The sequence below is a fragment of the Hyalella azteca genome, unplaced genomic scaffold, assembly GCF_000764305.2.
Source record: "Hyalella azteca isolate HAZT.00-mixed unplaced genomic scaffold, Hazt_2.0.2 contig13444, whole genome shotgun sequence".
In the NCBI taxonomy this organism is placed as follows: Eukaryota; Metazoa; Arthropoda; class Malacostraca; order Amphipoda; family Hyalellidae; genus Hyalella; species Hyalella azteca.
Genome location: NW_025943367.1, coordinates 16142 through 87957, shown reverse-complemented (window position 1 = coordinate 87957; position 71816 = coordinate 16142). Strand labels below are relative to the sequence as shown.

Sequence of the window (71816 nt, the reverse complement as noted above, 5' to 3'; positions counted from 1 at the left end):
ACAATAATTTAATATATAAATACATTTATCAACATGCACTTAGTTCTGTGCCCAGACCGGCAAACTGGCTACGTGGGAAGATTTGCTGCAGCGTGTGGGAATAATTCGTCTTTTCGAGTGGGGCCAGTCCTGGGACTTGTAGCTACGTCCTGGGACTTGTAGCTACGTCCTGGGACTTGTAGCTATGTAGTGGGACTTGTAGCTACGTAGTGAGACTTGTAGCTACGTAGTGAGACTTGTAGCTATGTCGTGGGACTTGTAGCTACGTCGTGGGACTTGCAGCTACGTAGTGGGACATGTAGCTACGTAGTGAGACTTGTAGCTACGTAGTGAGACTTGTAGCTACGTAGTGGGACTTGTAGCTACGTCGTGGGACTTGCAGCTACGTAGTGGGACTTGTAGCTACGTAGTAGGACTTGTAGCTACGTCGTGGGACTTGTAGCTACGTCGTGGGACTTGTAGCTACGTCGTGGGACTTGGAGCTACGTAGTGTGACTTGTAGCTACGTCGTGGGACTTGGAGCTACGTAGTGGGACTTGTAGCTACGTCCTGGGACTTGTAGCTACGTCGAGGGACTTGCAGCTACGTCCTGGGACTTGTAGCTACGTCGTGGGACTTGCAGCCACGTCGACGGACTTGCAGCTACGTAGTGGGACTTGCAGCTACGTCCTGGGACTTGTAGCTACGTCGTGGGACTTGCAGCTACGTCGTGGGACTCGTAGCTACGTCGTGGGACTTGTAGCTACGTCGTGGGACCTGCAGCTACGTAGCGGGACTTGTAGCTACGTCGTGGGACTTGCACCTACGTCGTGGGACTTGCAGCTACGTCATAGGAATTGTAGCTTGGGACTTGTATCTACGTCGAGGGACTTGTAGCTACGTCCTGGGACTTGTATCTACCTAGTGAGACTTGCAGCTACGTCGTGGGACTTGCAGCTTCGTCGTGGGACTTGCAGCTACGTCGTGAGACTTGTAGTAACGTCGTGGGACTTGCATCTTCGTCGTGGGAAGAAGGACTGCAGGAGGAGAGATTAAAATAAAGGCGGAGGACGAAGGGTAAAGCTAGAATGAAGCCAAGACATAAAGAACTTTTGGAATGAATGGAAGCGAAGAAAAGACTCAGCGATGTGGCTAGATAATGGAGTGTATGGGACACGACGTTAGCGAAGAGACGGTGTGAGAAGAAACAATTTAAAAATGACGTGGAGAAGAGAGGGTTAAGAAGAGAGCTAAGAAGCTTCGTTAGAAACACTCGAAAAAATCAGTGGGAAGTTCAACGGTTCTCGTCCATTGATGTTATGCAGCTTACCTGCGCTGAATACTGACATATTTGAACAGTTATTCTTAGCTGCATGATTTGTTTAAAAAATTATTTGTGCAGCAAATAATTAGTTGAGTTTCAAAGTACAATATTTTTCAACGACCATCGTTAAGAGACACCTATTTAAGTCATATTATTTATTAATTGAATATAATAGATATCGTTTTTTTTAGATTTCTTAATTCCTCACTGAAAATACATAGGTGAATACAACGTATTGATCCATTTCCTCTTGACGTTATTATATTATGTTCTGTAATTTTCCGTAGTTTTTATATCTTATAAAAGAAAAAACACAGCCCTCAGTTTCAGCCGGAGCCTTCCAGGCGTCCATTCATTGTCACCATAATTCTTGTCTGAGAAAAATTCGATGTTTGTCAACAGCGCAGGTCCTTGGAGACACGCTAAAATGCATCAGGTAATTACAAACTGCATTAGGATTTTTAATCTTCTTCGCAACCTCACCACAAAAATATCACTTAAAAAACATGGCCGCTAATTACATAGGCTGTAGCGTCCTCAGCCTACGCACAATTATTGACACGGCCAAGGGTCGGCCGTCGATGATTGTTTTTTTATTTTTTTTTTCAGGGAATATCATGCTTTTTTATTAATAAAAATTATGCTGAAATTATTAATAAAAATTATGATGAAAGTAAACAAGAGCAAAACTTAAATAGTTTAGAAGCCATTTAGTTTAAAAAATTTGAAATGGAGCTATCGTCGGTATTGTAACGGATTTTTATCACTGTAGTATCAGAATACAATCACAAAAGGCTATCGTAAGAGGATTTTTTGTGTAATAAAGATTCAACTGTGAAATTTGACCTTAAACATTACATATATTTCCTTTTCTAGAAAATAACGCATATCACAGTCGACACACATGGAAGAAGTATCATCATAACACCAAATATTCCTTTCAATGAGGCAAGTAACTTACAATCAAAAAAATTTATCCACATCGAAACCTAACGAATTTTCCTTCAAAAAAATAATAATAAAAAAGTCTCAGGTGGTGCGTGCGACGAAGGGTGCCGCAACACAAAGGGTGCAACACAAAACTGCAACAGCAATGCAATCAGCGGCCGCTGCATCTGCTCTTATAGCATTTATGCAACATTCATAACCCTACAATAAATGTAAGTAATGTAATATATTACATTACTTACGTATACATTTTATACCCATGCAATGCATTTATACAATTTATTCATGCCGATCTTCCCGTAAGGAAATCTAAAAGATATATCTGAACGTTTTTACACTAAAAATTGCATTTGAAAAATAAAACAAAAAATGTCGTCAACATGAACATCCAACTTCTCAAAAAGCATGCCGTCTATCCAACGAAGGTGGATTAAACCTACGGAACTAAAACCAGCATTTCAGTATCTGGCAACTTCTGTTGTAAGTCATATACGATTAATAACTGATTAACTCATAATTAATTGTATTTAGTTGAATAGCTTTTAGTCATTCCATGCTCTTTTGGCATCAAGTCATGAGATTTTGGAATATTTACATTCGTAAGATATCCCTCGTGTATCATCGACATGTGATTTCTGTAGAAGTCGAGTCCCGTCATCGAAAAATACCTTCATTTGCTAGAAAAATAACAGGGCGAGGGAAATATAAATTAAGAATTGTGATGAGGATGAATAACAGCTCCTTGAATGACTAGTTTCAGCCCTCAAATCATTGGAAAACTAGTGATGGCGATAACTAGAGGCTTGGAATGACTAGTCATAGTCCTTAAATTGATTGAAAACTTGTGATAATAATTTGGATCAGTGCCTTGAATGACAAGTCTCACTCCTTAAAACGGCACTCGTCATATCATGCCTTCAATAATAATTGTTTACATATTGCAAAATGTAATCATTTTAACGAATGCATTACATGCCCACTACAATAACATTCTTACAAGGTATATGATGGAACAAACTGCTTTGTGGTTTATACAAGACATAGAAGATTTATCATATGTAATCCAAATCCAGCCGCTGGCAGTGCCTGGCAACGACCAGCATCACATTCACAACTTGAACATTTCCCAGCAAAAAATATTAATATTGATTGCTAGCCAGTTAAGCTTCTGGTGTCACGCCTACTGCATAGTTGATGGTTACTTCAACTTATTTACTATTCTCAACAAGCGAATTAGTAACAGCTAAAGTTATTGCTAAAGAACTTCAAATTGGAGGCGACGTGAACGCTGTCATTCTTTCAGAAAGCTACTTGAATTAGCCAGCGCTGCCGCTGTCGCCAGATAAAAAAAGTAACATTTTTTTTAATATTTTTGTAATGAGAAACGAAGAAAATTTTCACCACTTTCATATATTTGTTACTATTTACCCTGGATTTGATTTTTTTCCAATTCCGATGCATTCTTGATGAAAAAAAAAGTCCGGAAAAATGCTAGCCTAAAACTCATCCAAGATTTTTACTAAAACTCAAATGATAGCGGAGGTAACCTAATTAAAATATTTCAACATTATTACCCAAAGCACATAAGGAATGAAAAACATTCCAAACGTTTTCATTTGTTTCCTGGCAACAAAATCACATCAAAAACCTCCGTAGACTTTCTGAAGAAACGCTCAAGAACCGAGAAAATGTTGGAAAAAACAGCCACTGCTGGCAGCTCACACTTCTTTGCGGGCGATCAATAGAAGAAGAGCGCACTACATTTTGCTTGTCTTAACACCACTCCCTCCTCATCACACTTCTTCGCCTATCTCCTTTTATTTCTGCCCTTCATTCTGTCCTTATCGTCTTACTCCAACTCCTCCCTTTACTCCAGCCTTTGGTTTGTCCTTGTTTCTGATCTTTGTGCAAAGACACTCTGCGCATACATATACTTATTCTTTGTCTCTTCTATGGCCGATTTTCTGTTCTGATCGCTACTTGGTCTCTGCTTTACTACGGCCTTCACTGCGTCCTTGCTTCTCCCCTCTACGTATTTGCTCGTATACGTTCCTCTCTTTACTAGCGTCGTAGGTATTGATCTTCGTTGCTTTGTGTTCGCGTTCAGTAATAAAAGAAGCTGGAGCTTTAACTACTCTTCGAGGGGGCCGCGCACTCCACTTTTCACTCCACTTTCCAATTGACGTTTTTAATCACTGTTGTGGAATTAATGTTCGATGCTAATCCGCGGATGCGACTTTCAACTATTTTTGAAGCAAAAAACGGTTTATTAAGATAGTGGTATGGAAATAATGTTAGTTGTTCTTACTCGGGTTTTTTAATTTGTTTGATAGTCTAGGATACCAGTTTAATTCATGACATGTTAACTAACACTTCCAGGCTGTGACTATTTTGGAAGTTTCCTTACCGTGCAGTAATTTTCTTAATGAGCTGATTAAGACGAGGCTACCATGAATGATACGGTACAAGACTGTTAAGCAATAAATAATTAAGACGATTCCTATTTCAATCTCATACTCGCCTTTTATTTGCATAAGAATTTTTATTAAACCTATGTATTTCTCATAATCTATATGCAACCATAGCTCTTCTTCTAACCTGACAAGACAAAGCATCAAGTACAAAATGCATGCCGCTGCTGACCAAGTCCGCAATGCGAACTCATCAACTAATTATCACGTCCACACCTCTGCCGACAGTCCCCGTCAAAAGTCCTCCCGCCGACAGTCCCCGTCAAAAGTCCTCCCGCCGACAGTCCCCATCAAAAGTCCTCTCGCCGACAGTCCCCATCAAAAGTCCTCCTGCCGACAGTCCCCGTCAAAAGTCCTCCCGCCGACAGTCCCCGTCAAAAGTCATCCCGCCGACAGTCCCCGTCAAAAGTCATCCCGCCGACAGCCCGAGTCACGCGGACGGCCAGGCGACGCACGTCTAATCTACGCGCGTCACCGGCGCCCCAAAAATCGTCTTGGCTCTCAAAACTCATTTGAGTTTACCGAAGAGCGGCGCGTATTTTTCCTGGCGTGTGTTTGCGTCACCGTCCTCAAATATTGGACGAGTTTTATCTCCCTATATTTGTACGAGAAGTTGTGGAGGAAAGAATTCCCTTGACTTTTGATCATTTCCGACATTTTGCTTCATTTTGATCGCGTTCTTCATTAAGATGGCGGCTTTTATGAAATTTCGTAAAGACGCTCGTTATGTTTGCCAAGTTTCAGTATAATGAGATATCATTTTTAGCTTTGCACAAAACCTCGTTTGATTAGCGTTTAAAATATAAAATAATAGGAACATTTTTACTTTGAACGATGCGGCTATGAAAATTTCCACATAATCTGGAGCATCAAAACAATTTGAAAACAAATCTAAAATGTAAGTAAGTTATTTTCTTCCAAATTACGAAAATTATCGAGAAGAAACTACCGTACTGCAAATTAGGTGTAGCAATCAGTTCCTCATCACTGCTTTTTTCAACGCCCATACGCGTATTTGCAATACAATTTTAGAATTTTCGCTTTGGTTGACTTTGAGAAATCAATTCAGTTTCGTCAATCATTTGAGGATTATATTGTTACGTGGGATTATTATAGTATGTTGCAGTCACTCCCCGTATGGTGGAACTTGCCGAACTCGATGCCGGCGTAACATAAAGTGTGATGTACAGTCACCCTGCCTCACGCTGCTGTTGCTGCACTGTAGTGTGATGTGCACTCACCCTGCCTCACGCTGCTGTTGCTGCACTGTAGTGTGATGTGCACTCACCACGGCTCACGCTGCTGTTGCTGCGCTGTAGTGTGACGTACACTCACCACGTCTCACGCTACTCATATTCTGCTCAGCCACTCTGCTTGTTTTCCAGCTCGAGTTTCCACGTAAACATTAACTTAGACGTTGCACGGTTTTGCCATGCAATAATAATTTGATTCTCAACAAGTGTTTTTACTTGAAAAACTTCTTGTTCAAGGACCATTCAAATCCTGGTCAAGATATACATGTATAGCTGACAAGATATACATGTATAGCTGACAAGATATACATGTATAGCTGGCAAGATAAACATGTTTAGCTGGCAAGATAAACATGTATAGCTCGCAAGATATGCATGTATAGCTCGCAAGATATACATGTTTAGCTGGCAAGATATACATGTATAGCTCGCAAGATAAACATGTATAGCTCGTAAGATATACATGTATAGCTCGCAAGATATACATGTATAGCTCGTAAGATATACATGTATATAGCTCGCAAGATAAACAAGTATAGCTCGCAAGATATACATATATAGCTCGCAAGATGTATATGTATAGCTCGCAAGATATACATGTATAGCTCGCAAGATATACATGTATAGCTCGCAAGATAAACATGTATAGCTCGCAAGATAAACATGTATAGCTGGCAAGATATACATGTATAGCTGACAAGATAAACACATATTGTTCGCAAGATATACATGTATAGCTAGCAAGTATAGCTAGCAAGATATACATGGATTTCGATGACGTAATGTGAAAATGCTATGTCCAAAAATGAAATAATGACATTATGGCTATTATGTTTTATGAATAATTTGCCATCACGGCGGCTTATGTACAGCGTTTCCTACTGAAAACCATTAACCTAACCCTGGTGGCAGAAGAGAATTAATATGAGTTTAATTTAGTGCATATTATAGCAAATTATCAAATGTATATTGTCGTTCTGTTAACGCAAAAATACTGCATTCAGTCCACCATATTTTATATACATCATACCTTGAATTGTTTTACTTTTTAGGCTGGTTTAATAACAATCTCTTATAGAATTAAAACGTGCAAATAAGGTAATAACTATTTATATATGATTGCGTACCTACTTGCAGAATACTATAGAATACTTCATGCCGAGTCCCTTGCTCGTTAAATCCCATTATTCTGAATCTCCAAAACGGTTTTAAATAAATGATTACAAATGAAACAAGAAAGACCTGTTAAAACTCACACTCCCATTCAACTTCCACCCTGAATTAGGGTGGAAAATTGACGCAAATTGATAGGTATTTTTAATATAAGCATTAGAAATTGATGCAAACTTATTTTTAGCACAAATGTTGTGTAGTTATCAAAAGAAAATATCTATCTCACCTCCCACCTTATTTTTTCATTATAACACTATAATTAAAAATTAAATTTCTACACCTAAACATTTTTCCGAAAATATGGAATAAACTAGATGTATGCATTCCATTTACCTAACTTTGATCATTTTAATATAAAAACAATCGCAAGTCTTCAAGTATTCACATTGTCTCATTTAACTAACACGATCATACAGAAGTGATTCGTTTGCGTATTTATTGAGTATCATTTCATATTTGAAATGAAAGGACATTACAAGTAACTTGTCGCTCTTGACTCGTAACTAAGATGACGTGATCCGGATTAGTGCCATCCTCGTTACAGGTACAAGAACAATCCCAAAAATATCCTAATTGCATCGAACTCTAGAACCAAATCATTCTCATTCATTAAACTTAAGTCCCACTCGATCGTTTCAACAGATGATGTGTAGCATTTCTTCTCCCTCTACATTTTATAATTATTTGTTTAGACACATTGTCACAAAATGTTTAGATAGATGTTCACAAATATTTTTGGATGCGTGTTCACAGATATGTTTAGATACATACGTGTTCGCAAAAAATATTTAGATACCTGTTCACAAAAATGTTTATATATTTGTTTTTGACTTGTTCGTTATTAAATTATATTTTCCTTTCCTGGAACCTTCATACCTGTTCTCCGCTGGAAGACATTCGTTAATCATTTAAAATCTGATTTGTTCGTAATTAATAGCACCGCTTATTAATAATCTGACCTACTTATTATTAACTCTACTCAGAGTCTCTGTCCTGCCTTGTCATCTGAGTAACTCAGCATACCTGTACTCAGAATCTCTGTCCTGCCTTGTCGTCTGAGTAACTCAGTATACCTGTACTCAGAATCTCTGTCCAGCCTTGTCATCTGAGTAACTCAGCATACCTGTACTCAGAATCTCTGTCCTGCCTTGTCATCTGAGTAACTCAACATACCTGTACTCAGAATCTCTGTCCTGCCTTGTCGTCTGAGTAACTCAGTATACCTGTACTCAGAGTCTCTGTCCTGCCTTGTCATCTGAGTAACTCAACATACCTGTACTCAGAGTCTCTGTACTGCCTTGTCGTCTGAGTAACTCAGCACACCTGTACTCAGAGTCCCTGTCCTGTCTTGTCGTCTGAGTAACCCAGCATACCTGAACTCAGAATCTCTGTCCAGCCTTGTCATCTGAGTAACTCAGCATACCTGTACTCAGAATCTCCGTCCAGCCTTGTCGTCTGAGTAACTCAGCATACCTGTACTCAGAGTCTCTGTCCTGCCTTGTCATCTGAGTAACCCAGCATACCTGTACTCTGTCTTGCCTTGTCGTCTGAGTAACCCAGCATACCTGTACTCAGAGTCTCTGTCAGTAGCAGAGCTCGAGCAGCATCAGACCCTCTCAACAGAGACGGGTTTTTGTGCAATAAGTTCCTCATTTAAACGCCGTGCTCGGGATTAGCAGCATTCAGGCGCTCATCTTTCCCGCATTCTGGACATTTTGGTCATTGTTGAGCGCTGCAGGTGCTGCCCGTATAGCTATGCTCATTTTGCTTCTTTTGGTCAAGTTTCTTTAAATGCAGCAGCTAAAAAAATTGTTATTTTTATTGTTATTTGTTATTTTTATTAGATACAATTTTTTGGCATTTTCGTTGGAGTTACTTGTGGTATAGAAATTTAGAAACGGACACTTAGCAGCCGTTTTTTGTCTCAGTACGGAAAATGTCACATTCCATGCTAGAAAAGCATTTTACTAAAAAATTTTATACATATTCATGAAAAAATAATTTGTTTCTATTCTCACTGTTAATCATTGCAGGGAAGTAGCATGCTAGAAGTAGCATGCAAGAATTTGCATGCTAGAAGTAGCATGCTAGAATTTGCATGCTAGAAGTAGCATGCTAGACGTAGCATGCTAAAAGTAGCATGTTAAAAGTAGCATGCTAGAAATAGCATGCTAGAAGTAGCATGTTAAAAGTATCATGCTAGAAGTAGCATGCTAGAAGTAGCATGTTAAAAGTATCATGCTAGAAGTAGCATGCTAGAACTAGCACGCTAGAAGTAGCATGCTAGAAGTAGCACGCTAGAAGTAGCACGCTAGAAGTAGCATGCTGGAAGTAGCATGCTAGAAGTAGCACGCTAGAAGTAGCATGCTAGAAGTAGCATGCTAGAAGTAGCATGCTAGAAGTAGCATGCTAGAAGTAGCATGCTAGAAGTAGCATGTTAGAAGTATCATGCTAGAAGTAGCATGTTAGAAGTATCATGCTAGAAGCAGCACGCTAGAAGTGGCACGCTAGAAGTAGCACGCTAGAAGTAGCACGCTAGAATTATCATGTTAGAAGTAGCATGCTAGAAGTAGCACGCTAGAAGTGGCATGCTAGAAGTAGCATGCTAGAAGTAGCATGCTAAGAGTAGCATGCTAGAAGTAACACGCTAGAAGTAGCACGCTAGAAGTAGCATGCTAGAAGTAGCACGCTAGAAGTAGCATGCTAAGAGTAGCATGCTAGAAGTATCATGCTAGAATTAGCATGTTAGAAGTAACACGCTAGAAGTAGCATGCTAAGAGTAGCATGCTAGAAGTAGCATGCTAGAGCTTGTTCCACTCGACGCTGCTAATCAATCAGGACCTGCAAGGGAGCGTCGGTAAAAAGCAACACCTCGCATTGACACAGCGCTCGCTGCTGCGCCGTCTATGGACTCCTCTGAAAGACATGCAGAAAAATACCTGCACGCATAGAGAATAAACTTAGGGTAAGGGAGAAACGAAGAGACAAGAGAAGGTGAAAGTTCTGGTACAGAGTGAACGGAATGAACGTAATACATAAAGCAGGCGCGGAGAGCAAAAATAGAGCAGGTTTATAATGAGAAGGAACGACTGAAGGATGTGGTAGGGAAGGAGTCTTGGAAGGATGCGAGCATTAACCATAGAAGTTCGTTACAAAGCAGATGTAAGCAGCGAAGGAATGTGATGCGTCTACATAGAAGTGTGATTATTTTTTTAATATATTGGTATGCGTTTGAATTCAAAATTCATTGTCATCATGTCTTTCATTTTGCTATTGTCAATCCTATATGCGCTTGAAACGTACTTGGTGCAACACATTTTGCTTGTATTTAATCAGGTAATTCTGTATTCTCTACTTATGTCTGACAGTTAAATTATTTATCGTTGGCCAAAATATTGGCAATGCTATACCAATAGCGTCGATAAATTCGTGCGTGGATCACGAATAAAAAAAATATAACCCAGTACTCACTGCAGTGAGTGGCAGAGAGCGCATTTTCTCGTCGACGAAAACGTGAAGTCATGGACGGACAGACAGACGGACAGACGGACAAAGGGACGGACGGACGGACAGACAGACGGACATGGCGAGCACAATAGTTCATTTTTTTCATAAATGAGAAAATGCGCCAAAAAGCATACCTAATTTTTCAAAAACTTTACTAGTCACTAAATACAATTTCAAAGCAATCGCTGGTTGATTGGGGGCCCAATTTCTTCAAATTCTCGCTTAGCACGATCTGTAAATTGTAGAATTCCATCATCATCTCAATTATCCTTCCATCAATACCTTCTATTAAATTACATCAACTCTGTCTTGTTGAACCTCGCTTCGTCCAATATCGTATACCTTTCAGCATATTGCAATATCTTGAATTCAGTTTCATCAAATACAATTATCCCGAACATCGTTACATCAAATCTACGTTACATCAAATCAAGTCTACATCATCATCCTGATTTTCGCTTTAGCTGCCATTCAGATTTTTTTTTGCACCAAGATTTCCATGCATTTTTTGTATTCATCAAAAAGTTATTTCTCGAATTTTGTGTTTGTAAATTTGTACTTCATTTCAATTTTTATCTTTACGGTTTTACTTTCATTTTCATCTCGAGAAAAATCCTGTTATTCACCATCGTCCGATACTCGTTAACTATCTTTCAATCTGTTAGTCGCAAAACTGCTAGTGCTTCAATGTGGTGCAATTGTCGTGAATTTTTTTCGTGACATTTATGAATTGTTCGTGATAATATTATACGAAATTTTCATAACTCAGGCTAAGTACCATTACTTTTTATTAACGTTTGTGATTTTTTTCCATTTCAAAACCTAACTCTAGCTGTTACGATCAATTAGTTCAATAAAAGCCTTTCGCTGGGATCATTCGTTTTTAGCGCATTTTTTCATTTATGGAAAAAATGCACTATTGTGCTCGCTATGTCGGTCTGTCCGTCTGTGACTTCACGTTTTCTTCGACGAGAAAATGCGCTCTCTGTCTCTCACTGCAGTGTGTACTGAGTTATATTTTTTTCTTAATTTCTTACCTTTATCTTGAGTTTTCGTTATCCATTAGTGCTTTCTTCAGCGACGAAGTGTCATAAATATCAAGCTCACTTCCCGACTCGGTTAAAGTTCGGTTGTTCAGGCAGGCGCTATAGTAAGAGCGACCGATGACACCGTCGCGTTTACATGTTATGGAGGCCTGTCCAGGATGGATACATCAGCTCTGTATATACGCTAAGTCGTTAATGATGGTCTCCAAGTTCATCAGGCAGTTCAACAATCACTCCAGTAACAGTGATCACATAGGATATGTATAAGTGGAGGTGCAAATTGAGAGAGTATATAAATAACTTATCTTAAAAGTCTCCGGAACCAATAAGCGGCTTAATGAGGTAAGTTGGAAACTAGAATAAATATGTGAATTACCATGTCCACATCCACATACAGTAATGTTACATAGGTACAATAATGAAGCATTGGGTGCCTTGTCTCGCGGATGCTTGCGACCAGCGTGACCGGGGACTAGGAAGTCCCGAAATCATCATGAGGATTATTGGATGAGCCTACTCAACTAGTCACTGGGCATCTCATGATTGTACGTTTCCGTGTATAAATACTTTGTGCCTCAATCTCAGGATATTCATAAGTTTTTAACATCAAGTCTGGCATAGAAGATGAAAGGCAGTATTTCACTGTATTTGTTGAAGCTCTCTCGTAACATGTATTTTTGTTGCCAATATGGGCATTATTATTTCAGAGAGACACATTATTTTGGACCAGGTGACACCTGTGATGTGGTAGACTCACATTAAAGGTTACACAATGCTTAGGCCTACAATAAAACAGAGTGTGTCGTCAGGGTTTAAATTTACTTTAAAGTTTCCTAATGCCGCTCGAATTTGCCATCATTTTTTGTATTAGTATAGCATAAAAGTATCGCCATGCTTATTCGTACCTCAGGAAGGTAATGCAACTTCCTTACACGAACGGTAAATGCATGTTAATGACTTGTCTGTAATTCTTCCCTACTAACAAAACTTCTTATGCATGTTTAATAAATAATTTCAATCCTGATGACAAACATTTTCATTTCGAGTTAGAGGAGTGAAGGAATTCAGCCTCGTTCTGTTTAATAATACCAGAAGTGAATGAAAAATAAATAAGATGCATGAAAAAAACAGTGTTGCCACAGCTCAACCACGACGCATTTAAGAAAGCAGATCACCCTCATGACGTCACTGTAACGAGCTGACGTCACGGCTCAACCACGACGTATTTCAGGTGGGCGGGGCACCACCATGACGTCACAGCACCAAGCATAACGTCATGGCTCAACCACAAGGTGGTGGGCAGCTACCGTGACGTCATTGGCCGTACGTCACACATTGAATAGAGAAGCAAAAGCGATGACGTCATTGCATGGTGATCCTATAGGAGGTTGAGGAAGAAAATCCCTACTTGGCATCTTCCCATAGCTTTGTGGGAGTGAATGCGGTTAGTCACTTGCAGCCTCTTGAGGATAAAGGTTAGCGAGTAATAGTGGTGAGCGAATTTAGTTGCATCGTATTTGTGCTGCATTTTAAACGGTAAGCTTTATATTTTCAGCCAATATTTCGATCGAAAATTTTTCCAGTATGAGAAACTTTCACATCCAAAACCACTAAAATCGTGTTTGCAAGTATGGAAATTCAGATATCAATATATAAAATTGGAAGACAAATCAGGAAATGTTAGTGTATTCGAATAGGCTCACCGCTTCTCCTTGTCATTCTAACATTTCGGACAGAAAAGTGGTGATATAATTTTGTATGAAGAATTTTCTATCCCATTGATCTTCATTGATTGCATAACAAACATAATTTCTGCTTAATTCTGCATATTAAAGTTATGAATAAAAAAGTGCCATTATATCACCTCGTATAATATGCTAGAATTTACGTATTGTTTTTTCAAGTTTTAATCCAGTTGTACGTAATGAATGACTAGATATGTACACAAGATACTCTACATAAGCTTGCGATGATATAGGATATATCACGTAGGTTGGTTTAAGGTAAAAAGATTAGTATTGCGATGACGATATTGTGATTGTAATTGAATTGAGAACATAACGTGAATGATTGCCGATTGCCGATTGCCTCTGTTACTAATACGAGTATTATAAAATTGAAAAATAAATTTGTAGTCGTGATGTCAATAAATATTTAAAACATTTATTTTAGTGTGGAATGTTGCAATGTTCGTCGAATAAAAAAGTCATATCGGTATTGGTTCGTTAGTTTTTTCGAAATTTAAATACTTTCCGCTGGTGTTTAATTTTCAACCAAAAACGGCTCGAGTTCCGGAAAATAATTCAAATAAGTTTTATATTCAATGATGAATAATTTCTGAGTAGTTTTCCTCGTGTCTCAGTAAATCGAGTTTATATTATTAATGTGACTTCTATGAATGCTGGAATAAAATTTTACTGTATGCATTATTAATTAAATTTAGCTAAATTGGCTTAGAGATTGATATTCTCAATAATTTTCTCAACAATTTACCAATTGGATCTAAATTAAGAAATTTATCAAAATGTATGACTACATATTTTCATTTTCGTCGGTTATCATTTATGGAATTGCAGCATTTTTACGAAATTGTCGAGCTGTTCGTCAACTTTATGGAGTCTGTAGGAGTCGTTATTTGCTTAAAGCGAAATTTATCAAGAACTTGCGATCAAAGAAAATGTCAAATGACTCCACCATAAATCTTAAAAAATTTCAAAACAACATCAACATTTCAAAACTTCGTGAATACAAGAATAATCAATGGAAAGACTAAAATTTCAGCAGAGGAAATTGGCACATAAATGGCCAGCAAGTCAAGTAAAGTCTTGTAGTTTTGAAATTTCGTTGGGCTGGTTTCCAAAATTTGTTCAATAAAATTGTGATGGATTTACTTCGTATTTTATTTGTTTTTAATATCAGTTTTGAGTTGGGTCGTCTGAAAAATGTCGTTATTTATGTCGTACCGAATGTCGTTAATTATGCTTAAGACGATGTAAAAATCAGAAAAAGGTTAAGTAAATAGTTAAAAGTGAACTGAAGTGATGTTAAGTGTAACTTGACGGAAGACTTACCGATGTTATGTGAAAAGCGATGTAAGGTTTACTGATTTTACGTGTAAATCGATTTAAATTTATAAATTTTATGTGTAAAGCGTCGTAAAGTTTCGCTATATTAAATGTAAAACAACTTAAAGTTTCGCAACGTTACGTGTGAAGCGATATAATGTTTTAACCGCAAAAAAGTTTTAACGATATAAAAATTTCAAAGCGATATAAAGTTAAAAGTGATGTAAAATTTCTTAATTGTATGTGTAAAGCAATGTAAATTTATTACATATCAAACATATTTATTATAAAAAATCAAATATTCATAAAGCAAACATATTTATTTGCAACTCAAGGCCGGCGTTAGCTCTCAGACTCGATGCACGTCGGGACGTTGCGGCGCCTCAGCCCGGCCGTACGGGCGCGCAAATCTACGGATGAAGAACCGAAACTTTCAACCACAATCAGACGAACAATAACGATCGTTGATGATAATTTGCTCGCAAAGACCAAAAGTTTATTAAATAAGAATTTTTCTAACCTTGTAGTGCAGATCTTCAACTTGGGGTTACCAATGTGATGATAATAAATTGGTCGTGCATGCAGGCACTTTTTGAAGCTTTTAACAAAACATTTATGACGGATGCTCTAATTTCGTGGCCACCGAAAATCTTTCTATGGTAATAATAGCCATTATTTACTCTCAGACTTGAATACCCGCAGGACCATCAATAAGAAGTGGCTGAAAACACAATTTAAAAAACGTAAACTACTTTGCATCTTGCCACTTGTAGCGGGAATGCGGAGCAATGTTAACATAGTTTTAATTCAAATTTTGAACAATAACCGGTGCTTATCATTCACTGCATTAAAAGCAGGTCTGTGGTTTCTATAATCCACATTCATTTATCATTAAAATTTCTTAATTATGTGCCCTCTAACACCAGACAATAATTCTAAATTTTAAGACCCATTAGCATTATCATAAAAAGTCGGAAGATAATTTTAGGCTTTGCCCAAGTTTCAAAAGGCAGATCAGACACATCTGTCTAATGCTTTCACCTTCCATTATATTTGTCAAACTTAAGTTACAGCCATAATTGTTGCGACGAAGACTGATGCACTCAAATTATTTTTTTAATAACTGACTGTTATAAGAAATAGAAGTACTTGACAACCATATAAGAGAAATATATAAAAATCGTAGGTGAAAAAAAAAGTACGTGACAACGATACAAGTGAAATACATGAAAATTTATTTGCCTATTGTTTCTTACGAAACTGAGACGTAAAATTCGATGGGAACAAAGATGTGACTATAATCGCTAGGCGTTGAATATGTACACTATATACATCATTGAAAACACTATCATTGAAAATACTATCATTGAAAATACTATCATTGAAAATACTATCATTGAAAATACTATCATTGAAAATGCTATCATTGGAAACACTATCAGTCCAAACTTTATCATTGAAAATGCAAAGTACTAGATATAAATTCAATGCTGCCGTGCCTACTCCTGAAGGACTGGCATAACGTTGATTATTGAAGTTTGTTCAATTTCAAATCATTCATTTGATGAACGATGAAAAATTCTTGAACTTGTAAGATAATGTGAATTATGATGGTAGATCCCGAGACTAGAAGCAGCGTCCCATGGAATTGGTGGTGTTCAAATCTGAATTTCTATTTTTGGGAAAGATTTAAATCATTTTAGATTCAAATCATGAATAAATTTTTGGAAGGATTTAATAACTTGCACTTGGGTATATAAGAGTTTAGCTTCTTGCGATATGAATAATAATTTATTATAAAGCTTTCCTTGTAGGCAAAAACATGGAGGTGTGAGCATGGATAAAGCGGTTGGCAGTAAATAACTTCTTCTCTAACTACCGTGCGAGGTTTGTTGCTGCAGCTCCGTTGCCATGGTGACCCCTGAGGGGAGTGAGGGAGGGAAGGAGAGGATGAGGGGAGGCAAGGAGAGGGAAAGCTGGGCGAGGGAAGGTAAGGAGAAGGAAAGCAGGAAGAGGAAGGCTGGGAGAGGAAACGCAAGGACGATGGAGGCAAGAAGAGGGACGGAACGGAGAAGAAAGGCTGGGAGAGGGAAGGCAGAAAGAAGGAATGCAGGGAGAGTGAAGGCAGGGAGAGAGAATGCAGAGAGAGTGAAGGCAGGGAGAGGGAATGCAGTTAGAGGGAAGGCAGGGAGAGAGAAGGCAGGGTGAGAATGGCACGAAAATGGAAGGCAAGAAGAGGAAAGGCAAGTGGAGGGAAAGCAGGTAGAAGGAAGGCAAGGGGAGGAAATGCGAGAAAAGGGAAGGCTAGGGGGAAGGAAGGCTGGAAGTAGGAGGGTAGGGAGAGGGAAGGTATAGGGAGAAGGAAGGCTAGACGAGGGAAGGCAGGGCAGAGTTTAGAGAGAAAACACTGATAGCGAAGTGTTTATGCTAGAGCTTCTTTCACAAGACTCCTCTGAAGAATAATATTATTGCTTGACGTTTCTCGAACCTGTGGCTTACCAAACACGGCCTGGAACTTCTTCGAGACCGTTCTTCATTTCTTCAGACGCTGCTGCTCTGCATTTAAATATAATAATATATTTATATATTTAGAATATTAACTCAATAAATTTAATATGACTCGGTCAGCTTTATTTGACCTTGTCAGGAAACATAATATATTGTGTGTACTCTTGATTGTATATTTCCAACNGAAGCAGCAAGAAGCAGCAAGAAGCAGCAAGAAGCAGCAAGTAGCAGCAAGAAGCAGCAAGAAGCAGCAAGAAGCAGCAAGGAGCAGCAAGAAGCTGCAAGAAGCAGCAAGTAGCAGCAAGAAGCTGCAAGGAGCAGCAAGTAGCCGCAAGTAGCAGCAAGAAGCAGCAAGAAGCAGCAAGAAGCAGCAGCGCTCGAGGGCCAAGATGCACCGAGGGAGGGTGAGGGCACAGGCAGAGTGAGGGTAAGGGACGAGGGTGCTACGATGATCGACCGGTCCGCAGAAAATGGTGGAGGAAGAAAGACCTCCAAGCTGCTCCACTAAGAAAGAGTGTAAGAAAAGAGAGGCGAAAATGTCCGTGGCGCTCTCTTGTGTGGCCCCCGTGCTGCTGCTGCTGCTGCTGCTGCGGGTGCTGTTGCTGCCGCTGCATGCAGGTGCTGCTGCAGCATGCTGCAGCTGCGGGTGCATGCTGCAGCTGCGGGTGCTGCTGGTGCTGCTGTGGCTGCTGCAGCTGCGGGTGCTGCTGTGGCTGCCGCTGCATGCAGGTGCTGCTGTGGCTGCTGCATGCAGGGGCTGCTGTGGCTGCTGCAGTTGCTGATGCTGCTACTGCTGCTGCAGCTGCGTGCAGGAGATGCTACTGCTGCTGCAGCTGCCTGTGCTACTGACACTGCTGCAGCCGCATGTTGCTGCTCGTTCATACTTCTAAATTTTTATATTTTAGTGCTTATGTGATTTTGGTTCTGTTTACGCTGCAACGTAAACAGAACGATCATTAGCTGAACGATCATTATACGTGTCATCACTACCAGCCTCATCGTTGTGGACTGTTACTATGCTTAAACCGAGCTTCTTTTACTTAAACGTGGCGTCGACTGCTGCGAAGGCCTTCGACTTTATTTACAAAGTTATCGGTTGAAATATTCGCGGACTTCACGGCCAACGCTGTCAAATAAATCTGCGTAGACTTAACTGAAATCGAATTGAATAATTGTGATCGAAGTCACCTTGTGATAGAAAATTCTAACTATGCTACTGCGGCTGAAAAATTTATGTCTATGGCCTTGAAGAACTGTCCGTTTTCCAAAAATTATGCCTACGGGTTCAAAATATTTCAATAAATTGTGCGTTTTGGTTAATTGAATCATTGAAATTTAACGTAGAAATATTTGTGGTTAATTTAATAACTGAAGTTAACTTCTCAAAAAATGAAAATGTGTAAATGTATGTTTAAATTAAAATATGTAATAATGAATTTAATATGAGAAAAGAAGCCAAAAGTTAACGCTAAATAATGAAGTATAATATTATTAGAGATAATCATGATGAATAATGAAATGACTTTCATAATAGCTTGCTTTTAAAGGTTCTGACTTGAATTAAAATTTTAAGGTCCTGACTTGAATCGTCAAATAGAGTAGCTACATCCATGAGCTCTCAGAAAATGTACGAGTCCAAATAATGACAAACATCCTTGCCTACAGCGCAACAGAGAGCGTACGTAGCATTGGTTCGCTTATTTACCGGGGCAAAGTGAGTCTGAATTCCACACTATATGTTAAAAAGTGCATCGATATTAGGACAAAGTCTCCCTTATTTGTTTGAGTGCGCGGCACACATTGACGCGCGTCACGGCCAGACGTGCGATGTATTGATTGCCATGTAGTGTGCATGACTGGGAAAATGGAGGCTCGAACCACTGGGTCACTGGGTATCATTGGCTTATTCCAGTGTAGTACTTTTACTTCCAACTTTTAGTTTCTTTATAGACGAATTTAACATTTTTATTAACTTTTTTTAATTACATGTTGATACATTTTCCATCATAGGATTTCCACTTCAAACTACTATTTTATTTTATGGCAATATATTACATTATTCTCGTCTGGGGATTAATAAGAGCAATTTTATACAATTTTATGGCAATATATGACATTATTCTAGTTTGACGATTTATATCAGCAACTTTCATTTTATTTTATGACAATATATCATTTTGTTTCAGCATCAGAATCTCTAAATTCAATTTGAAATCAATTTCGACTTATTATTTAAAAATTTATTTTATTGTTAACTTTCGCATAATTTCCCATTTTTTCCGTTATAGTTTTCTCTTGTACAGACGTACAACATTTTTTTCATAGTGTTTGCAATTGAAAATTAGAGTTCCTCGATTTTGTTGATGATATTCAACAAAATCATAAGTAAATATTCATAAGTAAATTTATTTGGACCTTCTCTTTTTATCGAGATATTTAAGAATACTTTTAACTATACCGGCCTATCAAATTCATTGTGCCGCTAAATTGACGTTACTTTTTGTAAACTTTTTCTCATTATTCCTGAATTAAATCGATAAAAGCAGCACCGTTCCCAGAAATTTTTAAAGTTGCTAATAGTTCTCTATGTCGTTGATCAAACAAGAACCTTATGCTAAAAATATCTTTATCCTATCAAAAAATATGCAAATATATTTTTATTAATTTAGTCTTCTTTGAATCACGGGAAAACATTTTTAGGGCTCTTAACAACCTTTGATTTGATGGAAAGTGACTTTTAGAAGAAGCTCCTATATCAGTAAAAAATTGCAACTCTCTTTGCTATCTTCCTTTGATGTGACAGCCTGCCTAAAGTTGTTATGACTCGGTTTTTTGGAGGAATCTCAAAGATTATTTTCTTGACATATAAGAGGAGGCCTCTCCAATTTCTCACGCCCTTAAATGTAGACAATTAGTTATTCCTCGCTGTTTACTGGCTAAAGCCTAGGCATTTTGTTCCTTATGTTTCTGCATCTTAATTTCCAAAGCTCAATGCAGTATAGAACTGGACCATGTCGAGAAACTATTCTTTTCATTCTATATTTCATTCTTCTATATATTCAATGTGTTTGGTAAATATATCGATCTGAAATATGAACGAAAGTCTATATAGGAAATATCTAATGTTCATATCCATGATAAAAATCATGGAAAACGAATCACAGGAATTTTAGTTTCGTGCTGCAGCTGCATGCATGCTTGAGACAAATATTGCACACATTGATTCATGAAAATTATAGTAAATATGTCGGCATTACCTTATAATAAATAATTTCTTTAGCGTAGATTGTTAGGAAAGGAACAAACTTTTTGCAGTATTGTCATATAAGCCCAGGTACATCCATAATGAAAGATTGCTTTGCTTTACTAAGTATCAATTCGTAAATTCAGAAAAAATAATTAGAAGTTAATTGCTCTACCGACGAGCTTTCATTTATACAAGATGAAAGCAAGAATTGACGGGTTGAGACGAATTATTTTTTAAACCTTTAATAGAGTTGGTCGTTAGAACTAGTGTGTCTTTAAAATTAGTTTGTCATTAGAACTAGTTCTTCATTAGAACTAGTTTGTCATTACAACTAGTTTGTCATTACAACTAGTTTGTCATTTTGCTTTAAAAAAACGTCTAAAAATATAGAGGATTATTTAAAGTCTTGAACAAGATTAGTTGAGGTTAGTCAGTATCGAACTGCTGCGGCAAAAGCAGAAGCAACGTTAAATATTTCAATTTAATTAAGAAGAATGTCAGGCATTAAATACTAAATAATTGGCAGCAAAATAATATATATCTGTTGTCGCTTGCAAATTGGGCATCGAAAACTCTACTCACACAGCGTTCCGCCAAACACCTTCACATATTCATAAATTCATCAAATGACAAACTTTCATCAATTGAAATCATCTGAACGCTTTGCATCATTCGCATGATATCTGAAAAACTTTCTGCGAATAATAAATGTTACTCATTCTCGAAACCTCATCTCCTGAAAATATTATTCATCTAGTCATCTCCAGGAAATAGCAGAATGCTAATTCATTTTAGAAAATAGCAGAATACTAATTAATTCATTCAGAAAATAACAGAATGAATGCTAATTCATTTACTCATCTCCAGAAAATAGCAGAATGCTAATTCATTTTAAAAAATAACAGAATACTAATTCATTCATTCAGAAAATATCAGAATGAATGCTAATTCATTTACTCATCTCCTGAAAGTAGCAGAATGCTAATTCATTTTAAAAAATAACAGAATACTAATTCATTCATTCAGAAAATAACAGAATGAATGCTAATTCATTTACTCATCTCCAGAAATAGCAGCATCAGAACTACGTGTGCGCGTCATGCGTGTCCGGTTTTTGTGCGTGCATTTGACGCACGCGGCGCACGGAGCTGCCGCTCGTGCTTGCGAGTGTCGAGCTTTTTGCATTGTAACGCAACAAGCGACCACGCGTCATGGCTTCGCTTGTGCGTGCCATCCGTTCACTTTTTGCGCTTGCAGTTTGATGTCCAAATTAAAGCGATTATCTGCTATTTATGCTCCAAAAATAGCGATGCAAGGTGGCTTTAGCGTGAGTATATAGAATTTTTTCGAGTGCAGGCTGTGTGGCAAACAAGTTTACCGGTTAACTGGACAAATAAAATTATAATTAAAATTATTTAACGATATGGTTTTTGTGGCAGACATTGTGAAATGTTTTACACTTAGCTTATCAAGAACTTGAGGGCGGAATATTTTTAAAATATCCGATAGAAATTATTTTATTTATTAATATGTATCTGCATGTAACATCGCATTTAAATCATTTTCATGGATCATTTAAATATTTCGAGTGCCCATTTCTAATCAAGATATTGACAAAAAATCTTAATTGCAAGTTACAAAGAGTGAAAATCATATGTTTCATTTTTCAGTTAATCTAAAAAATAACTATCGACTTTTGCTAAATTGTCAGATGCAAATTAATGGATATTTCTGATGATTAAATTTTATTTCTTCTATTCAATTATGAAGAATCAATTGCCGCTGCTTCCTATCCCGCCCTTAAAGTTTTATCAGTGCGTAATATAATATAAGTGGAGCTCTGCCAATATAAATTCATCGCAATAAAAGCTATCGAAGAATCGGCAAGCACTGGTATTATAAGTCGGTAAATTCTAGTATTTTTTACAAAATGTACATGATATTTTAAGAGCCTGCATGTTTGTTATACTAACCCGTGTGTGTATCTACGTGTGCGCGTCATGCGTGTCCGGTTTTTGTGCGTGCATTTGACGCACGCGGCGCACGGAGCTGCCGCTCGTGCTTGCGAGTGTCGAGCTTTTTGCATTGTAACGCAACAAGCGACCACGCGTCATGGCTTCGCTTGTGCGTGCCATCCGTTCACTTTTTGCGCTTGCAGTTTGATGTCCAAATTAAAGCGATTATCTGCTATTTATGCTCCAAAAATAGCGATGCAAGGTGGCTTTAGCGTGAGTATATAGAATTTTTTCGAGTGCAGGCTGTGTGGCAAACAAGTTTACCGGTTAACTGGACAAATAAAATTATAATTAAAATTATTTAACGATATGGTTTTTGTGGCAGACATTGTGAAATGTTTTACACTTAGCTTATCAAGAACTTGAGGGCGGAATATTTTTAAAATATCCGATAGAAATTATTTTATTTATTAATATGTATCTGCATGTAACATCGCATTTAAATCATTTTCATGGATCATTTAAATATTTCGAGTGCCCATTTCTAATCAAGATATTGACAAAAAATCTTAATTGCAAGTTACAAAGAGTGAAAATCATATGTTTCATTTTTCAGTTAATCTAAAAAATAACTATCGACTTTTGCTAAATTGTCAGATGCAAATTAATGGATATTTCTGATGATTAAATTTTATTTCTTCTATTCAATTATGAAGAATCAATTGCCGCTGCTTCCTATCCCGCCCTTAAAGTTTTATCAGTGCGTAATATAATATAAGTGGAGCTCTGCCAATATAAATTCATCGCAATAAAAGCTATCGAAGAATCGGCAAGCACTAGTATTATAAGTCGGTAAATTCTAGTATTTTTTACAAAATGTGCATGATATTTTAAGAGCCTGCATGTTTGTTATACTAACCCGTGTGTGTATAGCGAATATACAAGCATGTTAGTATTAACCCTTGTCTACACAGCAAATACACAGGCATGATTGTATTAACCCTTAATTTGTCTACAAAGCAAATATACAAGCATGTTTGTATATTAACCCTCGTCTACACTGCAAATATACAAGCATGTTTGTATTAACCTTCGTCTGCACAGCATATATATAACAGCACGTTTGTATAAGATTTCCTCGTACATAATTGAAGCCTCATGCAACTATATGCCTCATGCCACACAGTCAATAAACTATTACAATGTAATAAACTATTCTCCTTTACTGCATTCCTTGATTGAAACTTCGACCATGAAAGAAGTTAAGTTTAAAAAAGTGCAGTTGCACGTAAATTTTCTCGAGTTGTCAAGTTCGTCGCTTCAAAGTTTTAATAGATGGAAGATTAATGATAAGTCTTGTTACAATAAGTCTCTTACGATTTAGCTTATAATTCTTAACTATTTTGCAGCAATACGGCCCATTAAATAAAGTTATTCTTTTAATTTAGCAATCATCTTGTTATATTCTACCTTAATTATGGTATTGTTTCAAAAATTAGTTCTAATTTGCATGCAAGTGAAGCTTTTCGGTAAAATAATGAATAATTCTGACATTTCTGATCCGAGCGATCGCGTTTTGGTTCTGAATTTGCAATCGAATTTTTCAAGTGCCGCTCTAGACTTGTGAGCTGAGCTGCACTCATCATGCTGCAGACTGGTCATGCTGCAGACTATTAATATTGCCGACACATCATGCTGCAGACCAATCTATTCTCCAGCATGCTGCTGGAGAACAATCATGCTACTGCATGACACATCGTCCGGCCGGCATATCATGCTGCAGATTCGTTCTTGGGGCAGATTCATCATGCTGCCGTTTCATGATGCTGTTCACTAATCATGCTGCAGACTCGTCATGCTACAGACTAAAGTCTGTAGACAAGAGGTCTCCAACACACCAAAGCAAGCATCAGGCGCGCCACAAACGCGCGTAATCTTCTATCACTAAAATAGCGTCTTCTATCACTCGGCAGGGTTGGCAGTCCTGGCCTTTCTCTCTCCCTCCCTCTCCCTTCCCCCACTTTCTTAAACTTCCCTTTCCTTTTGCGGATATTGTTGGTTTTTAGCCCCCCAAAGAACCCTCACAGCGAGACTCCGCCCATTCCATCGGCACCCTCAATTCTCCCCCAAAGAACCCACTCCCCCATCTCACCCCTCCCTCCCTCCCACCTTGCACCCTTTCACCCGCCTGTGCTGCTTCTCTCTCACACTCCCTCCCCCTCGCCTGTAGCCCCTCCCCCTCCCCCTTCTCTCTCTCGCTCGACTCACTGAAGCTCGGATCGCTCGTCTGCCGTGCAGCCTTCACCAATGCCGGCATTATCGCGCCAGAAAACATGTCAATGATTGAGAAAATGTTCATGTACATTCAGCATATAATGGTCTTTGATTGCGAAAATGTTTATTTAAATTCAATAAAAAATAGTCAGCTTCTGACGATGATTATGAACATGTTTGTGCGCTTACAATAATGGTTGTTAGTTCATGTCTTTGATTACAAACATTTTAAATGGGCATGACTATTTTTGTTCAGTGAAGAATAGCCAATTTGTCACGAGATTATGAACATATTTGTGATTCGATAAATAATAGTCGGTATTCACTCATGGCCGAACAATGCTAGCTCCAAACCCAGTTATATCTTACTACGAAAACTTCGATTCCAGCAATTGAATAACATTTATTCGATATTTTTTTGTAGCCAACGATAACAGTTCGAGAACCGCGTGCTATCCTCGGGTGAACTAATAACGTTTTTTCACAAAACAGCGCTGCCAACAGTTTAATAATATCTCTATTTTCTCGTGTAGCGCACATTTAATTTACCTGTAGCGATATGGCTTCACATTTACGCGTTTATCTCGCATATGATAAACCGCAAGTAAAGAACATTGTATCTGGATGACCTAAATACTGTATGGAACATTATACACTGAACCTACAAAATACATCTATTCCGACTATTCGTATTTACTATACGTACACGAAACATTATTCAGTTAGAAGTCCGGTCATACATAATTTGTATTAATTCTTGACTTCTTGTGTTGGAAATAAACATTTCTTCGTCGGTTGTTTTCTTAAAATTTGCAATTTGGTTGTTTGAGAATTTTTGCATCAGTGTTTCCCGAAATATTTTCGCGAGTCATTAAATTGATCATAATGTTTTCATGCAAGTTGCGCTTTAGTTGTCAGATGCGAGGTGGAAATCAATGGATATTAATATAATAATTCAGAAATATCTCGTAGATTATACATCATTTGTAATCTATTTCAAGTTAATTAATTATTTGTTCATTTAATGCAATTAGTTTCTTGGAAAATTCAACTAAAAATTCTCATGAACAACGTAAACAAAATTAATCTCAAAACAAAGGAATTTGTTTAAATTTCTACCTTCAATTCAAGCGAAAATTTGTAGAAGTCATTAATATTCAATTTTTATTACTGAAGTCTTTCATCCCTGAAATTTTTTTAGCCCAAGCTAGTATCATTGCTCCTAATTGGCGCGAACTAATTAACATAATGAAGGCTTGAATGATTAATGAGTACCGATATAATATACTAAATTTGAATATATATTTATTCGCGGTTATTTGCTTTATTACAATATAATTATTATTACTGCATTAACTTTACTTGCGCTAAATATAAATATTTTTAACACGATATAATAGAAATAATTCACATTAAAAACTAATTCTTTCCTCAATTGAATATTGAGGAATTTTAAACTAGTTATTATTATTAATTATTAAAAACTAATGATTTTATAAGGCACCTCCCATGGCAGCCTCCGCCGCCGATATCTCCGATACACTCAGGGAGACGAGTGAGCCTTTGTCCAAATATCTATGAAACTTTCTCCCTTTATTCTGGTCTTCATGACCCAGTTTAGCCCGGTAAAAGAGCGATGTGTAAAAAGTGAGTCACTATATGGACAACATGTTCCATTCATTCTTTTGAGTGTACCAACACTTAATATGTTGGATGTATGATGGAAAATGTATGAATAAATAATTAATATTTTGTATGTATTATTGAATATGTACGAAAAAATAATTAATATACTAATTGTACGATGGAAAATGTATGAATAAATAAATAATATATTGGTTGTATGATGGAAAATGTATGAATAAAGACTATTCTGTCTGTATATGCATGATCAAAGGATCTTGGCTTTAAGCCCGTATACTCATAAAAATGTTGGAGATTTGGTCAAATATTGCCAATATGTGGGTCACTTTGACTCAGTTGGGCCCCGCAAGAAGCCGTATCAGTGCTACCGAGCGTCTTGCTGAGTGTAAGAAAGTTTGACACTTGACCTGTTAGTTTTCTGAGTGAGTGCTGATATGCATTGGGCGAATTGTTAAGTGGTGGTCTGTGAGAGGTGGTCTGTAAGTGGTGGTCTGTAAGTGGTGGTCTGTAAGTGGTGGTCTGTAATTGTGGTAGTCTGTACGTGGTGGTCAGTATGTGATGACATATCAAAATGAACACTGCAGTTGTGGTGCAATTTATATACTGCATTCATTACTGCATTAATTCTTAAATTATTGATTCATAAATTGATTCAACGAGTCATCCGCGGTAATGAGTTGTATCAATTATTTCTTAGCCCTCGCGTCATATCAATTTATCCCTCGTGTCTTATCAATTTATCACTCGTTTCAAATCAATTTAGCCCTCGCGTCATATCAATTTATCCCTCGTGTCATATCAATTTATCCCTCGTTTATCAATTTATCCCTCGCGTCATATCAATTTATCCCTCGTGTCCTATCAATTTATCCCTCGTGTCTTATCAATTTATCCATCGTGTCTTATCAATTTAGCCCTCGTGTCAAATCATTAAAGCCCGCCTGTTGTATTTATTTAGCTGCTCAATTTCATCATCTCGAAATGCATTAATCCAGAATTCACCATTTCCTTTCACGCAATAATTAGAAATTACGTTTTTTACTTCAGAAATGCATGGGGTTGAACTCTACCTTATTTCTCTTATCATTAATATTTAGCATGAAGGGAGAGTATGTAGCATGTACTCTGTAGATACTGTTTTGTAGGTAGATACTATTTTGAGTCGCTCGACCTTACTACGTTGAACGCATATAGTGTTAGTTAATCTATATGTAATTTTTAATTAATATATAGTGTTATTTAATCTATATGTAATTTATAGTTTATGTATAGTGTTATTTAATCTATGTGTAATTTATAGCTTATATATAGTGTTATTTTAATCTAATCAATAAGTTTCTAAACTGACGGGCAATTTACGCGAGGCGCCTGAATGTCTATAACAATATCAGAAATTCTTCAAGTTTACTACTGAATGACAACAACAAACGAAAATGTATTGTTTTCCGCAGTACATGCAATTTTTTGCATTTTTATGGTGGAGTTCCCGATTGGTCGCAGCGAGATCGGAGGAGCGAGTTGCACGTTAGACAATCGAAGCTAGCTATACAAAAAAATTCTGTTCTGTAATGTCAAAAATTCGGTAATTTCGGCATGGGGGCCGAGTGGTTACAGGTCGCAGCGAAAGTTGGAGCAGTGAGTTGATGGCTTGAATGTTTTGACGATGGTGATACCAAACCTTCCAACGTTGATGTTTAGCTAGTGACAATTTTTTTTTAATTTTGCCTTCGTTCGCGAATTAGGCGGAGAAACGACCGGCATTTCTCAGGCCGATTTTTAAACTTGCATTGACTAAGAGCCGTATATGTAAAGCCGTGTAACTCGAAAACGAAGTCAAAATCGAAAAAAAACATGTCACGAGCATAACACCACCGTTGGCAGGTTAGGTATTCATATACGGAGTTTCGTTCAAATCTGTTCAGTATTTAGAAATTTCTTGTTCACTGTGAATTTAACCATGTATTGCTGTTTAAGCCACGAATGAGGGGAAATGAAAAAAAAAACTCGCGAACGAAGGCAAAATCTAAAAAATTGTCACGAGCTAAACATCACAGTTGGGAGGTTAGGTTTGTATATTCAAAGTTTCGTTCAAATCTATGCAGTACCTAGTTTAGACGAACTGGTCACTGCAAATTTCGGCACGTATCGCCATATAACTCACGAATGAAGATGAAATTACGCAAATTTTCACCCGCTAAACATCACCGTTAGGGCCTATTGAATGTGTGTACCAAGTTTCATTGAGCCACGATTATCACTGGGAGATATTTTTTATTCACTGAATATGGGGAGACCGGCCGTGAGTCCGTCGGTAAATTTGTCCAAGACGTATATCTGAGTCTCCTGTATATCATGAAAAAAATAATACTCAATAAAATGTCACATATGTAAATTGGTGGAACTTAAGTGAAAATTCAAAGGTTTATGGTGTATTTTATAAGTGTTATACTTCTATTTCTATAGGGTAAAAATTATTGTAGATCGGCAATTAACCTAAGATTCCTCCAAATTTTTCCAGTGTACCTCGAGTCTCCGCGCTGTTTGGGTGTATTTTGTAAAGTTATTCGAGCAGAGGTCATTCGAAATTATTTTATCATGTCACTTAAAGATTTAAAAGTGCATGCTGCTGCTCCCGAAGAAGAGGTAATATGATCTCGAAAAAACAATGTTGTAAATATAGATTATACTTCTGTTAAGTATGCTGAAGTGAGTTTTAGTTGAATATTTTTCTTTAGCCGGCATCAATGATCGATCAATCGTAAAAAATATCAACCTAAGGCTAATGTTATTGTTTTGTAAAATAAATTGAAAATGCAGGTTTTTATACAGAATTAGTATAAATATTTTACTTGGTGAATGTTGAAAATATAGATAGGTATTTGCTTGGTGTTGGTGATAATATATGTTGCCAGTAAACCGGGCAGTAATGTTGGTCATTTTGTTTGATTTTTAAACTGAGAAATTTATGTGTTCCATATTGCAATTCATTTGATTTGATTTTGTTGTACCTAATATGATTTCAGATTTGTACACTTTCAAGTATATGAATACATTTTCTTTCGTTCTTTTGCAGGAGGAAGAGGAGTTGGTGGTGAGTACTGAGTACTGACAGAGTAGCTATCTCAAATGAGTAGGGTAAACGCGGTATATTCCGACACATTGAGGACGCATCAAGAAATAAAAAATTATTTAAAAAAAACGTATGCGTTACGTAAGTTCTGTTGCCTTCACATGACTCTCAAAACACTTCACTACGCATCAGCAACAATGAAACGTCACAAAATGTTGCCATATTTATTAAAAAACCTTTAGAATGGAAACCTACTAAATCCCTATATTCCGTCACTTTGTGTGGCAATATTCAACACGTGGTGAGTCGTATTGCGTCAGCGCTTCAAATTTAACTGATACGTATTGCCGACATCCACTAATCAATTTTCATTACATTGCGCCAACTGTGCACAGCAATAGCTTAAAAAAAGTGAAAATGCGCGGGAAAATTCACCGAAAACATACATCATCCTGAGTCTGGGATAGGAGTTCATGTTGACCTCTTAATTTACAAAATGATTTTTTGAGAAATTTTGAGTAAAAATATGTTCTTTCACGATTGGTTTTTTAAAAAATTGTTAGCATAGCAAATATATACTTTTTTTCTCATGGGTTGCTGCAGGTCAGGAAAAGTTTTTTTTTTCTGAAATATCGCAGCTCTAATATCATATAATTTCAGTAGGTATGAAATCTCATGGCTCTAATGTCATGTATTTTTGTTTGATTGAAAAAATTGTTTGCTCTTCGCACACCAAACACATTGTTTCAGCCTTTCAGGAAATTTTTAACTTCCACAATCCACATTACTTCAATACTCGTGCCAAAATATCTTGCAGAACATAATTACGAGTCAACCCAAAAAATTTCCTTGAAGATAGCGTACCGTCAAACGGGGTAAAAAGGGACAGGCGGGGTAAATCGGGATGCGCGTCCCACATTTGTAGAAATGTTGTAGCAGCTAAACTTATGAAAATATTGCAAAACTAAAAATAGTGGCATAAACTTCTACATTTTTACTATCTATTATGTATAAAGCTAGTCAAGAAATCAAACATTTACTATCTTTAAAAAATTGCTGAAAAAAGTGTGAAAAGTGCGATTTTGGAAAAGTACCTCTGCTAAGGTCTGGAGCAAAAAAATATTTGCCGTATTAAAAATTTTACTTACATAAAAGTTGCACCCAGGTGTCGGCTTGCAAACGTAATTGACAGAATTTGCCTATCTCATTCCAAAAAAATGGCAGCCATTTCTGCACGGCGGGGCTACTCGGGACACCCCCCCCAGGGTAATTAGGGACACCCTTAAAAATGCATTTACAGTAGAACCTCAGTTAGCAAAGGTTCCAGTTAAGAAAAAAATTTATTAACAACAAAGAATTTTGATTACATTTACCTTGCTCAGCGAAAAAAAATTCACTTATCAAAAAATTAGTGCATCATTGGTCGTCACAAAATTGTACATAGAATGCTATATATAGAATTGTGCACCAGGCATCATAGAATGAAAAGTAATTGACCTAAACTATGATTTATTTCTCCAAAACATATGATGGTTGTCACTAAAACATTATTTTCTGTTTCAGGGATGTTTTTCACGATCTTTTTTGTTATAGTGAAATCACTTGACTCACTTAAAATTGTGTGAAATTACAAACCATCCTGTAAGCTTACAGATACAGAAGAAATGCTTCATGGCTGTTGATATGAAGCTTGCAGTGGACAAGGTTGTTGTCAATGCTCAATGGCATGTCCATGGATACAGTAATATCACATTAATAATACGGTAATTAATGAATATGGTAATATAATATCAATAAAGGAAAAACAAGTAAAAACACAGAAAATGTCATTTATTTTACATCTACATCATCTACAATGAAAGAAGAGGACTTCAAAGAACTATTAGTAATGGATGAGTACACTCTGCATGCTTCAAACATTTTAAAATTAACTTTTATTGCAAGTGTCCCAGATTGTCCCAGGGGTAAATCAGGATGGTTTTATTTTGTGTCTGGCACCTTACGAATAGCATATGGAATTTTTTGAAGATGCCATTGGATAGCCCTCGCAAAGAGCTATAATATGAGCCTAAACTTGTTTCTGAAATGTTTCATGGTAAGAAGTTATTAACAAAAAATGCTCAAAACCGTCCCTTTTTACCCCGTTTGACGGTAGTTTCGGTCACGTCAGAGCGGTCAAACTGCATTATCACATGTTCAGCTGCTACTTACGTGAAGACAAATGTTATGTTGTGTTGCTGTACAATTGGACTGTTTTTAGGTTAAAATTAGATATTTGGGGTAACATGTAAATAAGTTTGCAGCTTGTAAATGGCTTTTTCATGGCTGAGATATGGAATTCATGACTCAAAGAAATGGAATTCATGGCTCAAAGAAATTGAACCATGGCTGGCAAACCCATATAACCATGGCTGGCAAACCCATATAACCATAGCTTGGAAAATCTAGTCACAGCTTGCCAAGTAGATATATTTCATGCCTTAGTTGCTGAAGAAATTTGACTAGGTTCATTCTCCATAGGAATAAATAATTGGATGAAATTGTCCATGAGCATTTTTTTGTCTCATTTAATCTCAATGGTTGCCAGGTTATAAAGTATATATATCGCTTTTAAGCTCAAGATATTAGCCTTGTTATAAGCTCAAAGTCAGCCATTTTGATCATGAATTGTATCCATAACCAATAATAACCAGGGATTGATTGCTCAACACCTCTGTCACCTTGTGTGTCTCCTGCTTATTTTGATTGCTTGTATCTGTCATCCACAGCAATTGCAATGTGTATATGCCTGTGCCAATCATCATGCTTTGGCCATATTGCTCATAAATTACAATCTGTGAAGAAACATAACCATCAAACAGGGTAATAAAGGATGATTTTGAGCATTTTTTTGTTAATAACTATTTGCCATGAAACATTTCATGAACAAGTTTGGTTTTATTCTAAAGGTCTTTGCAAGGGCTATTTAATGGTATCTCAAAAAAAATCCATGTGCTATTCGTGCAGTGCCTGACGTAAAAGAAAAGCATCCTGAATTACCCCTGGAAACAGGGTAATTCAATTCGCTTGAAATAAAACTCATTTTAAAATATTTGAAGCATGCAGATTGTGCTCATCCATTACTAACAGTACTCCAAGTCTTCTTCTTCCTTTGTCGATGATGTAGATGTAGAATGAATGACATTTTCTGTGATTAGAACTCAGTTTTCCTTTATTGATATGGTATTACCATATCCATACATTACCATATTATTGAGGTGATATTACTGTTTCCATGGACATGCCATTAGGCATTGCCAACGACCTTGTCAACTGCATGCTTCATATCAGCAGCCGTATAGCATTTCTTCTGTATCTGTAAGCTTCTAAGACTAAGCTTGTAATTAAAAAAAAAAAACATAAAAAGCATGGGTACCTGAAACAGAAAGGAATATTTTAGTGACAACAATCAAATTTCTTGTAGAAATAAATTGTAGTTTAAGTTAATTACATTCCATTCTATATTGCCAGGTGCACAATTCTATCTATGATATTCTATGCACAATTTTGTGATGACCAATGATGCATTAATTTTCCATTAAGTGAAATTTTTTCACACAGCAAGGTAAATTAATCTAAATTCAATGTTGTTGATTGATTTTTTTTAACTAGAGCCTTTGCTAACTGAGGTTCTACTTTAACTGCATTTTTAGATGTGTCCCATATTGATGGTGTATGTAGAATTGTAGGTAAATCACAATTGACATCTTACTGGTCAGTCAGTGTCTAATAGAGCATGTGTCCATCCCTGTATCAATTTTAAAGGTGCCATTGTGTTGATTAACCCTCTGCAGCCCAGCTAATTGATCTGAAATTGTCATAAATGGAGTGGTGTAATCAATTGTCATCATTTCAGCCCAATTGTACTATTGAAAATATAGCGCAAATCAGGGTCCTCAGCCATTCTAACTAACAAAATTTCGTCACTTAAAGCCCTTGCCATTTTAATCATTCTTCATTTTGTCCAAGTTATGCATATCTATCAATAGTAGTATTTTGGGTTTAATGCTCAGGTTACAAAGATTATCCCCTCAGGGGGGACTTCTGACGCGTGTCTGTGCACATCAGAAGTCCTATGGGATTTGGCATTCCTAGGGGGATTGTTCCTGAGCGCCCCACCGCTGAGCTCGCGCTGTCTGACTGCAGGTCTCAGTTGTGGGGTTAACTTATTATGTAGGTAGGATACCCTTCTCTGTCTCTCTCGTGCGGGCGGCCGACGTCCCGTGTAAGCGACCTCTTGTTCAAGTGTCTTCGTTTCTGTTGCTTTTCACCTGTCCCTCCTTGTCACTTCGTCTCTTTGAGATGCTAACGCTGCTTCCTTTGAGCCAGCTTCAGCGGGCTGGACAATTGAGACCTTCCGCCCCTTGTGGGTGATGATTAACTTTAATTATGAATAATTGAGACCTTCCGCCTTGCTGGCGATGTTATATTTTGACCTTCGGTGCGAAATAGCTTGATAGCAGAAGCGCTAGCAAACCATCATACCACTACAACTACTACTTACAAAGATTAGAAAATTAACTTCACAAGATGACTGAGTCTTAAGAGTTAATGCAATGCTGCAATTATTTTATGAAATTCTGTCATATGTTATCTAAATATCTGTATTTTAGCTGATTTCCTCTGTGGCTGATTTGTCTATGTTTTTCTGACAAAATCGATTTCATAAGAGACAGACTTCACTCATACAATTGGTGTATTCTGAGCCCTAAACTGGTCTGAAAAGTCGTAAAAAGACAATTCTGCTCCAGCTGTTTACAAGAAAAAATAATTACCAAACAATATTATCGCTATCATCATAGTTAATCATATCATTACTTTATTACTTCATTAGCTGTTCTACCTATATTTGGATTTTATACTGTATCCAATTTTCATGTTATGATCCTAAAATTAGCAACATGTTTTCAGGATCCTCATGATGTACTGAAGGAGAAGTGCACGGCGACAAGCACATGTACTGCACTGAAGGAGAAGCTGGACGAGTGCAGTGACCGCGTCAACAGCAAGTCCAACACCACAGAAACCTGCTATGAGGAACTTATTGACCTGATCCAGTGCGTCGATCACTGTGTGAGTCAACATTAATTGTTTGTATAAAGAACTTGTGTTTGGTAAAATCATTGCAAGTAATCATTCCTAAAGGATGACAAATTTGAGAGCTTTATTTTTGTTCAAAATTCTTATGAAATTCATAATTTCTTGATCATACTAATTTTTACTCATTCGACGTCTGAAAGTAATTCAATGATTCATAAATGCTTCTTTGTTCACAGTTGGAGAAGACCCTGTTCTCGAAATTGGCATGAGAGAAGCGCTGTTTGCACATACGCTGTTCACCATCAGAACCCTTCTGTTCTTGTGACAACCAAAACTGGAGGGCCATCATTCTTGCACTTCTGTTTTAGGAATTAATTTATCTCACAATTGTTATATCTATACTTCATAATGTAAATAAATGAAAATACGTATCTTTTTGAAAACTGCTCATATTTTTATTGTCAATCGTCAGGACCTCCATCATTATCGAGGCTCTTTTTAAACTAATAACAATAGTTCATTATGGAAATGCAACAAAACTAGGCAATTTTCAAGTTTTTACTCGAGAAATGTACAAAAAATGCATCATCACTCGCCCCGAATGCTCTTTCTCTTCTCTTTCCCTCTCATAATTGCCGCGGCGAACAATTTAGCCAGAAACTCGACGCTGTGCTTGGAGTCGTCGCTGGCAGGCACCGGATACGTTACGAGCCTGGGGTCGCAGTTGGTGTCCACCACCCCGACCGTCGGGATGCGCATGCGTGCCGCGTCGTAGTAGGCGATGTTGTTGTCAAGAATATGGTTGTGTATGGAGAGCAATATGATAGCGTCGGGTAACCTGACCATGCAGCCGAACTGGCTGGTCGAATTGGTCAGCACTCCACCCGCCCACCACCGCGTGTGTGCGTACTCCTTACAACCTGCAGCTATTTCTTCCACCATGAACTGAAAAATTCCAGCATCGTTAGATTCAATGAATTATAAAAAACCCGTCGCGGTCCTGTGGAATAAGTTAATCGGGATAATTATTCAAGGTGTCTGAACAGCGTAGCTTTCTTTCTCAACAACGGCTTCTGAGTTGATTCTCAAATGTGCTTATGTATTAAACTTTCTATGGCCATGAAAACGCGCTTGAAATTTCATTGACACTGGAAAGGCCTTCATATGTATCATGTCGGTAATGGTACGGTGCACATGAAAATCTATTGACTGAACAAAATTGTATTCTAGTGTAATGGCGAGCCTCTAACTATAATAACATTTAGATAGTTATTGAATAGCACATTGCTGCCATGGTATAATTGACAAATGGCATCGATGAAAGGCGAGGCTCATAATTCTATAACAATCTATGTTACGAGGCCTTATAAACCTGCTAATAACATCGTATCTTTATCTCCACGAGTATATGTTGAGCAATACCAATAACTGTTGAGTGCATTTTGCGAAACATTAATGCAGATATGCTGCAAAATCAAAACCGTAACTAGAAGTAATGCATACTGAGCAACAGCTTGAAATGTTACGAAATTCAAAAGGTATCTTAAACAATTGCAAACCTGATATTGCTGCTGCCGTGCCACAAATAGAATTATTCCGTTCCTGAAGGCGATATGCGCGAGAAAATTGAGTGCCTTATGAAGTCTGGGCACCGTCTTGTCCAGGTCAATGATGATGTGGGAGAGGCGCGACCCTAGAATGTAGGGCCTCATGTAGTCGTTGAGGCTGCCCTCCTTGTGGCCCAGGTGCAAGCGCGCATTGAACAAGTCTTCCACAGTGAACATGTCGGTCACGCTGAAGTAGTCGGGGTGCGTCAGGCTTGTGCGTAATTCAGAGAGCCATCCTGCAATATATTGTCATGTTAAATAATTGCAAAGTAAGTAATTAATCAATCCTGAGGTAAAATTCGAAATCTATCATACTGCAATATTAGGTTGCGAAATTTTGATGGTTGCAGAATAAAATGGAAGTCGTAGAATGTATTTCTCGGGAAGAGCGCGAACTCCAGATCTGCAACCCTACACATTAGACAATAGGGACATGCCACGTCCGCCCGTGCATTAAGAAACTACAATATTTTTATTATCACAAAGTTGCATATTAACAATTTATTCCAGTGTATGGCTATTCTATTCAATGGCATAACTTGCCAACAAAGGCAGCGCTTAACAACATGTCAATAATGCCCACTGTGGCTAATTGACGATGCCCATCTGTGGGTTGCTTAGTGAAGAAATGCTGAGTACCGACCGACTCAAGTCACAGTCTATCTACCGTCAGCGACGTCCATTTAGTGCCTTTCAAGATTTTATTCACAACCTTGCAGACTATAACACGGTGGGAAAATCTATTCGATTGGAGATGCTAATGCCATCACAACAAATTATTCATGGGATCACATCAAGTTATACAACAATACTGACTCTTCCAAAACACATCTAAGTTTGTTTCATCGTCGACCACTCGATAAGAAGTAATAGGCGTTTATGCAGGATTATTATGAATTTATGAAAACGAAAGAGACTAACGTTGTCGAGTGGCAGAGTCGAGAGCAAAATCAGGGTGTACGTCATCGAAACGTGCGCCTGGCCTTGTGCTCTCGTTGCTATTGCTGCTGCTGGGGGTTGGCGTAACAAGCGCAGTTTTGGCAGCGGCGGTGGAGGCGACGGTGCCGCCGTGTAGACGACGGAGGCAGCAGCGCGGGGACCACTTCTGGACACAAGAGGCGGGCACGCGATGCAAGAGGGTATCAGGGCAACACAGAGGAACAGAGGACGTACGAAGCAGCCGACACATGGCGCTGTGAGATGTGACTGGCCGCATCAGCCCTGGAACAATTGACACTTGGCTGTGACATTACTCATACAACCAAACTAACAACACTTCCATTCGTTTAACATCAAAACACAATAAAGTTGATAGTAACTTTTAGTTTTATTGTTAATTTAATGATATTAAAAATTATAATAATTGTGTCACTTAACGAACTTGCACATTTTGAACAGACTTTCTTAACAATTCAACATCGATCAAAACAAATTTTGTCTTAATATAATAACATGTTATTAGAAACACGTACCAATAGAAGTCATGTTGAAGAAGATTCGGAAGAGCGGCATAACTTAACGATAAAACTAGGTAAAATTAATATTTCTAAAAATTAAGTCTATTTCTCCATCGCCTTAATGCGGAAATGAAGCCTTTGATGTTCCACCAATACAGATGCTGGGAGGAGAAATAATAATCAATAGACAAACAGAGCATTCGGAATCTTAAACCTTTCTTCACAGCTTCTACGGGTGGCCCAAAACATTCATATTTGTTTACAGATCATCAAATAATACTAGAAATGAACTTATACTGCAAGTAGGAAGATTACCGTGCACTCTTTTCCTCAAGGAGAATTTACGATTTTTTTTTTCAAGCAAAATTCAAGCAATGCAATTCACAAGTTATTTGAAAACAAGTAATAAGGGTTCTAAATAATTATAATCCATTACATCACATAAATGAAGTTGGTTCCAATTTATATTGCATGGGGCCCCGGGTTTGCAAGGCTACCCGTAATGCCTAGCAGGCATCCCCCTGAGTGACATGAAAGTCTGGACAGACAAGGACGAAAATTTTATACTTGTTCCTAAACGTGCGATGCAAGGAAGCTGCAGCAGGATATATTTAAATAGATAATTCATTTAAATAATTTTTTTGCACATTATTACGATGTTTTATAATTTCGCTGTATTACGATAAACTCAGAGGCTGCCAGTTGGACCACACAGCATCTTCAGTTATTGAGCAACACGGGCAAGAGAAACACTAGGACTATCAATACTTCAAGCACTAACTATAAATAATATTTCTAGGTAAAATATAAATACTAAAAATTAGAATGCACCATCGATTTTTGAGCAGATATGGTACAGGATACAAAGTCAAATAATGAAAATTGCAAAATAGTAAATGGAAACGAGATTTTCAAGTACAACTTAAATACTGCTGACGTAAGCTGAGTCTAAATAGGAATTAATATATACGTAATACTGTAGAATTAAAAAAGCCTTACAGTACATATATACTTATATTTATATATCAATCTGTAACATTAGTTTTGTTGTGATTCCTTTTCAACAAAGTAGAGGGAGATTCATGAAAGCATCCATAAGAAATCGTTAATTTCTTGAATGACAAAAATTTTGCATTTTTGGAATTTTTGTAGCTGGCACGGGCTTCAGAATTAATTCATATTCAAAATTCAAGTATATTCACGTTTAGCGGCAATCAGGATTTACTATACATGCGTGAGAATTTCGAGCATGAAAAAATATAATTTAGTGATTCATAAAGGCGCTGTCCTTAATACTAAAATTGACACCGTTAAATAAAGCAAAACCTGACATGTATCAGCCCGTATATCTTGACAAATAAAGCTTTTGTTCACTCTTAATCCTGAAGCTTGCAATAGACATTAAGATACGCTCATGTTTTCAGCCAGGTAACTAAGTAATGACGCTTAACTGAAGGTGTGTATCTTGAAGCATGGAATAAGGCCAGCTGAATGGTAGCATACAATTCAGTGAAGAAACGCGAATCATTCTCTTGCTTGCTCCTGTCTTGCAAATGGTTTATTTTCAGCATTGATGAACTGCTTACGTAGACCATCTTGTATTCTTTACTAGAGTTTTAAATCTACAATACCAAGGAGTCATTATTCAGCAGGGATCAACTCCTGACGTAGAACTTCTTGTATTCTTTTCCAGAGTTTGACCTCAGCGATGCTGTGGTCCACAGCGCTGCCGCCCCATATCATGACGCCATTGACCAGCCTGTGATACGACGCCGACGTGTAAGGAAGATATGGCGGCTCGATCACATGTCCAGCGTTAGGTCCCTCCATGAACTGAAAATATTATCACCTAATTAACATCACAACAACTCAAGTAATGTTGGCTATGTAATGAAAAACAATTGGAATAGAGTCATAAGACGGTTTTACAAACACAAAGCATCAGGAGTTAGACCACACAAAGTGAAATCAATTACTTCAACTATCATGAACCATTAAAACTAAAATTCAATTTAAAAAGAGTCAAGACTTATTTTTGAAAACTGAAACTTATAATTGAATCGTTCATCAGAATCAGTATGTAATTATCACCTCCCAGTATTTTTCGAGAGCCTCTGGGTTGCGTTCTCTGAGCAACTGCTTTATTATCTGCACCATTTCCGTGCCACGGAAGTTTTTGTCATCGAGTGAAGTGAACCATAAGACCTTGCATTTGATCTTCTCAATGGGAATGATGGTTTTTGGGTAATCCAGAGGGTTATTGACCAAGTGTGTGCCATCACCAGCGCCCTCTGGAGTGATCTGAAAATTAATACTAAAATACTTAAAACAACAATCGAAGTAACAATAAACAATAACAGAAATGTTAAGACGAATTAAGGTGGTTCAAAAAATATCGTACTGATATACACCTACATTAGCTTATGGCTGATTTTTACACCCCAAGAATAAATGCTAACATGTTTCATCAGTTCCGAGAGGTAATTATATTTTTTCACAAACGGAAAATACCCACTGGCCACAACTATGATATCCACAAGATAATAGCTAACGGTGATCATGTCGGTCTATTGCAATTTCTTAATCAAAACTGGCAAATAAATTGCTGCATAAAATGAAGATAAATGTGCAAAAATTCCCACATTGGCAATTTTTTAAATCAAGCTAGATAGTCAATGTATTCATAACCCGAGAACACCAGTCTCAGTATTTGCTCCGAAACAGTTATTAGATTAACCGGCTCAATTTTCAGTCATCAATCAATGAATCTTCATTATATTCCTGCCTATGCACATACCAGAATGCGGCTGTTGTCGCCGTAAAGCCCTTCAATAACAGATCCATCCTTGAACCTCATGGAACCGAAGATGTTGGACACGCAGCCGTTCAGGGAAATGACTGCTTTCACTTCTGGAATGTCCGCTCCGAGACTAAGAACGATGTCTCCAGCTTTGCTGAAGCCCATGACGCCAACACCGTTCTTGATAACCTGTTGTTTAAACCAGTGTATCTGGGGTCACTCAGCAGAAAGCTATTATTTCTGTTTTCATTACGGTTTGAATAAAATTTTTATTTTTTATAATTTTTTAATGTTTTTTTCTAACTTTTCAACAAGTTTCACAAGACTGTTGACATTGCCTCCATATTCATTTAGAGAAAAATTCAAATACCAAAGTAAAAAAACATTTACAATAACTTTTTAAGAAAATACAAATTCACTGTATCAAATTTTCAATGATAGGAAATCCACTAATTGACAAAAGTATAAATCAATCTGAACATAACTAGAATACATGGCAACTTAAAAATTAACTTCAACTCAAACCTTCTTATGATGAAGCACGAAGTCAACAGCTTCTTGGAAATACGCCGTGTCCAGCTGGTGGGTCAGGTCGGGAACCAGGTCCTCATAGCCAAAAAACGCCAATGAGAGAACGGCGAAACCACGAGCAGCTAGCACGGCTGGTCGTAGCTCCCGTAGACCTCCAGCAGACCCATACATGTCGACCACGCCAGGGAACGTAGTTCCCTGCAAGAAAAAAATTAATAGGAAATGGGCATCAAAAAATGTAAATTATTTTTAATAATAAAATAAATCAAGAAGATCATTGAGGTAATTAGAATGTAAAAGATCCTGGAAGAAAATATAATTCACTATATTAAATCCAGTTCTTTGCTCTAAAGGAACATTGCAACCAGTATTAGTTTATTTTCTATGTAGTTTAAACCAGTTTTTAGCAATCAATTCTTTCAATTAGCACACAAGTTCATCACCGCTATCATCACTTTAACCAGTGTTATGATAGATGAAACTCAGAGCCTAACAAACAAAAGGAGGAAAAAGATTATAGTTTTATGGTATTTAAATTGCACAGAAACATTTAAGATGCCTCCATCCTCCAACTTTGTTGCTTTATTAACTCAGAGACTCCAAATCTCGCTCTCACCTGGAGGGAGATGCAAAGTGCCCCTGATGCGTCCATGCCTCACAGGTATTGAGGTGCAACCCTTGCCCATGAGACGGCGAGTGTGCTGGGTGCTGCAAATGGGCTTCAGACCCAGAGACTTGCCCTTCTGCATCAGCTGGTACCCCACTGCGTCAGGGTATACCTCTAGCTGGTACTAAAAATGCACAATCACTGCACACAAATTCTGATATTACATATAAAAAATTTATTCTTTCCTACTTACATTACAAAATTTACAGTCTACCAAACGATATTTTTCTAGTACTGAAATTTAAAATTGTAAAATATTTGGGAAAAAAATAGAAATTTAATAATATGGAAATGGAGTCATACGTTCAGAGGAGAATACATGTCCGTGAGATGGATTCTAGCATGTTGCCCACTAGGTCCTTGTTGGACCATAGAGATGAATGGGCCCATGGGATATAGGCTAGCAAAGTGCCCCCCTCGTGATGGAGTTTTGTCCAAGTCAATAATTCCATGCTCATCAGATCTGGAAATATTAAAACCTTGAAATGTAAGATACATAGAATCTTTCCATAGAATTAAATGCAAATTTCTTCACTATACAGATATTTGAAGTAGCTAGAGTATTTAGCAATGAAGATTCATCTATGTAGTAAGTTTTGACACATTTATATCTGGAAGAAAATGGTTGGAAAGTTATGTTTTTATATAATGATTCTAGTGCATTTCACAAACCATAATATTTGAAAGAACAGATGATAAAATACTGATAACCAAAGCTAAAGTAATGCTATTTTTAAAATAAATTACTTTAATTTTAAACTTGACTCTTCATTCTTCAATTTTTTCTTCATTCTTGATTCATTTACAAACCTGTAATGGGCAACAGAGGTGAAAGGTACACCTTTCTGGTCAGTGAGGGAAGTGTGGAGAGTGTAGATCTTGTGCTTCTTAAGCCCTGAGATGGTAATGTTGACAGGATCATCCAACTGGCAGGCTGGAGGTGAAACTGTGATGCATGCAGAGCTGCTCATGCTGCATTTCTACAGAATATTGATGAAATAAAAATCAGTCAGCATTCAAATATTTATGTAGCTCAATGAGCAAATTACTAAAAGCCTAATGTTATTTGTTCTATATAAATTTGAAATAAATTCATATACATAAATATTATCAATATAAAAAGCATCCTGATCCAGTCTAAATATTACTGGCCAACAAGATAACCAAAATGTTATATTACACCAGCTGATGCAAGTAAACAAATTGTAAACCTGTTTAGGCAAGATTTCAAAATATTAGACATTAAAAAACAAAAATAATTAATAAATAGGCATTTTTTTTGGCAGATAAATGCCTATAATGTAAGATTGATATGCATGTTATTATGTGCAGTGGTGACTGAAGCATCATAGAGACTCAAGAGTAACTAAGAATTTGGTCAGCACAAAATATTCCTTCCATCTTGGCACAGCATTTTTGACTTCCAACAATCTACTCCAAATAAATTTTAGATGACATAATTTAGAGCAAATCTGAGAATATATGAAAAAATTAGAAATTCTGAACAAATACAAATTTAAATCTTATAGATCAATATATATATATACAATATTCTATTTAGCAAGTTACTGGGTCTTAAATTATTGTCCAAGAAGAACTTGCAGGCTGCAACAGACCAGACTCCTGCTTTACACATAGTGAAGAAGAGGATGTTAATAGTAAAAATTCTTATCAGGGCTAACAACTTGCCAGCTAAGCCAATTAACTTACCTGCAATAATTTAGAGTTGTAATACCAGGATTTTGGAACCAAGGCATACTGGCCATTTCTGCAGCAGCTATAAAAAAATAGTAATTTTAGTAAATATTTAGGTCTCAGTTGCTCTTGTCTTTCAAAACCTAAAAATAATATTAAAAACTAATTGCCTTCACTCACAGTGACTCACTCTGACACTTGTTATCTCAGGCTAAGCAGGATTGGAATTTTCCTACTTGTTTCTGAAATCTCGTGGCTCTGGCGTGATGAATTTTTAATACGTTTGGAAACTTGTGGCCTGATCTTGCACTTTTGTTAACAATTAGATAGGAGGTAATTCATGTAGCTGGAATCTTGCTGTTCCAGATATGAGTGAAAGCTCTAAATGCGACCCTAAATGCAGATGTTTTCCTTGCTTGAGGGGGTTGAGGCTGGGATGAGAGTACTGCTATAAATCTCATTGTTATAAATCTTTTGGCAGACAAATGCCTAGAGACTGAAGTGAAGAGAAGATTAAAATAAATCGAAGTAGAAACATGGTACATACCAGTGAAACATGTGAACTACCGGTACAGGCATAGGGTAGTTTGCAAAATGCACCAGAGATATTAGCCTAGCTATTAATGTTTTTGCTGACTGCTGAGTACCGTATGTATGAAATTATTGCAGAACTAAGGTTCCTAAAAAATAGATGGCAAGTGGCAACTGAGAAAATCAATTCACATCTTGAAAACTAAATGCACAGTTTGGAAATTTGTCAGCAGCTGTAAAATAAAAAAACAGCTCCTATCAATTGGTTTTATGGTTTAGTGTAAAGTATGTTATGTGACAGTGTGAGATTCCTAATGTATCAAAAATTTGTTACCTCCTACTTTGGAGCTGTAATCTTTTATAAACAAGTAGGACAATTCCAGCCCTGCTATCATGGCCTCAAAGCAGACTTTTTTTAGACTCATCCAGTCATCCTCAGTCTCAAATTTGTTTTTGAGTCCTATAATAAAGTATAACTGTATAAGACTAGACGAAGCTATGCAGGAGCATATGTTCAGTCTTAAAAGGCCTAGCAAATTACAGACCAGGCAATAAGTCTAGCAGCTATCTCAATCAAGCTATATCTGCAGCTCTGTGCAGAGAGTGGATGAATATTGCAAGATCTTTGGCAACGCTTCAGTAGCAAAATTTACACCTTCAGATCTTGCCAACACATTTAGATTGTAATTCTTGCATTTAATATATTTGTCAGTCTTCGGCCAACTATTTAGAAAAAAGTAAGGTTTCCGGTACGTTGGATGGATCAGGATGCAGTAAAGCTTGTCTGGAAATTGGTTGCGATGAGTTCCCGCCGAAAAAATGTGAACAAAATGTAGGGTAAACGCGGTATATTCCGTGGGTAATTCTGACACCTCTCTAGTTTTTCCTTTATATTAAGCTTTNTAATCGTAAACTGCGGCTTACGTCTGTTCCTCCACAAACTGCTCGTACGCGGCAGCGCGTCTTCCGCGTTCCGCTTGGCGGATACGGAACGTACGGTAATCGTAAACTGCGGCTTACGTCTGTTCCTCCACAAACTGCTCGTACTCGGCAGCGCGACGTAGAATTGATGGCCGGGATTGCGCGAACACGTGCGCCAAGTGAATCAATTTTCATTACATTGCGCGAACTGTGCACAGCAATAGATTAAAAAAAGTGAAAATACGCGGGAAAATTCACCGAAAACATACATCATCCTGAGTGTGGTCGGAACATAGGGATTTGGTAGGTTTGCATTCTAAAGGCTTTTAAATAAATATGGCAACATTTTGTGACATTTCATCATTGCTGGACGGTAGTGCGGTGTTTTGAGAGTCACGTAAAGCAAACGGAACTTGAGTAACGCATACGGTTATTTTTTTATAGTTTTTCATTTCTCAATGCGTCTTTAATGTGTTGGAATATACGGCGTTTATCCTAGTTGCGGTCACATTAGAGCGATCAGACTGCATCATCACATGTTCAGTTGACACTTGGCACTTGCTGTACAATCGGGCTGTTTTTAGGGTAAAATTAGTTATTTGGGGTAAGACGTGCATGCAACCTTGTAAATAAGTTTGTGGCTTGTAAATAGTTTTTCATTACTCAGCGTAAATGGCTTTACATTAAAAATTACCCAGCAATGCATTTTGAAAATGGTCGGTGACACTTTGGGCTTAAAAACCCATATACGGTATGCGTCGTGATGCTGCTTCCACTTTCTGCACCCTGGTCAATTGTCAGTTATGGAAAGATTGGGTTCCATAGGCCAGATCTTTTGTGAATCAAGTCATGAAAAATTCATGAATTGGCAACAGGCCATGGGCTTATTTCTTCAGTGCCAACACTTCTATTCTATTCAAAGTTAGGTATACCTAATAACAAGTATTTCATAAAGACTGATAAAGTTATCAGACCAGACTGACCAGTAAAAGTAAAGTAAAGTAACCTGCCCGGGCTGCCCCTCAGCCCCTGGTCCCCTGGATACTTGCATAATAAGTTGCATTACCTTTACGCTTTACCATACATGGCATACAATACACAAAATATTGGCTTAGAGTAGAGTAGATTTAGGAGAGGAATTTAGAGTAGATTTAGAAGAGGAAATTAACCAATTAACCAATGCAAACAAGAAGCCAAGCCCCTACTTGATTGTCTTGATGGCTTGGGCCCTGCTGGCAGTGCCCTGGCCCCTGGGAGGCTGGGGCTGTGGGGCATGCCCACACTGCCGCACAGCCTCACAGGCCGCACTCAAGTCCTAACTCCTAAACTTCAATCTTCAAATTGACAGAGTACCTAAATAAACAATAGTGAATAGACATTTTCCAGTATATGTCAATACTATGTGTACTGTCAGTGTCACTACTGTGTGAGACTGTGAGTGTTACTTCGTTAGGCCACTGCAAAGCTAACACTCCTGTCAGTACTCAGTCCTGTCTGTCCTGACACTGCTGACAGCAATACTGGATTGGATAAATGGAAAACCTCAGCAGTCGGCTCATGTTCGTCTATAACTAGTATAGGCACAAGTGTATAACCCACTATATTCAGACTAGGCTATAACAAGTAAAACAGATTAATAATTACCTTTTAACAATATTAAGCATCGTGGGACTCGGAAGCATTACTTGATTACTTCAATCAAGTGCGGTTGTTGAAGTGCCTAGTGTTATAATAATGTGACCGTCGATCGTTTTCTTTGCTTTCTTTTTGAGAAGCGCAGCCATAGGGCAACAAATGTGAACCCGGTCACCGTCAGTCCTCAGGATGATACAATTGCAACTTGCAAGCAAGTTAGCAACAACGTCCACAGATTTTCCTAAGAACCTTCAACCGGTCAACAATCGCTGCGCTAACACTTTGATTATACTGCGCAACTAACTAATTCGAAAAGTTTCTTTTTGTATCAAAACTAATGATTTCGTTAATTTAAGCAACTATTATTACCTAGCTAACACTAACAGCATTCTGCGTGGTTAATTGATTGGATTTTGAGGCTTCGAGGGCTAATGTTAGTCATGTACTTTGAACTGACGTCTGTCGTTATTTGGGGACAAAAAAAAACACGCCTAAGCAAGAGGGGATCTGTCTGGGGTTGCTATAGAATAGAAGAGTCGGCACTGAAGAAATAGTCAAATATGACGTGTCGGACCATTTCTAATCATGTGCACGTGGACTAAATAGGACGTATCGGCCACGTGCACATTATTAGTTATTCGCCATATATATATATAGATCGACTATTCGCCTCCTACAAACGATCAATTATTCACCACAATCGATCAATTATTCGTCAACTATTCGCCAATCAATCAACTATTCACCACATACAAACGTACACGTATAAGTTATAACTCTCATTGGATGTGCTATACTGATTTTTAAAATGTGTTCTAAATTCATGTAAAGAAAAGAGCACTTTTTGCCCTCATGTGATGGTGCCCTCATTTTGATGGTGACCCCGAATCTTAATTCCGCACCAAAGGATGGCCAACGCAGACGTCGTCCACCGCATTTAGATTAGATTCAGATTAAACAAAATTAGCGGAGCCTCACATACACGACATACATACGACATTCACCAGATGCAAACGATCAGTCACATGCAGGCTATATCAATCATACAGGTTATTTTTNCTGCTTGGTATGAACACCTGAGCAGCTGCCTTGGGATTGATGAACATCAACTGGGACTTCCACAGTGGTAAGAGCCAATGGTGATGGACAAAGAGGGCTTGAGTTTGCCACAATAGAAGCATAGGAAGCAGGTGAGCGTGGAACAACCGGACCAGGAGATTGTCTTTGTGCTGACAACTCTACTTCCTTAGCAGCCTGAGCATAGGTGTAACCAGTGGCACGCAGCTTTTCTACTGCAATGGCTTTCACAATAAATGGGCACTCTCGGGAATTTGCAGCATGGGATCCTTTACAGTTGGCACAGCACTTCTCATCTGATTTACAAACTGTGTGCTCATGTGGTCCAGCACATAGAAGACACCTTCTAGGAGAATTACAACCCTCTGCTAAATGTCCCAATCTTTGGCATCTGTAACATCTCAAAGGAGCAGCCACAAATGGTCTTACTGGATAGGATACATATCCAATTCTGACCTGACTAGGCAATGTCTGTCCCTCAAATGTTAACTTCAGAGTAGCTGATGGCTCACGTTTTCCATTTCGAGTTCTGGTGAGCCTAGTGATGCCAGTAATGACAGAGTCTCCAGCGTTAGCAATTTCCAATATATCTTCAATGACCACACTGGGATCGATTGGACCCACAACTCCACACACACGGATATCTGATCCAGGCTGGTAGCATCGGACTGCCCATTTTCCAATCGTGCACACAGCTAGAAAGTTGGACATCTGATGTCCTCTAAAAGAGGGTGATTCCAAGGCAATCAGCTGGCGCCGAGGATTAGTGCGCACATTCAAATCACTAATTTTCCCAAAAATTGAGTTCTTGATACCCTGGGCAAGGCCAATTGGGTCCTTCAGAAAGCTCAGAGCATTGGGCCCCTGAGGCTTCACCAAGATGGTCTGGCCAGAACCAGCACTTTGCAAAGTTGAATTTGATGGTAGTGTTTGCTTTGCCTTTACTTGACATTGGCTGCCATATGAATGTCCATTTACTGGTGCACCTGATAATTTTCTGCCATTCACAGCTGCACGTTTCACTCTACTGCCAGGAAGACTCTCACTTGAACTGTCTGAGTTGCGGTTCCTACGCTTTCGAGCACGAGCAGAATTGGCAGGGGTAGCCTCAATGATACCGTCACTGTCAGGGTCTGAGTTTTCAATAACAAGGTTGCCAGAATCTGCACCACCCCTCTCCACCATTGCAACTGACTCATCTGTCTCCACCACTCCAGATCCAGATGACCCTGGAGGACCAAATCCAGACCCAGCAAGGTAGCTGGGATCCGCCATGTTTAGCCAAACTCCAACTCCTTATGGAAAGGACAAAGCCAAAGGCACAAAACACAAAGAAAAAAAAAGAGTAAACAAATAAAAGAAATAAAAATTTTAATACAGATAAAGAAAGAAAAGAAAATATAAAATAAACTCAAAATAAATTAGGTAGAAGAAAAGAAAAACAAAAAAAAATAAAAAATAAAAAATAACAAATTCAGCAAAGCAGACTGGCAAACCCCTGAGGGAGCAAGCCAGTTGTGTTTATAAGGTATCAAACTTTAAATTATTATTATTTTAAGTAAATACAAATGCTTATCCTTCGACAATAAATTCACCGGTTCTTTAGAGAGCTCAAATAACACACGTGCTTTCGCCGTGAATGCAACTGACTTTCTCATATATATCGACTTATGTCGAGATATAAGAACGCTGACCTTGCGTTAGATTAAACTTTCCATCAAAACGACAACGTGGATAGCGAAAACAAGAATTCAACAATGGTCAGATGAAGAATACTCATGAACATTATTCATTGAACCTAAATATCGTCTGCATAAACTTTCTGAAATCAACAGCGTCTTAGTCAATGCTGGATAATTTTCAAAAATTTAGTGAAATGTTGTAACATTTTTGATCTTCGTGTTCTCTGTAGATTTATTAATAAAATTAGTCTACAAGTACGTTAAAAACTATCGCTCGCACACATGTTTCTAATTGTACAAAAATTAAATCCAATTCAAACCTACGAAAAGTTAAGCCAAATGCTGAGTGCTCTATAATTCAGACTCATCATTGTCTATAAGGCAGATTTATGATTAAAGCGAAAAGCACACAACACACGAATTTGGAAATTTGATGGTGAACGTACAGCCCGACCCATGTTTTTTGGGGCGAGCCACGATTTATTTTCTAGTTTTTAGTCCACAAGAAAAACGTGTTTTTTTAAACTTTTTTCTTAAGTATTTTATTTTCTCATTTTTAGTCCGTTGCTTGGTTGCTACACATGAAAAACGTAGGTCAGCCATCCTACATAATATTCATTTTATTTCAGTTGGCCACGCAAATGCACGAAAGAAAATTCTTTTCGAAGTTCTGTAGAAAATTGTATTCGAGGGGATACATCGTTGTTCCCGTATTTCATTTCATACATTTCATTGAATAAATACGCCTGGAAACGTGCAACAAATTATTGATTATTGTATTGTCATCGGGAGCTGAGCTTCCCTAAAAGTTTCAGAGCGCTAGCTAGCGGGAAAGTTGGTGAAATATCGATTGCAAGATTTGATCATCACAAATACAGACAGACAGACAGACAGACGGACACGAAAGCGAGCTAAGAAAAACGTGGTGAAAATCGAAGAAAGCCTAGTGTAAAAACGCTTTCCGTTTTTGAGTTTGGGTTGCCGTAAGTCCGCGTTCAGGTTTTAGGATAACCACGGTTTCAACAACAAATTTCCTTTTTATTTGTATGATGAAGCTGGTATCCAGGATACTTTACTGGTCTACTTATAGGACTCAAAAATGAACTTGAGGGAGTGTCTAAAAAACTCCCTGCTTTGCTACTATGGCCACAGCCTCCACTTAAGCCTGCTGAAGGCAATCATGGCCAATTTGGCCATACTACATCAAGTTAAACCTCTTCCGGTCAAACCTCTTTGGCGTAACCTACACAAGTTGCAACAATTATCCACTTAAAATACACCTAAGGGGACCTAACCTAACCTCTTTGGCTGCAGAAAGTTAAAAAAGGCGGTTCAAATGGGTCGCCTGCCAAAGACCAACACTGCCCTGGATGGGGAGCGCTGCCGTAGCCCAAAAATTTGACTCTTAAATCAGCCCAAAAGCCAATGCCAATCCTCTACATGCAATAGAAATAGTCAGTCTAATACCTATGCAGCTGTGCTTACTTGCCTCATCTCGCCACACCAGCTTGAAACAAGCAATGCCTCATCCCACAAACTGATACTACAAACAGATTACGCCCAATAGCTCCTACACCAATGATTTAAGGGGACCGACCTAGCTAAAATTTTCAATTTTGACGTTTTTCGGTTTTTGTGCTCATCTGAAAGCTGGAATTCTGCTCTTTCCAATGGTACCACTGCCATCGCTGTACGCCAATATTTACGTTAATGACGTCTCTTTAAAGGGAAGCGGGTGGGAGAGTTCTTTAAGAAATTAGATATAAATTAATTAGCTGCTGAAATCTTTGAATATAGTTTCTACTTGAGTTGTGCTGCAGTTACATGCTTAGTCTCATCTTAAAGCTGACATTCTGAGCTTTCCAACGATACTACTGCCATCTATATACGGCAATATTGACGCAGATGGCCCGCCTTTATTTGGGGGCGGGGGGTGGAGTTCTTAAGTAAATAGACGAGAGATAATTACAGCGGCATGACTACATATCTGGGTGCATCTGTCATCTGAGCTCAGTTACCCTCCTAGCTTTGAACGGAGAGGTGTGCTACAAGATGCTGCTTGCATCCTTGAGTGGACTAAGCTACAGAAGCCTGTACTTTGGTATCCATGCTACATTGAATGCCTATTTCAAGGCGCACGGGACTTTGTCGCGCCGTCCTGAAAAATTTGAAAAGTTCAACTTACTGTCACGGAAAACCTATCTCCTCCTACAGTTTTTAAGCTACAGCAATGAGACATATACCNTCGATGAGATGTGTATAAGAGACAGGATTTAGTCCCTGTGGCTTTCAGCAAGTAATCATGTTGGCTAATTTGCTCTGCAGCATGCTTGCGCACGGAGTGAAGTATGAAAATTATGCTGGTATTGGGCAATGCTGGGTTATTTCAGTCGTCCCCCTGGATGTAATGGACCATCATGATTCCTGCCTTCCGGAACGTAGCCTCCAATACTTCAAGCCGTCCGTATCTAGGCCGTGGGTCGAACCAGTCCTCGGTCGAACGGCCACTTGTTGAAGGACGATAAATTTTGGAACAGAACTATGCTATCTGAAACCTAACCTCAGATAAGGTGAACGTAAAATTACGGAATTTAACGATGCCTGGAAATCAGATTCGATCCGCGGCCTGGTGGTGCACGGCAGGATAAGGATTTATGCGAGGCCGGAGGAAGACAAGCCGAGTGGTTCACGGCTGATTGGATGATGTCCGGAGAGATCCAAGGAGCTCGATTCAGGGATTATTGGTGCACAAAATTGGTGGTGCACGGCTGCGCTCCCAGTTCAAATGTGCTGGTAGAGGCTTAGAGCCAGTCATTGGTTTTAAGAAATTTGTGAGCCAGGACAGCGTGAGGCCAGAAGAGGTTGAGCCAGAGTAGGTGCAACCGGATGCAGAAGTGCCTGCTTAAAATCGAGCATGCTTAATTAAGAATTGGTTGAAGACAATTTCCCTGAGTAAGAAAAATCTTATGCGCGCCAAAGTTTGTCATCCTATAATAAGAAGCTTTTGTCCTACTTTTATTATCTACAAATATTATCATTCTCTTTGTTTGCTGCTATCAGACCGACTCATAAAATGCGTCCTAATTAGATTTGCGTTTACCATGCCTGGAACTGGAATTCACGAAAATGTGCCAATCCAATGCTTATTAGGTATGAAAGTGAGTACATTAATCGGAAAGTACATCGGAGATGACAAAAAAATTTCTTGTCAAATGTTAATGACTTTTTGCGAAGAAACAACTGCCAATTTGAATAATACTACTGCTGTCTTTTTTATCTGCAAGCACTATTTATTATCTCAGCATGCAGTTCTTGCTATCATATCGACTTATTTTTTTTTTTTTTAATTTGATTTTAAGACTTCGGGTGTGAAACAGTCACACCTCCCAGCCTGAGCACAACTTGATTTTTCTTGAAAACTCCAACTTGAGCTAAACATCACCGTTGGGAGGTTAGGTATTCACATGCGAAGTTTCGTTCAAATCTGTTCAGTAGTTTAGAAGAAATTTCTTGCTCACTGCGAATTTCGGCACGTATCGCCCTATAACTAAAGAATGAAGGTGAAATTCCAAAAATTTTCACGAGCTAAACATCACCGTTATGTCCTAATGAATACATACGTGAACCAAGTTTCGTCGAGCTACTTCATTACTCTGGAAGATATTCCTTGCTCACTGAAATTTGGTAGACCGGCCGCGAGTCCGGCCGTAAAATTGTCCGAGACGTGTATTTTACTTTGAAATCCAAATGAACTTTGGGCCATCTTTTGAATGAACTGCTAATAGAAGTTATAAATTATATAAATTTCAAGATACCAATTAACAACCAGGCACGTGAAAGCGTCGTTGTACCATTATGAAGACGAACTTTTAGCTCCTAGCAGCCTTACCACTTCTATGCCCACCTAGCTGTAACTCATATTTATTTCATAAGAAAATTCAAGTCAAGTCAAACGCTTCCAAATCATAAGCCGATCTCCATCGAATGTATACATGCAAGTACACATGCATGGGGTTGCACCAGATATGGACGCAAAGTTGGAAATATATCGATGAAATTAGGGTAAGAAAAGTACGAGTGAAACTCGTAATATTAAAGGTTATTATAGTATAAGTAAACATCTTATGAGTAAACATCTTATGATGAGTTTGCACCAGGTATGGACGAAAAGTTGGAAATATATCGATGAAAATTAGGGTAATAAAAGTACGAGTTAAACTCATAATATAAAAGTTATTATAGTCTATGTAAACATCTTACGCTAATAGAGTTGAGTAAAAATATGTGAAAAAAATAACGTAGCGAAACTAGATCACTTCAACGTACAATTTGCTCCCAAAGAACACTCAACAAGCAGCTATTCAAACCGTCAAAGAAATAAACAGCTATTCTAATAGAACCTTTTGACTTACATATTACGTACAATAAAGAGACATCACATTATCTAAACGTAGATATATGTTAAGCCTAATTAAATATCGAAACGACCACGTGAAAAGTGAACGCATATGTAACGCAACTTTTATTTTAAACTTATCTTTACCTCACTATCCTCAAAAAAATAAACATTTTTCGTCATGCCTCTATCCTGCAGGCATTTTTTGCATAATATTGATATCGAACTACCTTAAAAATGTTTGCAATAACGTGCATTAATTTCAAGTGTTCTGTAATATTCATCCATTGTCAGTAAAGTTTTTCAATACTGTTGGCCTAATACATTAAGTTTTTATGTAACTGAAACGTATTCGCGAAATGGCGTCAAGGTAGAGACGACAAGCATGAAACATATTTTTTCTATGCAATGAAAGGATTCTTTTGATTCATACGCGCTAGTGAAAATCATTTATAAGCTAATGAAAACTTCAGCACAACTAGAGGCTTAGAGCTTCAGCAACTAGAACATTAACTGTTCGCATGAGTCTTGTTTTGTGTTCGTCAAGTTTGATGTTCACGTGTTAAACTGTGAAGTTCATATGAAGGGAAGACTTTTTATGAATTTTTAGGGGTGAAAAGTTTGCGTTTGTTTCCAATTGCTTCAGCGCTCTGCATCGAGGGACGTTTGCATGGCTGCCCCGCCAAGCTATCGATTGGTCCTTTGTACCTGTAAAATATTGCTTATAAAATAATAATACTGCATTTAAATATATTAAGAAAGCAATTTAAACAACTCCTAACTCAATTGGTATTCGCATTACAGACTCTCATCTCAGTATTATGGAACGTTTGATTGCCATCGGTATAACACATGGAACGAATCTATAACTTTAAGAAGCCAATTCTGTCGACATCAAATTGCCTAACGCCATCCATCAACTTCTGTGCGAATTTCTAGAAATATTGGCGAAACACACAAAAAGAGCGTGATGGAATTTCTGTAGTTATGATTCTTTATTTTGACTGCTATTTGGTTAGTAAGTTGGCCACGGTTTTCCACGACGCACCTGACAGCAAAACAAAAGCGCTTCCTTCGCTCAACGATGGGAAGACCCTTGGCGGTGGCCGCCTTCACTGCCACGACTGAGCTGCGCTTTGCCTGCAAGAAATTCTTATATAAATCACAGCCTAATTAGCCTTAATTTAATTACGTTTTAGGGACCGAAAACAAATACGAGAGAATGCGTGATCTAAAGGAAAACACGGTGAAACATATTGACACGCACCAGTGATGAATTGCTTCAATTATTGCAGCTGCTCATAACAGTATAGTTTTGATGGTGCATAAAATTTATTGTAAGTAAACAAAAGTTGATTATTTGTAAAAGGCAAATGAAGTGCTACATCGTCGTCTAAAGTGCGACATCATCGTCAGTTTTATAGTCAGTAGTTTTATCGTCAGAGATTTGAAAAAAAAATCTTCAATACAGTGAATCGCTCCGGATAATAATTATAAAGAACAATTGCCCGTAATCAGGCAGAATAATTATAAGTGTTTCATCGAACTCGAACTTAATATGAAGAGAGCCAAAAGTTATAACAATTATTCCTGTATTTCATTGAATCTAATACTTTTTGGAACTCATGATACGATATTTCAAAAGTTGATTTGTGCAAAAAAATTAGTTGAGAACATCATGATATAAAAATATCATTTGTAATGTTTTTCATGCTGAAATTAAAAAACTACTCGACAGCAACGGGTTAAGCCACGTCCACTTATTAACTAAATCTCTTAGAATATTTTCGGCACATTATAATTCTCTGCACGGATAAGTTGCGTGTTGATAATCCCCAAATCCTCAAACTAGAGGAGCTGTGTGGGAAAACTTTTTCAGCCGTATTGAGTTTATATATTTGGTAACCAGCTGCTCAAAGTGGTTGTGCAGTATTTTTGCAGGTCCCATATAAATGATGACGTAGAATTATATATATTACGCTAGAGATCTGCGCAAGTAAAATTAGCAATATTAATGGATACACTTCATAATTGAGTAAAGTTGACCTTAGCAGCGGCGGCGTCTTCGTCGGTGAAGGCGCTGACGGCCTCGGCCCGCACCCAGTTGCGGCACACCGGCGACTCGAAGTACGTCACGTGATACCAATTCTGCGGCACGAATAACATGCGAATAACATGAATGGTAAGAACCAGAGTTTACCTTTTAGAATAATTTTTTCCTAGGTTTCCATTATACATGCGAATTAAAGATAAGCCATGGTTAGTTCTTACAGGAGGTAAATTTTTCCCCTAGTCTACTAAAGGTAGAATACATCACACATTATGAGAATGGAAATTTCGTGTGACATCGGAAGCGATTAAATGCATTCGCTATCTGAAACATAACTTTACACTAAAGACATCAATAAAATACATTGTGTTTTGGTTTTAAATGTATATATGGAAAAGCAACTGTCGGTAGATAACGAGTTATGCTGTCATTTCAATATAAATTAAATCGTTGTTATCATAGGAGTTGGACGTATATGGACGTGGTAGTGGTAAGGTTAGTACCAGACGGTCATTTCAATATAAATTAAATCGTTGTTATCTGGAAAGAAAGAAGCTCAAGGTGAGGCCAGTACCGGACGGGTGCTGTCGATGGGCAGCCAGAAGTAGGTGTCGGTGTCAGGGTCGTCGTCCACCATGGCGGGGTAGCGAGCCCTCCCTTGTTGCACCCACACAACTGAAACATAAGCCGCCAATGTAATAATAATAATAATAGCGATGTCAGCGTTTATTACGCCGAACGCCTGTCGCCGATTCTTAACATCGCAGAACATTCACAGCATTTTGCGGTCTGGAACTCGCAACTCACTGCTACAATTCTGCTGCGCTTAACCGCCTTCAAGGTGAGGCCAGTACCGGACGGGTGCTGTCGATGGGCAGCCAGAAGTAGGTGTCGGTGTCAGGGTCGTCGTCCACCATGGCGGGGTAGCGAGTCCTGCCTTGTTGTACCCACACAACTGAAACATAAGCGGCCAATGTAATAATAATAATAATGAATAATAATAATATCGATGTCAGCGTTTATTATGTCGTAGGCCTGTCGCCGATTCTTATCATCGCAGAACATTAACAGCTTGTTACGGTCTCGAACTCGCAACTCACTGCTACAATTCTGTTGTGCTTAACCGCCCGGCCTCCTTGGCGATTCTGACCAGAAACTGGCGCACAGAGCTGGGATCGAACCCGCGCCTCTCTGCATCAATCTTGATACTCTGAACTTTAACATTAACCTTAACTTTTAATCAAATTAATAGTAATTAAATGGTGAATAAAATCATGCAGTACACTCAACCAGAGACTCGAGGCAAGGGTTGTATAATACATACGTACATTAATATAGTTAATATAGTTAATGAGAAAGCGAATATAAGATTTCTGTTCGACTAATAAGAGATTAGCGCAAATTATAATTCTATTTTCTTGCACTTCTCTCCAATCATTTGCTTTCATAAAATATTTCTGTAATATATAATAAGTCCATATTTTTCATTCTAATTCACATAGAAATAATAATAATTCAAGAATATTATAAATAATAGATAAATGATTAAATTGAAGAAAACTATTGACAACTTAAGAGAAAACCTGTTGCTATAGCAATATATTGACCTGAGCCGAGCGTGAAGTTAGTGTGTACGAAGTAGTCTGGGTCGTAGCTGGGCAAGGTGGCCTCTGGTACTTCGCAGCTCGAATACTTCGCGTCTGTAATAATAATAATTAGCATAATTAGTAATAATTAGCATAATTAGTAATAATTAGCATAATTAGTAATAATTAGCATAATTAGTAATAATTAGCATAATTAGTAATAATTAGCATAAAATAGAAGTGTCGGCACTGAAGAAATAGGCCCATGGCATGTTGCCGATTCTTGTACTTTTCGTGACTTGATTCACAAGGGATCCAGCCCTTGGAACCCGATCTTTCCATAACTAATTTACATAGTAATGCCTTACTTTGTGTAGTGGCTGTATTCTAAAAGTGTTACTGAACAATAATATATTACAGTACTACGAAGTAATCTCTAATTTACAGGTGAACTATCTTTGAGATTATTATCGAATATTATCATATTATTCGATAACCTATACTAGCCCAGCATCTTAAGTTGACTTGAATATAATATACAGAATACTACAAGTAAGCTAGTTGCCCACGATTTGAGTTATATTTTTTATAGATCAGGTGATCGATAATTATATCATGAATATAATATTAAGTTAGGTTATAATAATAATATTATTATATATGTAAAACAATTGTTCATTTCAATTTTTACAATTAATAATTTAATTATATTTTTTTAATCTATATGATTTTGGACCGATCAGTGTTCATAGTGATGTTGGAATTTTTAATTCAAAGTCTAAATTCAATTCAAGTCTAAATGATAGCAAAATTGCTTGTTGCCTTAATTAACAGTCGTAATGTGAACAAGAATCATCATTTAAATTGCCTCGACTGAACTTTTTCAGGACTGTTTTCTTCATAATTATGATATCTAAAGTCAAGAATGGATCACTGTCTTTCCAAAAATATAAAATAAAGAAAAGAACGCATTGCACAAACCTTCAAGTTTTGGATTCGTCGCAAGTCCTCCACAGGGTGGCCACCTGGCATGAAGACGGTGGATTAGCGAAGTTATATTAAAGCTGTTATAAATATTGTATATGTGTGTTCTTTTATTAAATTATACTGATCACTGTATATGTGTGTTCTTTTATTGAATTATACTGATCACTGTATATGTGTGTTATTTTATTGAATTGCACTCATGATGCTATCGCAAGAGAAAGTAGCTGCATGAAGCTCATGACGTACACTCACCGGAGCCTGCGACACTGCGACGTCGTCTAGTAGCATCAGAAGATTTAGGCCGAGTCCTGTGTGCAGCGAACCAAAATACAATTCAGAATTTATGAATAACTGAAAAATTATATTCAGTTGTGATCATTATAAGTAGATTTTTTGCAATGCATCGAAAAGGAATTGATAAAAAATATCATTTGTGGGTATGCAGACTTATTTTATCCATCTTTAGGCTATCATTTCCATTATTTCCTTTCAAACTTTAGTAAACTGCTAAAAATTTTCTATCAATCTTCAAATACTTGCCAGACAAATAATCATAAATAATGCACGTGAGCAGTACGAATATGTGGATTCATAGTTAGTCACATGGATGCATGCAACCATGGTTGAATTAATATAAGTATTAATTCAACCATGCATGCAACTCACTTGAGTTGGGTGGCCGCAGTGCCGCTCTTCTTCTTTGCCGATATCCAGGGCTGCTGTGGATTGAAGCGTAATTATGTACAATGGAATATGAGCCTAAGTTTCGTGTATACATAACATAAACTCAATAATCTGACAAATTAATTTTTTGTATAAAATATGTATTTATCTCATAACTTATCGTCTATCTCAATTGAGCATTTATGTATTTTCCCATTGCGGATACAATAAAGCACAAAATTCATCGAAATAAGATACCTCTTGAGGAGACGGCATAGTGAAACTCTTGGAGTTCTTGGCGAGTTTAGCAGGATTTACAAAATTTGTTTGTTTCGTTTTGGTAGCCGATGATTTAAGGGGACATGTTGCGGTTTGTTTGTTATTCACATCGCTTTCAAATTCATCTTTGCCGCCATCACTTTCATCGTCTGCCTCCGACGAGCAGTCAGTAACCGAACGTCGGGGCTTGTCGGGAACTGAAGACTGACTCTCCGTCGTGGCGTTACCGTGACCAAGCCACGACGATGAGCTTGATGCGTCGTTTACATCTGACGGTGCGTCGTGTGCACCTGACGTTGCGTCGTGTGCACCTGACGGGGCGTCGTGTGCACCTGACGTTGCGTCGTGTACTCCTGACGTTGCGTCGTATACACCTGACGTTGAGTCGCGTTCTCCTGACGTTGCGTCGTGTGCACCTGGCGATGCATCGTGTGTACCTGACGTTGCGTCGTGTGCACCTGACGTTGCGTCGTGTACACCTGACGTTGCTGACGAGTCATGCGAGTAATACAAAGCCTGGCGGACGTGGTGGTTGTCGCACGTGGACGTGTGAATGATAGGAGACACGCTCGAGGGTAGAGGGGTGAGGACGCGCGATTGGGGCAAGGGTGACGACACAGCCTGAGGGGTGAAGCCCTCACGAGATGGCGCGGAGTCTGGGGCCTGGACATTGGTTAAAAATTTCTCTCAATTGTATTTTAAAAATAAAAGCAATAATCATCAAAGCCTGGCGGACGTGGTGGTTGTCGCACGTGGACGTGTGAATGATAGGAGACACGCTCGAGGGCAGAGGGGTGAGGGCGCGCGATTGGGGCAAGGGTGACGACACAGCCTGGGGGGTGAAGCCCTCACGAGATGGCGCGGAGTCTGGGGCCTGGACATTGGTTAAAAATTTCTCTCAATTGTATTTTAAAAATAAAAGCAATAATCATTAAAATTATGCGCATTGCATTTCTTATTAACATTGTTTTTGAATCTTGAAAAAGATAAATTGGATAAAATAGCGACCTGCTGAAAATTTGAAGCAGTTTTAAAACTTATTTCAATCTCAACATATAGCAGCATTCATAAAAATGATTTATATTTATTTGAAATTCCCCCCAAAAAAATTAATAACCCACCTAAATAACCGGAATGAATAAAAGCAGCCCGCAAGAAGGAGTATCATTTTATACAAGCCTCATAATTGGTTAAAGCGTAGAATTTATACCGAGAAGAAATACATGAATATTTGCTTTCATACCTACATTCGGGAAGTACGGTTTCCCTTGATCAATCATGTATTAGACTCATTTATTCATGCATTACTTAAGTTTAAATTAACCTGTTCCTTAATATGAAAACATTGCAATTGAGTAGAGAGATCAACTAGCATAACTTACCCCAACATTCGACACGAGCGACGAGTTGATTTCATAACTGCTCGGTTCACCGCACACTCCGCCTTCAGAAGTCGAGTTTTCCTGTTGTTCGACAGGAGAGGATTGCCATTTCCCTTTGTTCTGCTGGATGCGGTTAGCAGAATCTGGAACATTCTCGTCGCTGAATAAGAGCTTCTCATCAACCTGTTTCAATATCTTAGGTGCTTGAGACGTAGCCCCTCGCTTGCACGCACCTTTGCCCTCGACTGAAACTGTGCTCGGAGGATTAGTCTTCCCAGTGTACAAAAAAGACATTTTTTGTTTAAAGTAGGCAAGGTGACTTGCTTGCTGCCAAGGGCTTGATGGTTTCTCCCGTCCACCGTTCTTTGGCTTGGGATGAGCTTTTGGCTTGGCAGCGCCAGCTGTTTTTGCAGACTTGGAGCTCGTGGGGGCGGCCATAAATTCATCGTCTTCCAAGTTGCAGAGCTCCCGCTCAGTCTTGATGATTATTTTGGGCTTTGGTACCGAGTTTGTCTTTTTCAACTTCAGTGGCTTTGAGCTTTGACTATTCGACGGTTTACCGCTATCAATAATTTCCTTCGTTGCTGAGAACGCAGAATTCTGATCACCGGGATTACTCTCGGTTGTTACATGGCTCTCATAACTTGCACTTGCAGGACTGAGATTAAGAGGAAGTTTCCCTTGCACTGTGACATCCTTCACCTCCGGCAACGCCTCTCTGTTGAACGAGGGTTCTCCTGATCGGTGTGGGATCGAGGCTGAAACAGACCCATTGTGCTCGTTCTTAACGGAGTAAGTTGATTTGCAAACTTGAGAAGTGCATTTTGTATCAGAATATTTCTCTGAGTTCCCAGTTACTGCCATTTGTTTCTGTCCGTTCATCTGGGAAGCTTTTAGATTTCCACGAAGTTCCGATGAATTACTTCCATTAGTTACTGAATTAGTTCTTTCATTACCCGTAGAGTTATTTATAACAGGTTTCTTGAAAACAGGTTTGAAATTTGGTGCAATTTTTTGGCTTCTTCCAAAAACAGGTCGTATAGGTGCGCTCGAGGTAGGCTTCTGAGCTTCGGACTCCGCCTTGCCTCCATCGTCAGATGCCTCCATCGCTGCATCAGATTGTGATGACACGACATTCGTGCGATCCGTGAGCTCAGTACCCGCTGCAAGATTGTTATTACTGTCTTTCATCTGGACTAGATTTTGGCTGCGGTCAACTTGCTGGAAAGGGTTTCCAGGTTTGCCGGCTCGTTGGAAAAAATCAGCGAATCGAGTACCTGCAGCGTTCGCGTCATTTTCTTTTCCGACGCCGCCACGATTTGTAGGGATTTCCTGTGAGAGATTATACGATTCAGTTTCTTTTAATCCTCTTGCGGCAGACAGGAAAATATTACCAGGTTGATTGTTTGCAAACTCGCGGCCTTTAGGCGCTTGAAGTGCCGACGTGTCTTTGTTGCTGGCCATTTGAGTGCGCGCGAAGGGCGGGGCTCTGGCGTACGCAGGCACGCTGCAGTCACGCGACTCTCGAGGATCGCCTCGTGGGCCGCCGAAGTCCGTGAAACTGCCGACCGTGTCTGGGCTACTGTAAAATGACTCACTAAAGTTGTCGGTGGCGCTGAATGTGTTGGTGATGTTTCCTGGAGCTCTGTTAGCACCGTTGGCAACAGAAAATGCTTGCTTTGGGGCGACGGCGAAGCTGCTCTGGGATTTATTGATTAAATTTCCGTTTGTACTAAATGGGGTAATCGGTACTAGCGGCAGAGGTCTGCAGATGCTGGTTGAGAAGTTCCCATTTGGGTTATTGAGTGGAACGTTTCGTTCAGTTGACTGCGGTGAGCTTTGATATTGATCTTGTCCTGGTCTAAAATTCTTACTCAGCGCCGACGCAGACGAGAACAGAGAGCGCGGCTCTCCCCCAAAACTACTTCTCTGTGAGCTGTCCGGGTACTGGGTTTCAAAATTTTTGTTGATGTCCTCCAATATTTGGGTAAAGCCAACGCTGGAGTCTTGACGGCCTCGGTCATTCCCTGCTCCCAGCAACGATTGACTTGCCTCTTTGTAGGACTTCGCTACTTGCGAGAAAGACAGCATCCCAGAGCCCTGCGACAGCGCGTCATAAGCATCACCATCCATCCCACGCTGCGAACCAAGTTGTTCGTCGTTAGTGGCTTGCGATGCAAATAAATCTTCATCTTCTATTTCAACCAAGTTCTCAGTTTTTATTTCAGCGGCAGGGTAGATCGGATGAGAGTCATGACGGTCACCGGCCGCGGCCGCGGTAGGGAACATTCCAGACACGACACTCGCCACGCTTCTGTGCAACGAATGCATGCCCGAGAGGTGGCCTTCATTTCTCTGAGACATGCTTGCGAGGTAACCTGGACAGGTATTAACATTGATTTATTCACCTCATCAATATATTTTAAATACTCTTATTATATTAATGTTAGTGAGCTAGTAAAATGATTTTGTGGTGAATAGCGATATTCAATACACCAACTAATGTAGACAAATTCAACAAGAAGCAATGCGCGTCATATTTTATCTAAGCTTATCAATGAGCAAATGCTTATAAAAGAAAAATGAATTTTATATACATTTTAGGGTTTCATGATGTCCAAAAAACATGAAAGTATCAGTACTAATATTAGCAACCGCTCTATTTCAGTTTATTTTGAATTACTCTAGCGAGTCTAGTCTTGAAACACTCAAAGGCATTGAAAACCCATAATGACCTTCGGACAACCTTGACGACGCCGGCTATCAAGAGTCACTCTCGTGGCCACGGTCCAGTGTCCACTGTCCACCCATGGTTTCCGTTATAGATCATTTGATATATTAATCCATATTTGATCTCTAATGACTGATTGAACAAATTCTCGTCACGAATTCCCGTTATTACTGAACATTTCATTTATCCTATAGTACAACACCTCGATGAAATTAGTAACGAGAAGGTCCGTAGTTGATATTTTCTAGGCAGATGAACTGTTATAATTGCTCAAGAGTTCCGTTTAAAACTTGGTTGCATCAGTGCGGGAGAATAAATTATATAAACCATTTTTGCTTATACAATTAAGTTTAGTACAAATAATTTGATGTGATAAAAGTTGTGATTATCTCAGAATACTCAGATTTCTCGTCGTCGGCGACACATAATAATAATGACATGTGCTACGTAAACCGTACATCACAGGAATATTGTCGTTTGGCTAATCGGCTATAGATTACTGACTTAGTAAATGAGCTTCGTTTTTATTTATACTATATAATACCGCAAAATACATTTGTGCTTTTTGTTTCATAAATTTAAGTAAATTTTTAGCGTCATTAAAGTTGCAAGAATACAATTAACATACCTTCGAAGAAGCTGCAACTGACTTCTCACAAGAACTTCAAAGACAGACAGACGTACGTGACTAGCGTGAAATGAAGCCTCCCCAGCAGCCGTTGACGGGAAACACTTTCATCGAAATATTTTTATTGCAACCGTTGTAATGCTCGCGCCCAAGTAGGTCCGAATTAGCAAATTGTTTTCAATTTATTTTAAAACAATTACCTAGCTAAAGTACATTCAGAAGGAGGAGTTGGAGAAAAGTTAGGATATTACATATATGTACAAATTTATTTTAAGTAAAAAATATTACTTTGATTTTTGATTTGATACAATTTTTTTTACGGTGCTTATTTTATTGTATTAAGATAATAAAATTATTGCATAAATCTCAAATTAACGAAAAATATATTATAAATGAATATGCCTGGAATTATACTGAAACCGTTCGATCTTTTATTTGTATTAAATGTTCCTAACACTCATGACATTACCTATAGAAGTTACACTTGAGACCCGTCAGATATTTTAGCTGCCAGCTTTCCGATTCGTTGTGACCCAGGAAATTATCTCCAAACAATTTAAAAACAATATTTAAGCTTCCCTAAATAATGCAACTTTAAGATTAAAAATTTACGAATTGTACGGCTCTACGGGCATCGCACTGGCGAATGATTTTTAGTTAAGAATCCTGATATACCTTAGGTAAAGTTTGTAGCATTATCCAACATTTAATGGGCTCAGCCTCTTACAATAACTTCTCATACTTTGCTCCCTCATGCTCACCCGTCATCGAATGCCCATAAATTATTTCTTTGTTAAATTTGAATTAATCAATCCTTTCATTCATGAAACTTGGTACACGTATTCATTAGGACGTAACGGTGATGTTTGGCTCGTGAAAATTTTTCGAATTTCACCTTTATTCGTGAGTTATATGGCGATACGTGCCGAAATTCGCAGTGAGCAAGAAATTTCTTCTAAACTACTGTACAGATTTGAAGGAAACTTTGAATATATACAAACCTAACCTCCCAACGGTGATGTTTAGCTCGTGACCATTTTTAGATTTTGCCTTCGTTTGCGAGTTTTTTTTCACATTCGTGATTTAAACAGCAATGCGTGCTTAAATTCACAGTGAGCAGGAATTTCTCCTAAAATACTGAACAGATTTGGACGAAACTTCGTATGTGAATACCTAACCTCCCAACGGTGATATTTAGCTCGTAAATTTTTTTTTTTTCGATTTTGCTTTCTTTCGCGAGTTCTACAGATATACGGAGTAACGACCGGCATTTCTCAGGCAGATTTTTACAACACTTTTCTTAAAAACTTCACTTCTTGTTTGTCTGTCTGTCTGCTACAAATATTATAATCGATTTTTAACACACTTCTATCTGTCCAATCTATCTGAAACTTTGCAGACTTGCGTAAAGTCGGAGACATTGCATGAATCAATTGACAGAATAAATAATTTTGAAAATTCAATTTCTTTTATATATTAAAATAATTTAAATATTATTTTTTTACTATTCGAAATTAAAATTAGAAATTCATTGTTCATGTTTTACATTGGAGACACTGGATTTTTTAGAAGTGTTGTCTTTAAAGAGTAATTTTTAAGCGAATATTATTAAACTTGCATTGACCAAAAGCCGTATACATAAAGCCGTAGAACTTGCAAACGAAGGCAAAATCGAAAAAATTGTCACGAGCTAAACATCACCCTTGGGAGGTTAGGTATTCACTTAACATAACATAGTGATGTCGGCGTCGAGTGTGGTCTGTCGCCGATTTTTTAACTTTTCATGCTTTGTTCACAGAAGATTCAAAATCGTGTCATTTGACCGGATCTTTTCAAGACTAACGATAGTTTGAAATAGCTACTAGACTTCCACCGAGTTCGATATGGTGCTAGGCATTTCAAGTCTGAACATATATTTTTCCATAGCCAGAGCTGGGCAGCGCTACTTTAAAATGTAGCGGCGCTTCAGCTACCGCTACAGCGCCGCTACAGCGCCGCTACTTCAGCGGGCGCTACCGCTACCGCTACATCCACTAGATTGTAGCTAGCGCTACCGCTACCGCTACAGTAAAATGTAGCGCCGCTACATTAGCCGCTACAATGGCCAAAATTATTGGATATCTCTAAATATTTATTGTTCTGCTATTGGGATTTACTCATAACCATTTAATGATAACAAAACATTATCAAAACATATCAATGCAACTTTATTGCAATTAACCTAACGGAACTAGTACGGGTTAGATATAGTAAATAAAAGTTACAGTTATTTTTATGTTTTACCTTCCCTTCATGGATGTGTACTTTAAACTACCAATCTAAAAAATTATCCATATATATATATATAAAAAATCTGTCTTTTATTTGTATATATATGTGGATTATTTTTGAGATTGGTAGATTAAAGTAGACATCCATGTAGGGAAGGTGAAACATAAAAATAACTGTGTAAAAATAACTGTGGGCAAACTGAAACATGAAAAAATACATATAAGTGGTAACTGGTAACAACTTAACAAGTAACAACTAACAAGTTGACACTAGTAACAGGCTGAGATTGACAGCATTATACCGAAATCTTTCGTTCAGTTCTATTCTGTAATTTATATTAAGTATGTATCATGCTGGTTTTTAAATAATATTTAATACTATTAAGTATAATTTGAAGGCTTTATCTATAAATCTAGCGGCAGCGGAAAAACCTCGTATCGCTACTTAAATAAGTAGCGGGCGCTACTGCTACCGCTACATTGCCTTAAATGTAGCGCCGCTACCGCTACCGAAAATGTAGCGGACGCTACATGTAGCGCGCTACTGCACACCTCTGTCCATAGCTTTTTCATGTCTGTTCTTGAACGCGTTCATACCTGGAGCGCCAACGATGCCATCAAGGAGGCTGTTCCACACGTCGCTGATTCGAAGCGAGAAGAAATGTTGTAGCGTGGAGACGTTGCAGCGCAGTTTTCTTAGTTTATAGCTGTGGTGTTGGTTCTTGTTTCAAATTCCCTGGTGTTGGTTCTTGTTTTAAATTCAAGTAATCCTTCGGTAACCTTGTATAAGCCATGAGTATACTTGTATACTTCAATGAGGTTCCCGCTCAGACGTCGATAACTGAGGCTTGATAGCTTCATAATTTTTAATCTTTCTTCATGGGACTTGCCTTTCAAGCCTAGAAATTATTATCCTTGTTGCACGTCTTTGAACATTCTCTATTAAAGTTTTGTCATTTTTCAAATCTCGGTGACCTCACAACGTTTCCAAACTCTAGGTTCGGGCGCACGACAGCAACAAACAACTGCTTCATCGCTTCTGCATCTAGGAACTCGTATGAGCGTCTGATTAGACCAAGAAGTTTGTTGGATGTATTAGCTTTCGTTTCAACATGCTTAGAAAATTTAAGCTCCCTGTCGACATAAACTCCGAGATCTTTTTCCACACTAGACTTTTCAATCACTACTCTCTCGTTGTAACCACGTCTTCTCATACTGTAATCTTGCTGTTCATTGTTCTTCCCGAGGTGAAGTACTTTATAGTTTATACTTGTCAGCATTAAAACCGCAGCTGCCAGGTATCACGTATCAGCCCAGTTAACTAAACTGTCAAGATCATCTAGCAATTGCTCTTTATTTGCAGCATATTATAAACTTTTGTGTCGTCGGCATACATGGAGCACACGAGAACATGGAGCACATACGAAGTTTCGTTCAAATCTGTTCAGTATATTGGAGAAATTTTTTGCTCACTGCTAATTTAAGCACGTATTACTGTTTAAATCATGAATGTGGGAAAAATGAAAAAAATCGCGGACGAAGGCAAAATCTAAAGAATTGTAAAGAGATAAACATCGCCGTCAGGACCAAATAAATACGTGTACCAAGTTTCATCAAAGCTACGTACGTTAATTACATTGGGAGGGAGATATTCCTTCCTCACTGTCGAATATGAAAATATGAAGTTGCAACAGACCGAATCGACATGGCACATTGTTGTCATCGAGTGGGACCTCTCCTGTTTTAACATGACACGCAATGATCATCTCTTTTTTTTAACATGATACGCTATGGTCACCAGAAACAGGTACTTACTAGTAAAAGAACCCGCGAAAAGTTTAGTGATTAACACAGTTATAAAATAGAATAAGAAAGTTTACACTTAGACAAGAAAATAGAGCGTAAGTACTTACGTTCACTTAGCGAGTTTTCAAAGTATGGCCCGTTTCTCTGGTCAGAATCGGCAAGGAGGCCGGGCGGTTAAGTACAGCAGAATTTTAGCAGTGAGTTGCGAGTTCGAGATCGCAAAATGCTGTGAATGTTCTGCGACGTTAAGAATCGGCGCCAGGCCTACGGGTTACTAAACGCTGAAACCGCTAATATCATTATATTTTAACTGGCACAAATACCCTCATTGTCCTAACACATCATTATTAAGATGGTTTTCTAATATTGGTGGGACGTAATTTCTTCTTCATCTTGATCTCGCCAACATCAACAAATATTATTGGGAAAGTTTGATTCGAAGTTGTGAAAACGAATTGATAGGAAATTGGATAGAAGTCGTGCTTGTGCCGCAATGTTTTGTAGAAGCGGATGGAAATTATCTGAAGGGGTCCTGCAGTCAGCACCAATGATTCGTCAGCTTAGCGCATTATTGTTAATGACGATAGAGACTAGGAGTTTCGTTTGTTCGTTCATGGTGACAAGACGTGTGGTGCTATCGCTTAACAACCAAAGTTCTCGGTCTCGTAGACATATCTGAAACACAGTGCAAATCTATAAATACTAGTGCTTACCGAATAAGTGTGAAGAACAATCAAAGGTGAAACGTATCAATAGCACAATAGGTATGGCTGAATCATCGTCAGGCCCCAGCCTGACAGAAGAGCTCTTCTCTGAAGCAGGTATGGACACGTCTGAGTTTGCCGGCTTCCCTTCCGACTCACCTGTGATAGGAAGACCTGCCAAGATAAAGAAGCCCAGACTTCAATGCCACGCCAAACCTGTTCTTTCATCAACTTTTTCAGAATCTGCCTCAAACAACACCACCCAGTTTGAAACACTGCCTGTCAGTCACTCATCTACCACCTTTCTTCTGTTACGAGAAGATAAAAAAGCCTTGCCATTCAATTTCTATGCCCAAATCTCCAAAAGCTGGCCAGCATTACAGTTCATCAAACCCGATAGTCTCAGCCGAAATATGAAGGGCACCCTAATCACTGGGGAAGTACTGGCCAATAAAGTAAACCAGTTTAACAACTCAGAGCACCACTATGAACACAAGGGAATTAAATACAAAATCCGTATCCCTAGAGAGCCACCCATGTTCCAAGGGGAACTTGGGAAGTAATATTTGATTTCTCAGACATAGAGGACAAGTACCTTCTGAGCTACACCGAAGATGAACTCCTAGCTGAGCTTACTCTCCCTGCAAACCAAAATGCAAATAAAATCCTCTTGGTTAAAAAGCTATACCCAAGCCATGTAGTTGCAGATCGAAACAACAGCAATTTTCAACTTTTCAAGCAATGCGCATTGCAATAGAGTGCTCCTCGGCAGTACCAGACAAGGTATTCTTCAATTATGTCTCACTTAAAGTACACTCCTACCTTGCCCCTCCGCCCCGCTGCTATGGTTGCCAAAGATTCGGCCACGGTTCCATCTCCTGTTGAAGACTAGCAGTTTGCGCCCGCTGCTCCTCCCCTGACCTGCTGACCATGCCGTGCAAAACTGCAATGCTGAAAACCCATGCTGCGCTTCATGTAAGGGCCCCCATCCAGCATCCTCTCCTCGTTGTCCTATATACCAAAAGGCGATGGCAATCTCTACCCGCGTTGCATCTAGAGTTCTCTCCCGCAAGATGGCTGCAAAGGAATATGCAGCTCTGTACGTGCAAACAAAAACCCAACCTAGTCAGCCCTCTTCAAGAAACACGATGCAGACTAGCTATATACCAGGGAGGCAGGGACCACTGTTGTACCTCCACCAAAGCTTGCAGAAAACATGGCTCCAAACCCGACGCCCCATGCAAACTCACCGCGGCCAGCCTCCTATGCATCATCCGTACTAACACCAGGGCAACCCGGCCCCTCCTTTGAAGCCCCCTCGCGAAAAAGAAAAAACCCAGGCTCTCCTACCCCACCGCACATGTCTGAAGAATACCAACGTATCCTAAGCGGTGATCTCTGGTCTGACTCTACAGATCTTTTGTCGCTGCCTCAACTCTCACCGCTGCCTCAACTCTCACAAAACTTCACGGCACCCCCTGCTACCAACCAACCAGAAGAACCCATAACAAAATCCTCATTTGTTGATCTCCTGGCAAACTTTTTCAAATCACTTTTTGTTCGCTGTTTACACTCCCTCTCAGAATACTTATCCGCTTCTGACAGTCCACTATCCGCAATGTTCCAGCCTCTTCTTGCCTCACTGATTAGCCAGCTGTCGTCATCCTAATGCCTATTCAGTCAGTGTTTCTCTGGAATGCCCGGGGGCTAATGACAAAACTATCTGAACTAAAGCTTTTTCTGTCCCATTCAACCCCTACCGTGGTCTGCATCACAGAAACGCACCTACAGGAAAGGCACTCTCCGCGATTCCCAGGATATGTCACCTACCGACAGGATAGAGGGGATGGCTTTGGGGGACTTCTGGTGTTGGTTGGAGCACAGCTACAACAAAAAGCAGTAGCATTGGATGCATACCGTGATGGCCAGATGCAAAGCCTGGCGGTGGAGATTGCACACCGGAATTCATGGTCTAAAATCTTTCTATTTTACAACCCCTGCTCCCCCGTCACCCAGGCTGCATTTGAACATTATATTTCACTTGTAGGGCCAAATGACATGATCTGCGGTGACTTTAATGCCCACCACCCTCTGTGGGGTGGTTCAAATGCCAAACAAAACTATGCCGGCATCTCACTATTTAATGCCATCAGCAAGTCGCCTCTTCTGCTCCTCAATACTCCTGGCTTTCCCACTCGCATAGACCCTCACTCGGGTACGGGTTCAGTATTGGACTTATTCTTTGGCNCTTCTTTCCCAGGTGTAAACACTGCAGTATACGCAGATGACATCACAATGTATGTTGTGGCTGACACTGTAGCAGAGGCGGGACTTAGGCTGCAGCAGGCCATAGACGTATTTGTAGCCTGGGTGAGCAGCTGGTCATTGACACTAAATCCTGCCAAATCAGCTTTCCAAATATTTACACGAAAGCGAAATGTCCAACCTCTCCCGCTCCTACACATTGCAGACATTCCCATTCGAATGACCCGTCACCACTGCCTTTTGGGGCTTACCTTGGATGCGCCTACTCTGACTTGGAAGGAGCACATAAACAACCTTCTAACCCGTTGCCAGAAACGTCTGAATATACTGAAGGTCCTGAGTGGAACCAACTTTGGTGGCTCGCGAGTGACTCTCTTACGTTTTTACCAGACCTACATCAGAGGATACACAGACTACGGACTTCCTATCTACTCTTCTGCATCGCCAACTCTTCTATCAAGACTGGACGTTGTCCACTCCACTGCAGCACGCCTGATCGTAGGTTCATGGAGATCTACCCCCCTGCCCTCGCTATACTGCGAAGCAGGGCTGCTTCCGCCAGAAATTCACCGAAATCGCAGCATAGCCTTGTTCTACCTGCAGCTTCTGAGCCGTCACCCAGCCCACCCAGTGCATGCTCTCTACCACCGCGACAGATACCTCCGCATAGCACCATTTCGCACCCGTCTCCACAAATTACCGCTACTCTCACGAGCTCTGGATATTCTTTCCAGACTCCAGATAGCCCTTCCGGCCTCCTCGCCTTCTCCACTCATCACAGACCTCCCACCATGGAGTGCCCTCACTCCAGTGATACACCTCGACTTCTCAAATCAGTCCTATCAAGAGGTGGATGGAGCAGCAACAGCTATCTTCAGCGACATATGCGCCACTCGATTCCCGGGATTTTGCCACATCTTCAC

The 71816-nt window shown here is 38.7% G+C and overlaps 5 protein-coding genes across 5 annotated transcripts; 1 reads left to right on the top strand and 4 right to left on the bottom strand.

The window, feature by feature from the left end:
* Positions 1 to 28905: 28905 nt before the first annotated feature.
* Positions 28906 to 34989, top strand: LOC108681732 (cytochrome b-c1 complex subunit 6, mitochondrial). The gene is made up of 4 exons (XM_018170799.2): positions 28906 to 29037; positions 29468 to 29485; positions 34415 to 34576; positions 34780 to 34989. Exons 1-4 carry the CDS (start codon positions 28990 to 28992, stop codon positions 34810 to 34812), a joined length of 261 nt encoding a protein of 86 aa, XP_018026288.1. The 5' UTR covers positions 28906 to 28989; the 3' UTR covers positions 34813 to 34989.
* A 99-nt stretch (positions 34990 to 35088) lies between these two features.
* LOC108681731 (28S ribosomal protein S2, mitochondrial) lies at positions 35089 to 38157 on the bottom strand. The gene is made up of 4 exons (XM_018170798.2): positions 37623 to 38157; positions 37072 to 37371; positions 36103 to 36386; positions 35089 to 35488 (listed from the first exon to the last, which is right to left on the bottom strand). The coding sequence occupies exons 1-4, from the start codon at positions 37660 to 37662 to the stop codon at positions 35132 to 35134; spliced, it is 981 nt and encodes a 326-aa protein (XP_018026287.1). The 5' UTR covers positions 37663 to 38157; the 3' UTR covers positions 35089 to 35131.
* Positions 38158 to 38230: 73 nt separating this feature from the next.
* On the bottom strand, positions 38231 to 41123 carry LOC108681728 (acyl-coenzyme A thioesterase 1-like). Its single transcript, XM_018170795.2, has 4 exons — positions 40933 to 41123; positions 40405 to 40596; positions 39699 to 39908; positions 38231 to 39440 (listed from the first exon to the last, which is right to left on the bottom strand). The coding sequence occupies exons 1-4, from the start codon at positions 41107 to 41109 to the stop codon at positions 39249 to 39251; spliced, it is 771 nt and encodes a 256-aa protein (XP_018026284.1). The 5' UTR covers positions 41110 to 41123; the 3' UTR covers positions 38231 to 39248.
* Positions 41124 to 41528: 405 nt separating this feature from the next.
* Positions 41529 to 46879, bottom strand: LOC108681726 (acyl-coenzyme A thioesterase 5). Its single transcript, XM_018170793.2, has 5 exons — positions 46397 to 46879; positions 43316 to 43382; positions 42416 to 42585; positions 41909 to 42068; positions 41529 to 41729 (listed from the first exon to the last, which is right to left on the bottom strand). The coding sequence occupies exons 1-5, from the start codon at positions 46432 to 46434 to the stop codon at positions 41529 to 41531; spliced, it is 636 nt and encodes a 211-aa protein (XP_018026282.1). The 5' UTR covers positions 46435 to 46879.
* Positions 46880 to 57967: 11088 nt separating this feature from the next.
* Positions 57968 to 63905, bottom strand: LOC108681725. Its single transcript, XM_047883667.1, has 8 exons — positions 63849 to 63905; positions 60490 to 62867; positions 59844 to 59981; positions 59087 to 59770; positions 58832 to 58884; positions 58418 to 58473; positions 58160 to 58203; positions 57968 to 57973 (listed from the first exon to the last, which is right to left on the bottom strand). Exons 2-8 carry the CDS (start codon positions 62851 to 62853, stop codon positions 57968 to 57970), a joined length of 3345 nt encoding a protein of 1114 aa, XP_047739623.1. The 5' UTR covers positions 62854 to 62867; positions 63849 to 63905.
* Between the last annotated feature and the right edge of the window lie 7911 nt (positions 63906 to 71816).

What these genes read in the sequence shown, in the direction of transcription:
- LOC108681725 (XM_047883667.1), bottom strand. Translation starts at nt 62,853, where the DNA reads ATGTCTCAGAGAAATGAAGGCCACCTCTCGGGCATGCATTCGTTGCAC. An exon ending in CCACGTGCGACAACCACCAC is followed by an intron (nt 59,771 to 59,843) that starts GTCCGCCAGGCT and finishes ACCAATGTCCAG; the next exon opens with GCCCCAGACTCCGCGCCATC. An exon ending in CTATGCCGTCTCCTCAAGAG is followed by an intron (nt 58,885 to 59,086) that starts GTATCTTATTTC and finishes TTCAATCCACAG; the next exon opens with CAGCCCTGGATATCGGCAAA.
- LOC108681731 (XM_018170798.2), bottom strand. Translation starts at nt 37,662, where the DNA reads ATGCCGCTCTTCCGAATCTTCTTCAACATGACTTCTATTG. An exon ending in CTTCAACATGACTTCTATTG is followed by an intron (nt 37,372 to 37,622) that starts GTACGTGTTTCT and finishes CAATTGTTCCAG; the next exon opens with GGCTGATGCGGCCAGTCACA. An exon ending in CGACTCTGCCACTCGACAAC is followed by an intron (nt 36,387 to 37,071) that starts GTTAGTCTCTTT and finishes AATATATTGCAG; the next exon opens with GATGGCTCTCTGAATTACGC.
- LOC108681732 (XM_018170799.2), top strand. Translation starts at nt 28,990, where the DNA reads ATGTCACTTAAAGATTTAAAAGTGCATGCTGCTGCTCCCGAAGAAGAG. An exon ending in TCCAGTGCGTCGATCACTGT is followed by an intron (nt 34,577 to 34,779) that starts GTGAGTCAACAT and finishes CTTTGTTCACAG; the next exon opens with TTGGAGAAGACCCTGTTCTC.
- LOC108681726 (XM_018170793.2), bottom strand. Translation starts at nt 46,434, where the DNA reads ATGCTTCCGAGTCCCACGATGCTTAATATTGTTAAAAG. An exon ending in ACAACTCTAAATTATTGCAG is followed by an intron (nt 42,586 to 43,315) that starts GTAAGTTAATTG and finishes AATATTCTGTAG; the next exon opens with AAATGCAGCATGAGCAGCTC. An exon ending in ACATGTATTCTCCTCTGAAC is followed by an intron (nt 41,730 to 41,908) that starts GTATGACTCCAT and finishes GTGCATTTTTAG; the next exon opens with TACCAGCTAGAGGTATACCC.
- LOC108681728 (XM_018170795.2), bottom strand. Translation starts at nt 41,109, where the DNA reads ATGTATGGGTCTGCTGGAGGTCTACGGGAGCTACGACCAGCCGTGCTA. An exon ending in TCGTGCTTCATCATAAGAAG is followed by an intron (nt 40,597 to 40,932) that starts GTTTGAGTTGAA and finishes TTTAAACAACAG; the next exon opens with GTTATCAAGAACGGTGTTGG. An exon ending in GCGACAACAGCCGCATTCTG is followed by an intron (nt 39,909 to 40,404) that starts GTATGTGCATAG and finishes ATTAATTTTCAG; the next exon opens with ATCACTCCAGAGGGCGCTGG.